This window comes from Syngnathus typhle, linkage group LG10, assembly GCF_033458585.1.
Source record: "Syngnathus typhle isolate RoL2023-S1 ecotype Sweden linkage group LG10, RoL_Styp_1.0, whole genome shotgun sequence".
Taxonomy (NCBI): Eukaryota; Metazoa; Chordata; class Actinopteri; order Syngnathiformes; family Syngnathidae; genus Syngnathus; species Syngnathus typhle.
In genome coordinates, this window is record NC_083747.1 from 10,141,435 (window position 1) to 10,206,500 (window position 65,066).

Here is a 65,066-nt window from a genome sequence, read left to right on the forward strand (position 1 = left end):
AACATCCTGGTAAATGTCTATATTTTTTGTGATTTTGCACTTATTGGTAATTTTCAACAACAAAATCTAGAAATTAAAATACAGGGTTTTTAAATCTAAAAGAAATCCTCAAATCAGTTTCAAGTGCTCAAGTGAGAAATTTGGCATTTCTCAGTTATAACGAATATTCACAACTACATTGTTTTCCAAGACTCTAAACAAAATCCGTGTATATCAGACACCACAAACACAGTGGTTACAAATTAATCAAAACTTTAAATCTCTCTACACCAATATTTATTCTTCAGAGACACACCCAAAAAAAGACACTGCAGTAAAAATATTCCAAGATGACAAGCAAGGGAATGATTTTTGTAAGTAAATAATAAAATGTAAAAGAGAAATGAGACAATCATTGGAAAAAAATCCAAGTGAATGCATTTTGTGAATGGCCCCACAGAAAGCAAGTAAATCCTACAGCATGTAGAGCAACCATCAAAGGATAAACTTCTCCTTTTCCCTTTTCATTGTTTTTTTGTAACACTTGTTTCAAAAGAAAGTGAATATAAAAGAAGATGTATCAGAAGTTATGAAAGCTGTTCCTTTCAAAGCAGTAAGGGTTTGGCCTCAAGGCACGCCATCAGCCACAACGATGATGTGGCCCATTGTGAGCAGGATGCCTTCTTTCTGAACAATGTTTCTAACATAGTTATCTGACATTAATCTGGATTGTGCCAATTGATTGAGCAAAATATTCCAAAGACCAAGGTAAAATAAAAATGTTAAAATATTTTAGCATTATAAAAAAAAAGATGAGATTGTCAAGATTTGATCATAATGTTGCCATTCTATTCACTTCAAAGTAAAATATTTGGTCATTGTGAGAAGGATAAAGGCTACTTAATTTTCATGATGGTCTCCATTGCGTCTCTTTTGGTGTTTCGATCCAAGCTGCCATGCCCTCGATGCAGATAGAAAGCGGACTGTGCTCGGAATCAAAACGAGCGTATCTCCATTTTCATGTCAGGGCAAGTCTAATTTAGCTTGTTTGTGAAATTAGTATAACGCGCTGCTGAAGAAAAAAAACTCCACCCATGCACAGGCTGCATTTTGCGCAAAGTCTGTTCTTGCCACAACAATTGAACACCATACCTGATTATTTGCTGCATTAGTTGGAATTATTCATGTGCAGTATTGTTTTATGTTTAGGAGAAGGGCTTATACTGCTTTGTGGTACAATTTCACATCATCTTCTGCTTCATGTGACTGCACAGGTTCTTTGCTCATCCTAAATCTCCCTTCCTATAATGTCAAGACACCAGTATACTTGAGGGGTTTAAAGTAATTGCACTCAGGGCCTCATCTTAGCACCGCTCTTCTCTCATGTGGAATCATTATCCAGCCTAACAATTACAGCCTGCTCTTGTAATTGATCAGAAACTGTCACGGGGAGGTTAAAAGGTATTAAATATCACCACTTTCTTAATTTACGGCGCCTGTCAAAGAAGAAAAGTCAGAGAAAGAGGAGTGAAAATGAGTCTTCAGCCCACTTCCTCTCCCGGCTTAAATAATGACCCCCAATTAGAGTTCTGCTCTGTTACTATGCACTGCTCTAATGCAGGTGAGTTGGCCCTCTGGCTAATTTTGTGTAAACAGAGTCATGGAAATTTTAATTTGTCGTGCGTGTGTGTGTGCGTGCGTGCGTGCGTGCGTGCGTGCGTGCTTGCACTCGCCTGCGTGCATGTCTGATTGCTTTTAAGAACTTCTTTTAGTGTCATGTGTTTGTGCAACACGTGAATCTGCCTGCATTTATTTGTGTGCCATCTTTACTTTTCCACTTTTGCCAAATTACCAATTCTAATGACTTGCCACTGGTAATTATTGCCCACTTTAACGCTGACCCCAAAAGATGGGGATGTATGCTTTGTATGCTTCAAAATGAGGAAGGCAAATTATCAGAAAAATTTAAAACAAACACAAGATTTTCATTGTTGTCTAAGTGGGCCATTACGTCCTCTTTGCGTGCTTTTTTTTTTTAAAACACCATTTCGACTCTTAACATTTATCTATAAAATGGAAGAAACTAGATGGGAGCGAAAAAACATGTACAGTACGTTTAAGTCCTCATCTCACCTCTCACCCTCCTACCCACTACCTTCAACGAACCCTTATTAACTCTAAGTATGTAGTAGGGGACAATACCATTGGAAGTCAAGTCATTTAGGACAGCCAATTGGAATTTCCCTTCATTCCTTGATGACAAGTAGGTAACAATGGAAGGTCCTTTGAATCACACTCAAGGGGTTCTATTTTCATAGACAGTCCATGCAAAATTGCTGCACCCCGACTTTCATGCAGGCACAAGCCTTGCAGTGCCCGGTTGGGGAATTGGCAAACGGGTTTGCATCACAGTGAGCGTTCTGGGGTTGCAAAGGTGTAACCCTTTGACATGGACCCAACGCAGCTGACAATTTGGTGGCAGAAAGATTTTGGTAGCATTTTTAACAGTGTATACAGTCTTTTCCCAAACCGGCCAAGCGTAGACAATGCTCCATGTTTCCATGCGGAATGGAAGTCATATTTAAAGAGAATGAAAGGAGCCTTTTTAATTGGTAGAATGCCGCCCCCAACACACACACTTCTTTTTTTTTTCATTTTAAATATGCCTACGCACAGATTTAGACCGTACATCGTGCTGGATTTGCACTCGTCACAATAATAGAACCCTTGGTGGTCAATTGAAAGTAGCACCAGCCGGTCATTTCCATGTTTTTCTGCCAATAATGCTCAACGGCAATGATAGGCAGACAAGGTGAGGTGGAGGGGGGTGATGCAAGGAAGACAAGGCAGAGATAGCAGGATAGAGGGTAACAGCAGGGGACAGCAGGGCTAGCAGGGTGAGCGACGCTCGATGCTTCTCAAATCAGGTCCATTTTTTCATTAGCTCATATCCTTGCCAGGCTTTACAGCTGGCTGATCAGCAATCAGCAGCCGTTTGTTTCAATCAGGCCGCACCTTCACTACGGCGACAGGGCCAGATTACAGAGAGGGGGAACAAGGGAGGGATGAAGAGTGGAGGAGAAGGTATAGACAACGTGATTTGGGGAGGTTGTCGTTATCTCACCATTACCGAGATGAAGAGGGTGAAACAAGGGACATTCAAATATAACATTTTCAACACAAATTGAAAACATCTTGTAAAAAGAGTGTAAAGTGTTATGGAAATAAGGAAATGTTTTCTGAGAGTGGAGAAACACTGGACTGTGAGTCGTTTTATGTTTTCTCCAGTATGCTGGAAGAAGGACAAAGTGAATAAATGGTAATCTGTGAAAGGTCTTTTAACAAGAAAAAGGACAGGCTGAATGATGAGTAAATTGCAAACTGTTTTTCTCTGCAAAATAAGTGAAGCCAAATTTCCATATCCCCATTTATTAAAGATAATTCAGATCCTCTTAAAAAAACGATGACAGCTAAAACTCTTTGACCAACAAAGATGCTGTACAAAAGTTTAGAGATGAGCTTCAAAGATTTCACGCGAAAGACCTCCTTCATATGTCGTGTGACCAAGTGAAATACAGGGGAAAAAAACCTGATTTTTATGTCTCACCCAGCCAGAGTCTCGGTGTTGAAAGAAGGGAGTGAAAAAAAGATGAGTGTGAGGGATGATTTAGAAAAGCAGGAGGGATGATTGGGGGGTGTGTAAGCACCATGCCCAGGGAGGCCTTGTGCCTATTGAGCGTGCCCAATGAGTGTCAGAGGCTGAGGCGTGTTGGATATATAAGCAAAGCATTTATCCTGCCACGGATCCTGAGAGATTAGCCTCTGCATTGGTGATTTATACAGACACATGGCCATCCTTTACCTTCTATCCTTTCCATCCAATCTACCTAGCCCACACTTTCGCTTTCCCTTCCATTTCTGTCCCTTTGCTTCGTTCCCTGTGGACCGTGTCTGTCGGGGGGGCCTGATGCCCAGTTAGCCTGCAGCTATGATATTTGATCATAGTAACTACTGTACTCTGTCAGCTCCATTTCTTTTCTGTTCAGATGCATTATAAATAAGGCTGCTATGACTTGGATGTGTGGTGAAAATAAGAAAAATATGGAGATGGATTAAAACAAGTCCAATGAACAGAAAATGATCAACCTTGGACACCGGATGAATTAACTATTATTGTCACAATAAAAACATGTCACTGTGATATAGTAGTGCTTGTCGTTCACTCGCCTGACAGAGCACGGGTTCAGTTCCCACTCTCAGTGTGAATCAGTAAATGTAAGTGGTTTGTCTCTATATTTGACCAGTGATTTGCAGAAGTCAAGAAAAAGGTGTAGTCTACATTTCTCCCAATGTCATTGGCATAAGCAGCGGCTCCGCACTACCCCGAAAAGGAGGTGTCAAACAATATGGAGGAACAGATGGATGGCAAGTTAGATGAATGGATGGATTGTATAGATAAATGGACAGACTGATGAACAACAGATGGATGGATCAAATTAACAAAAAGTATATGTTTGGGGGGGCGCCTCACAGTTCAGAGGTGGTGGGTTCGATTACGGCATTGGCTTTCCTGTATGGAGTTTGCATGTTCTCCCCGTGCCTACGTGGGGTTACCATCGAATACCTCAGTTTCCAAAAACAGGCATGGCAGGCCGATCGACCGCTCCAAATTTGCCCATACGTGTGATTGTCAGCGTCAACGGTTGTTTGTCTATGCCTCATGTGAGGAAACATGTTTTGGTAAGTGACACTTCCTGTGTCTGTTGACACTTTTTATATGCATTCATTGTCAGGTTAATGTATTTAACATTTCCATAAAATATATTTACTTGTTCTGATCATATAAAACCACAGACAAAACGCTTGAGGTGAGACAGAGAGCATACAACTTCTACTTGCCATTAAGAGCTCAAATTGTAACTTGCATCATTTTTGAAGTGACATTTTACAGACAAAAATGCATTTTTTCTATGTTAAACTGATTCACAATGTTTAGGGTGTTACATAAATAAATATCCCCAAGCTATTGGTGACTTTCATCACCATTCCAATGTGACACTTTGATGCACTTACAAATATGCATCTCATCGGTGTCACTTTCACTGTCTCTTGGTATATAGCTACCGCTATACATTTTTCACCACTTCTAAATGTTAGGCTGCTAATTTAATATAATATACACCACTCTATCCTGCTCATGAATTTGTAAATCTGTATGATGTAAGTGCCTCACCAGTCATTGACCTCACTACCCGTCAGTGCGACGAATGCATCTTCAAGCAGATTCCAAATACATGGTGACAATCACTTCCAATACAAAAGGTCATGGGCAGTGAGCCTTGGTTGTAAACTTTCGAATCTTGTAGTAACTTCTCACTATCACCTTACCTGCAGGTGACATTCCAGGCTCTGTTTTTGGCGTACTTAGGATGAGTCCTTTGTGCTGTGTACATCTGAAAATTCGGAGGAAGAAATGTTTCTATACTTTATGCCTGCTTCAACTCTAAGTAATGGCACAGCTAGGGTAATGTGGTTCTGGTCAATTTGATCAGGGCACATGCAGACAGATTCTGAGCTCCTCAGACATGTGTCATGGATGTCATCGTATTTCATTCAGATATATGACAACAGCGTGTATTGAGTGTTAGTATCATGTGGTGGGCACATCAATCTGTCAGTCAGCATTCTGTCATTATTTCAGGTCGACCCAGTTCATCTGAGTCATCGGTGACAGCCAATCGGCATCAAGAACATATGTGCTACATCACACGCTGGCACTGCTTAAGCAGATACACAGCCAAATAAAGGAAACATAAAATTAAAAAAATAAAGAAAAGACACACACACACACACAGTGTGGTGATTAGTTAAATTCAACTTAAATTTGGGACAATGTCATTTTTTGGTCAGTGGGACACAAAGGTATTCATCACTACTTAATCATATCTCATTTTAATTTATTTGGCTGTATGTTTGCTTGTGTGACACGTGCGTGTGCAGAAGAGGGAAAGAAAGCTAAAATTAGGCAGCCAAATGGTTACTAAGTTTGTTGAATGATTGATGAAATACCAAGGCATCAATCAGACCACTCAAGTTTCATTAAAGTTCACTGTGAGTGTGTGTGACGACTAATATTAGCATTTGCTGCTGTCTGTCACTTCGAGTCTGTTCTATGCAAGAATACTACCTGGTATGCTGTCACACAGAGAAAGTCTCCAATTGTGACAGTTACATGTTAAGTGTAAGTGCAATAAAGTAATCAAAAAGAATGCTTACATTTAAGAAATGATGTTAAATAATTCATAGTTACAAAATAGTGGTTATTTGAATTGTGGAGTGAGTATAAATTAAACAAAAGGAAGAGAGTAAAATATAATCATTAGAAACAAGACGTAGCCTACAATAGAAACACAAAGTGTAAAGACATTTTCTCATATCCTGAGACTGGCTAAAGTGATATTATTTAAAAATAAATAATATAATAAAAAATAAAAAATAATAAAACATTATTATATTATTAATATCTTCCAATAAAGGTTTGACAAAACCAGTTTTCATTTTTTAAGTTGAGCCAGCGTTTGTAGCTGCTGAATGTAACTGATAAGGCAACTTGTAATCTGAGTTACTTTCAAAACCAAGTCAGTAGTAAACGTTCTTTTTTTTATTTATTTTTTACTGTGGCAACGTTGTTAATGACTCATAGCATGCACCTATATCAACTAATGAGCAAGAAAAAAATGCAAAAAGAATTTAAATCTATCCAATTGGAAGTCTTCCATTTGATTTGAAGTACAAGGTTGGACATTGTTGGAGCCGTTTTGCAGAGTGGCCAAATCTGACTTGCTGATAAAATCTAAAAATGCATGTTTTCACAATGTCTTATAAACTTGCGTGTAAAAAGCTTCACATGATTTGCAAGTCATCTTTTTTTTCTAAGGTGAGGTTCTCAGAGGGTTACCACTTGTATTTGTTATGCCATTTTTGGGCACGTAACAAAATATCAAACACACACACACACCTACTACATTTTAGTATGTATGAGTATTTTAAGACTGAAAAATTAAAACAAAGAAACTCATTACACTCAAGCAGTGTGAACACACCCGTTCAATCACCAACAGCGAGGCTGAAAGAGCGTTTAATGAAAATGTGAAGTGACTTAATTAATGAGACGATTCGATACGTGTCTATGTCCCATTGATAACCACAAGCACAATCAACAATGCAAATTTAAACTTGATGCTTTGTCTAACATTAGGCTTCTTTTGGTGGTAGAAGATAGTGAGATGTGAACCTCCCCACAGCGCACCACCCCAACACACTCATTTACACACATCACTTCTGTAATTGGCCATACTCAAACAAATACAGTGTGACAGCCAAAATCAGCAGACAAGTTGGGACATTATGCTAATTATGATGTGTCATTAAATCTTTAAAAGAACTGCTGGCGGGCTCAGAGTGAGGACGGGTGTCGGCGAAAGCTATATCAGCTCTAGACCAATTCATTAGATACTACATACCCACAAACCCCTCCCTCTACATGGCGTCCCTCTTTAACATCTCACCCTTTGACACCAGCCCCCTTAAGCCCCGTAATTGTCTAGTCTGACCCAGTTAGGCGCGCACACCATTGCTTTGACATATCATCACAAGGTCTCACCTCAACAAGCAATGACAGAAAAAGACTGCAGAGTGCTACTAATGACGACAAACATCCCACCGACAGATAACTGGCTTGTTATTATATCATTAATGTCAGAGTGAACCAAAAAGTGTAGAACATGAACATTGTGCTATTATGGTAATAAAAAACAAGCAGTTCTTTTTTACATGGTTTCATACTTCTCATGGTGGTCTGTTGGGGTTCGGTTAGGTCATCTGTAAACATGCTGGTTTATATTATAGTTGTGCAAGTAGACAAATATGCATTGAATGCGATACTGGTTTTTTGTCCATTTTAAGTCACGGCAATGTACTGTAATAATCACAGCAATAATCACATTCCACATGGTGAATGATATATTCAAACACGTTTGCAATTATTTCTAATAGCATTAGGTTTTTTATCTATTGAGTTTTTATACATAAATTCAGACTGCATTCAAGTAAGAACAGATTGCATGTGGATGTTGATTTTTGTTTGTCATTATGTAATATTTGTCTGAATGCAAGTAATTTTCAATTCATCTAATTTCCTATCAGATAATCAGCGACCTCCCTCTGTAACAATCTTTTTTTTTTGTCAATCTGCATGTATATGTTGTGTAGACATATCTTGATTGTAGTTTTATTTTTATTCCTGTTGGGTGTTTTTTCTTTTCTTCACCACCAAAGTATTTTGGTATAGCTACAGTATTTTGGTGTAGCTATTAAAGTGAATTTAGTTTATTAATTTTTTTTTTTTTTTTTTTTTTTAAGAATGAACCAAACTTTGCTCTGGTCACACATAAGGTTCTGAGATTAATGTATCGTAGTTTTTCAAACAGATCCCCTTGGACTTTATATTACACTATACTATATTTTTTTGAAATACTTTGCTTCATTTAGATTCAGCCCATTACCCAGAGCATTTAGGTATTTTTCATAAAAACGTTGTCATTCTAAAATAGTTTAAATTGTATTTTTAGTCAAATTTATTAAACTAGTCAAACTTTAAAACCATGTTAAAAAATGAATGGGTTATAAAATAAACCAATATTTTGACCTGGCAGTTTGAAAAGGGTGATGCACACTCGAACATTTCTCATACAAATATAATGAATACACATCTTTCTTTGACATGAAACTCACAAAAGATAATTAAAACGTCACCCTTTTTCGGACTACATCTTATCAATTGAGTGAAAAGGAAACAAAATGCATGCATTCATCATTCATGTGTGTCAATAGATTGATCAATGTATAGAATATGAATTTGAATGAATATTGAATCGCTATGAAAGTCAACAACTTTCATGTGTAATACTGTGTGCCTATGAATGAGATTGGATTGAAGTCAAATAAAAAGATGAATCACCAAGCTGATAATAGGATTTCTGTTTGCTATTTGTTTGGCGTGGATGGCGGATTAAGTAGAAAAGCAGGGTTAAACACTAGGATGATGAGCACAGGCCGCATGGTTATTACTGTAGTTAGCAACAGCCACAGACTGCGCTCATTTGCATGAAGAAATAATGCTGGCATTGTTCTACGAGTGTTGCTGCTAATTAGAGGTTGTGAGAATACTGTTATGATGAATTAAAGCCTCCATCATTAACACTGAGAAAACCTACAAATGATTTGATGGGAATGGGGTTTGGGTAAGGTGGACCAAAAACAGGAGCTTGAAAGATTATTTACACAGTGTCATGTTGACTGACAGCCTCACCGCCAAAAAGGTGTCAGGGGTGGGGGTGGGGTAGGGGCGGGGGGGTTCATTTACAAACGCTATCTAGTACGTCAGAAAAACCCCATAATGACAAGACGTTAGGTACACCTTTGTGTGTATGCATCGAGTCAACACGGTTGCTAATCGTGCACACTTGTGAGGGATGTGTGCAGTAGATGGAGCGTTCTGCACATACGTGTGTTTGTGTTATCTAAAGTGTCTAATTAAATAGCAGCGTGGAATTGTCATTTAATTTTAATTATGTGCCATAAATGAAGAGAACAGCCGGCTCGCTCTTCCGCTCTCTGTGAACTGGTCCTTCAAAAATATCAGTGACTAAAACCTTAATATATTATATGGTTGAGTTTGGAATTACGCAATCTGATGAGGCATGGGGAGGGTGTTGAGCGGGGGTACAAAGGGAGCCGGTGCTAATTAAAGTCAGCTCTCTGTCAGTTCTAGTGGATAAACACTTGAAGAAGCTTTGCAGATAGACGAGAGATGCCTTTGTGTCATCGAAAGCTCTCTTACGTGAAAACACACTCTGCAAAGGGTGACAGTCCCTGGGGAAAAGCGTCTGATGAGGACCTTGTCTCTGTTTTTAAAAAAGACAGAACGGGCCTCATTAAGATCCAAAGTCATATAGATATGCCCTTTGTCTGGTTTTATACTGTAGCTGGCAACAATACTAAAAATGACAGTGGTAAGAAGAAAAATGCATCATATTCCCAACTAACTCTTCACACTATATAATTTGTGGTTTTGAAGTGAATAAAAAGTATTGCTCGCAATGGTATGACTGTGTTGGAGTCGAATTATTTCTAAAATGTGTATGTAAAAGTAGAACTCATTGTATCACATTAATTTGCTGAACATGAACTCTCAATAGCAAAACAATCGTATTCACTGCCAGGTTCAGTTCCCAGACGTCTCCTTTGCTTTGATGATGATACTGTGGAACTTCCTGGTCATGAGAGGCAACCGAGGCCTCAGTTCTTGTCCATGTTTTTGTGGGTTAAAATGAGCGGATGCTGTGGCTACAAGGGGGGTAGTGCCTGTAGGCAAAGCTGACCCTGTTGTCCTACTCCAACTGTCTGCTATGAATTGTCAATTCTTGCTTCAGGCTATGAACCTACAATAGGGGAGGATGGGTGTTTGCCCGGGGGGTGTGGAGGTGGTGATAGGGGCAGGCTGCATGGGCCAAATACTTATTTTTCTTGCGATGTTTATGAGTGGATTGTCTGAAGTGCAACAGTTTACACTGGGTTTAATCCCAGTCAAACAAGGGGTTAACAGGGGTAGGGGGAACAGGTTGAAAGATTTTGGGGGGCAAGGAGGAGTTGTTTTTAAGGTTTTCCTTGAAGTGCTGAGTGCCCTTACTAATTAGTTATTTTCTAAATGTTTTTTTTTTTTTAATCTGACATATTTTGTATGTTCTTTCCTTGGGAAAGCATAGGCTGACCATTTCCATTATTTCCATTGTCATTTTTTTTCCAATCGGGGGTGTTACGTGCCATGATGATTTATTTGGGTGTTTTCAAGACTAAAATGCAATGCATCATTATCGTCTTCAGAAATGCTGTACAAATACATGCACTAACAATGACAGAACAAAGAGCTGAGAATGGAAGAACTACTATATTAAGTCTACATATACATGTATGTTGTACAACATTTCAAAATCAATGAATAGTTCTCCAAACATATGCTTTGCGAGGTTGAAGTGTTCAGTGTGTACGTTTTGGTACCTTTTACTCTTGGCTATCAGTGCCAGCCAATATCCTTGTTGCTGAAAAAGTGGGTCCCCCTTTTTATATTTGGAGATGTGGCTGTTTAGAATAATGATGAGCACTAGAATCAATTTGAACTTGGGCTATGTATAGACCTATGTCCATGTTAGAGGATATTTCACCAGTCAGCATGGTACTTCCCTAAACATTCTCCTGATTCATAGTAAAAGGATAACTTCTGGGAGCAAAACAATCAGACCCGCGGGGTTAACGCAAATTGCAAACGGGAAGAAAATCATTATTTGGATTGTTTAATCTATAAAGTATAATTAAATCAAATACGGATTAATTCAAACAACACGTTACAACTGATATTTATTGCGCATCTATTGTCTCATGCAAACCGGGTACCTGTGTACCATCTTGAGGTTTGCGTCAGACAAACCTTTGGAGAATATGCACTGTTTGATCATAAGTGAAAGACTGATGAGCAGGAAGATTATATATTCAGTGAGAGTAGCATGTTTGTCTTCATGAGACTACTACTCACATGTTTTTTTTGCATCTTGTCAAGTCACCCAATGACGGACTATAACCAATGATTCATTGTAGACCAGTTAAATGTCCAGCCAATGATGTGATAGTCATAATGAAATGGCTGTGGATCAGAATAGTTAATCTTGCTAGACTTGGCTTTTCTTGTCATCTTAAAATCTCAATACCAATGCAAACATGGGGCTGCAATGAAAAAAGGCAGTGACGCTCTAGCTTCATCGCAAAAATGTTATTGAATGTCCATTAATGTGAGGGCAACAACTCTATGATAATGAATAACTTTATTCATATAACAACACACAACAACATCAAGAAATTTGCATTTGTCACGGTATATCTCATACTAAGAGTCCTTGAATGTTCTATTTGGATAAACTGTTCGGAATAAACTCAAGCTGCAGAGTTGAGGCTAAACTAGCTGTAAAAGTAACGGAACTAGGTCTACAAGAATGACATGAAGCATTTGCGTTTGAATACTTTAAAGATATTTACACACCTAATTAACATTAAGCAAATTTTATACATCTTACATATTGGACATTTATATCAAAACTCTTCCTACTTGCCGCAGTGTACATTTATGACATGTCTCATAATCATGCTGCGCCAATTTATTCAATAAAGTTTATAATATTTTGAGTAATCTGTGTCCAGTGCCCAGGGCTATATGATGTTTCCCGGAGGCTACTTGACTTCAGCTTACTATAGTTAGTTACTTAAATGTGCAATGACACCACAAACTCTACAGTTTACCTCCCCCTGTATGCACCTCTAATCTTGATTAGTCAACATTATTTTGCATTTGTCCAATTTCAAGAAAAGTGAATAAAGTCTTGTTTTTTTTCTCTTTCAAGAATCGTCAAAAAAGCTCTCAAATGTTTGTCTAAAAATCTTCATGTCTTCATCCCTTGAAAGACATTACTCTTGATTCTCTGGAGTCTCACTCATGTTTATTTTTTTAACATGAATAGCTTTCTTCGAAAATTGTTTCAAAAGGTGACACTATTTTTTGCTTTCTGCAATAGTATTTGTTTTATTTTGTCATAATTTGTTGACTTTTTATTTTGCTTTCTGCCAAATTGTACCAGAACACACAGCATATTTCCAAAATGGTTTCAAACATCTACCTCAGTTACATGTTTTTTCAAATACATTTTTTTCCACAATGATCTTTTGTTGTCATTGATTTTTGTTTCGTCATTATCTTATGTCTCACATTTTTGTGGTCTTTGCATTTTCAGCATTAAATTGCATTAGGGTGACTTTGGTTGTTTATGGATCCTTTATCACAGCATCTTGACACATGGGATTATATGGAGGCACGTGCTGAAGACCAATTTAAACTTGGTGTATATTTAGATAAAAATTCACACTGAGATTGTAGATTGAGACTGCAGATTATTTTGTGCAATGAGTCTTGACGTTGATTAATCGGCAGTTACGTGTTTTGGCAGCATCATTGAGGTCTTGCTGAAATCATTAGTTGGCAGATTCAAATAGCAAACAGCTTCTTGCACGTGGTGATATTTTACTGAAGATTAGATTGCAAACAACAGCCACTTGCAAAATATGCGTGTCTATTAATTTGACAAGCGGCTTTAAATCCTCATGTCAGATGTCCGCAAATTTACCAAACACCCTCCGGTAATAGTGAAAATAACAGACAATATATTGCAGGAATAACCTTTATCATAACTCTTTGTTGTAAAAATGTTGACAGAGAAAACACCCAACTAGGGTTTCATTCAAATGGGACCCTTAATCTGGAAGACAGTCAATGCAAACACCCAATCCACAGTAATGCCCCCAGATTCACTCATCCAATCACAAATCGAATATGCCTTCGGGGTTTTACAGACTAAGGTTTGCTAATATACATTATTGTCAAGCATTCCCTCCCTTAGGAATTTTATTTTAAATCATACACTATGACTTGTAGAAAGTGGCTTGCTAGCCAATGAATGGAAAACCAATTAATTATGCATATATCATTTATAAATTTACAGTAGTGAGTTCACACAATGACTATTATATTGGGCTGCGTATGGTTTCATCATGGGGGTGGACATATCTGGTATTCTAATTGATAACATTGATTTAAAAAATAATGTAAAGTCAATTCTGGGGATTTGGCATTGTGATTATCACAAAAAACAGACTGTACATTCATTTTTATTTTCTGCCATAACATTAGGGGCTGTTAACGCTTGAAAACGCAGACACAAAAGGTAGTTTGCAATGGATTTTTGGAACAACACCACGTTTCTCTTTGAGTGACAGCCAGCAGTGTTTTCAAGGCTTTGCTTGCTAGTGAAGCCTGGGCGACAAACCGCACATCAAAAGGTGGCCAACATGGCATCCATCGCGCAGCCCTGCCACTGATCTCACTACTGTCGTCCGCCAATCAGACTCATCACATAGATGCCTTCTGCTGGGTGACAGCAGCCAAGGCCAAGAAAGTGAACTATTCCTGCTCCAGCCGGAATTGAAATAGTACAATGGCTTTTTCTGAGTCATTCTTGTTTGTGGCCAGACTCTCTTCAGGATCCGACCAAGGCTTCTCACTGTCAGCAGGATATAGATGCAATGTTTTTTTTTTTTTTAAATAAGGTTGGTGTCCATCCACCGTACTGCGGTAAATAATTGTGTGCATGCGTTTAGATAACATCTCATACTTAATTGGGAATATTGAAGAGCAGATAATTAGATATTTGATGTGACACGTGGCGTCTAATGGGCTTGATGCAGTGGTCTCATATTGTTCCCATAGCGAGAGGGATTTTTGATATGTTGTCAGGTCCCAGTGTAAAAATAACTGAAGTGACAGCAGTGACTTGGTTGTCAGTGTTGTCGAGGCTGTTGCGGGTTTTTCACAGTCGTGCTTCCTGTGTATCCATGCGAATGTGTGTGTTCCTACATACGTGTGTGTTAGCTTTGCCAGTGTGATTGTGCATTTGTGTGCTTTGGGGAATGTGTGTTTGTGTACTGCAATGTTGTGGGTGACAGTGCTGATCGTTGTGTGATGACAGCCTATCATTGTCGCTGTGCAAGAGTGAGAGTGGCAGGGGGGCCTTTTTGGCTTGTGTTGTCTCCACGCCTTCTTCTGTGTCTATGGGACTCGAGCTTGGCTTAACAAAGGATAGGCAGGGTAGTGGGGTGGTGTGCACACGCGTGTGTGTGTGTGTGTGTGTGTGTACATGCACACGTACTGGTATGCGCAATAAAGCTACATTCTTCTATATGAATAGTGAATTGATGCAAATAATTGTTGCTCCCAAAAAGTGATTACTGATAATGATTACCTACCTGTAATAATAGTTTAAACTTTAAACTATAAATGTACTTTAAACTAACCCCAACACACCTTTCAAATTTTATCAAACCAACCACTATCATATGGAATTATTCATTTCACCTTGCAAAGGCCAATCTGCACATGATATTCGACTATTATTTTCATTTATTAAAAAAGAATCTTGTGATTATTTGTCAAAACAAAGCGTTACTGTTAAGAGTCTCAGCAACCTCCTTTAACGATGTTCATTAACATTTATAGATGAACAACAGCCCGCTTGTACATCATGTATTTTCAGTCGTATTAAGTAAAAAATACAGATGAATGAACTAATAGACAAAAATAAGCACAGTCACCAACTTTAATCAATATTGCTAGTATGGATGTAAAAATTTGTTTTACAGCCGAAAAAAGGTCGCTACATAGTTTGAGGAAAAGGCTGGCGGGGTTCTCCTTCACTCACCAACAAAAAATATGTTTTTAATCATTACTTTGTTGTCCTTTTTTTGACCAAAGTTTATTACAATTGTACCTACTCTATGCTCTGTCTCTCATCTTATTATTTTTTGGTTCAATAAAAAAGAGGGACAGGTGACGGGAGAAGGATGGAGGGCATCGTGAGCTTTGGGCATAAAGGGCAGCTATAGCCAAGTGGTTCAGATCATCAGGGGGTGTGGGGGAGTCATGTTCAAGACCCGAACAGAGACACGGCTGTAGTGTCCTTGAGCAAGACACTAATACCACCGTACATTACGTACATATTGAAAATAACATTTAGAGCTTTATGGGATTCTAAAGCTCCATTGAAAATCATGAAATGATTCATTGCAGGTTTTACTGACTATGTATTTTTCACTGGAATTTGTTTGAATTGAATTTATTATATATAAAATATCAGGGTTGCATCCAATTTTAAAGGCTCTAGTAGACCTTGTGGCTTTCTTTAACAAGCTTTGCATGTACCTTGGAAGATGAACGGTTGATCAGGGATGGGTGGTAGGGTTAGCGAGCAGGAGTAGCAGGCCAAGTTAGCAGGCAAGATTCCAAGGAAATCAATAATCCAATAAAGTGGCTCTGTATCCGTGAGTTTTCCTGAGTCGGAATTGGTCTGAAATTTAAACTTTCAAGTAGGTTTCAAAATAGCTTTCTCGTGATTTCTTAATGGTGTCCAAAGTCTTTCCAAAAAGCTTGTATAGAGCTGTGTGACCATCAGATCCTTCAAGCAATTCTACTGCTGAGATTCTACAGGTGTGACTTGTAAGGTTAAAGGTGACCAGCAGCCATTGTAGCTCTAATATACTTCAAAATAAGAGTCAAAATAAATCAAAATAATGACAATATCTAAATAAGAGTCCAAACAACTCTATGTAAGATGAATGAACTAAAGCTCAATCAAAGATTCAACGATGTCACATGTTTTATAAAATAAAACCAAAAATGGCTTTTTCAGTCAGGGTTACTTATCTATAGTATTTTATTATTATCATGTGAAGTAAGAGAAATTAACATTAACTTCATTTATTTATTTTGTTCATTTCCTGGGGGACATTTTCTGCATTAACATCCAACATATTTAGAGAAAAAAATATTTATTTATTTATTTATTTATTTATTTATTTATTTATTTATTTATTTATTTATTTATTTATTTATTTATTTATTTATTCATTTATTCATTCATTCATTCATTCATTCATTCATTCATTCATTCATTCATTCATTCATTCATTCATTCATTTATTTCATGCATAGGGTCAATCAACATCTATCAGCAATCTTTTAATAATTAATACATCTATATGCGTACCAGGCCCTTAATTACTCTTATCAATTTATCAAATAAACGTTTCTGTATCACTTCAAGATAATATTTAGGTGAACTATTGACATGCAAAAAAAACATTCATGTAAAAAAATGGCCTGTGAAATACAAAATCGGAAAAAAATACCCAAGTTACCATATCAATGGAAATAAATCAGGAGAAATATGTCTTATTCTTTAAAACACATTTGGATAAATATGTTCTAGATTCTATAGATTTTATTAGTGTTTTCTGGTTTATTTACACTCAGTCAACTGCTTTAATTGTTTCAAAAGATATTAAAATAATCACTTGATCCACATAAACATTGTCATTCCTGTGTTAACAGGTCAGGAACTTTCTTTCTTTTTCATCTTTTCTTCCTTTTCTTTCTTTCTTTCTTTCTTTCTTTCTTTCTTTCTTTCTTTCTTTCTTTCTTTCTTTCTTTCTTTCTTTCTTTCTTTCTTTCTTTCTTTCTTTCTTTCTTTCTTTCTTTCTTTCTTTCTTTCTTTCTTTCTTTCTTTCTTTCTTTCTTTCTTTCTTTCTTTCAAATAACATTTAACGGCCAAAGATTCAGTAGAAATGAACATCATATTACCATCAACCAATCAGTCCCATAATAATAGTGGACAATTAAGTGACCTACGGGCCTGTAAAACCTCTGTATCTTTATCCAAGGCTGCCCTGGATGTGGTCTGCCACGAAAAAAGGCCTCAGGGCCCTTACTCTACCTCAGAGTGATGTCTAATCTGGTTACCTCGGCAACAGTAGGGATTAGGAGAATGATGAGGGAGGGGTTTTTCTAACGAGACTGGTCATATGCATAATTCATGCAAACGAGCACAAGAAGGAGGGGCGCAGGAGTAGTTGACGGTTGATGAGCTTTTTTCCACTAGATGAAGGAGCCACACAAACATGTACGCACATGATTCACAACTATCACTAAAACCTAACCATAACCACTTCTCATTACAATGGTAATTACTTATCTAGACACACCCACATCCATTTACCATTTTCAATTAAACCTTGACTTTATGGTTATGCAAATTCAGTACTGCTTTTATTCTTCAAAGAAAACATTACAAACACATACTCGTATTTATTGTGATATGTTTTATTGAATCAGTGGAGCGAAAGTAATGTGGAGCTGATGAGAAGTGGTGGCAGCCGTGTGTTAGCGTAGCATTGGAGAACAATCATCCAATAAAATGACAGAGGGTCATTTCAATAGTATTAGTCAGTCACTCATGAGCAGATGAATCACAAGATTACGGCTGGAATTTAGTGACTCAACGTTCATATCACAAAAGCGTGTATAAACTGTCTGGTTGAAAAAAGGTGTCTGTCTGTATTAGTGTATTTGAATTTACTTGCTTATGTAGCTTCTCAGTGGACATGACAAACGTGTCGCCCCTTCAGTGTCTGCTACACGAGGACACTTGGAGCGCCCCGGCGAAACATACACATACACACATATCCTGCCACCTCTTCACCCTCACCCTCCTCCTCATGCCCTCCACCCACCCCACGCATAATCACCCCCACCCCGCCTTTCCTGCCAGAGCACCCATGTCCAAACCAAACACAACAGATCAACAACTCGGCATGCAGATCATGTCACAGATAAATTATGCGCAGTGTGTCAGCCTCATACGTGGGCTCTCGGCTGGCTGTCCGTGACATGTGTCAGGGTGCCCCTGCGTCTCTGTCGCACAACGCTAATGACGTGATGCTGGGTTAGCCTCCAATGCACCCCACCCCATCTTCCCGCCTGCCCCAACAACCCCATCGCCCACTCCGCACACCCTCTACCCATCACCCGGCGACAAGACAGCGTGTCACCTCCAGAGAGGTCGGAAGGGGAAAAAATGTTTTATAGAAATCAAGACGGACAACATTAATAGCAAATTCGGTAATGTCACAGATTTTTTTTTCACTACAAATATAGCAACCAGTTTCCAATATCTTTAATATCTGCAAAGTATAACCTCTGTGTAGCACATTGAACATCCCATTCGAGAGCCTTTTTAAAACAATTTACCTGGCTCCCCGTCCTTCCATCACCATCTCTTGCTCTTAAAAATCTCGCGTCTCGCCCCTCAAGATGGTGTGTTTTATTCACTTATTTATTTATTTATTTATTTATTTTCCATGTGGTCTTTGTATGCAAATCCTGTCTGACTTGTCTGAATTATGTGTGTCTGTCCGGGAGCCTCTGTGATTCGGAGTGACTGAGGATTGCACACACGGTGATTGCATCCACTGGGCCTACTCTGAGCCTTGCATAAGTAATTGAGATGTCAGTATGTGTTCTCATATTCCCGCAACAAAACTGTAGGAAAACATGCACTGTTGAAGGTCATTTGAATAATTCCTTAATGGAAGGCAGGCTTTGTTTTTCTGAATGCATGAAAAAGCAAATGTCAATGATCAAAATCAAGCTGTGTCATATCTCATAGAGACAGCACTGATTCCTGGAGCACTTCACCCTCCATCTCCTCTTTTGCTCTGAAAAGATAGATAAGGGAGAAGTGTCTTTGTGCATATCAAACACAACACGAGCCACTATTTCTCTAGGGCCTTTTTGAAACACAAATTGGTTTGGAGACATTTTCCATGTTGACCTCTTTGATTTGAAATAGGAAATGACAGGGAAATGCTAGTTCTCATATTCAAATAGAATCCTGAGCGGTCACTGATGGAGTAGCATATACACTATACACACTGCATAATACAAAGAATTTTCAAAATAAAAAATTCTAGCTATACACATCTATTTCAATACACGATTGAAAAAGAAACCCTTCATTCACTTAACACCATGTTTTTCCACACTTGGACGCACCTTAATTCTCACCCGCAAATGATCAGAAGTAATGCACCTTAAATGATCTCCAAAACCCATAAGCCTGACGCTGTTCAAACAAATTAGTCTCCTTGGACAAGTCTGTCAAAACAGCCCTCCCACTCAAATAACACACCATCGACAAAAAACTGCAACCTGTCCATCAAAGAAATAAAAACATTTTTCATCACACAGGCTGCTGTTATTGTTACATCAGCCTTAGCATCATATTATTGGCTGATGGTTGTTATTAAAATAAACTGTTCAGTATTAATCAAATTGCTTAGATCTTGCAATGGATGAGTGGCAGCAGAACAGTGACATGGAGAAAGACAAAGGAGCAAATTGGACCGAGGTACGTATGAGTACTGCCACTTTAGAATGATATGACTCCAGCAAAAATAGAAGCTAGTCCTCGGAATAATTAAGTACTCAGTGAAAACAACTGGTTAAGGACTTCTATCAGAGGGGAGTAATTTCTGATTGACTCTGAAATCAGCATGAATGAATAAAAATGAATATACAAAATATGATCGTGCACAATTTCAAACATTTTAAAAAAAAAAGAAAAGAAAGAAAGAAAGAAAGAAAAGTTTAAAGAAAAGGAACAATAAGTTAAATTTTTATGAAATAACTTCAGGCAAATTCGGCCTTGAGAAATGGTATTCAACGATTTCTTAAACAGCACTATTGGCCTACCAATCAGATATTACAAAAACAGGAACAAAGCAGTGGAAATAGTTACAGTTTAAATGTCACATTTTTGGGATGTAAAGAAGGAAACTAAGATGAATAATTTGAGAACTTTCTCTACCATTAATGTGACTCATCAATGTATAACACAATCGACATTAACAGAAAAAAAAAAGAACTCAGAAAGGGAAGGTAAAAATAACTGGGATATGACTGTTGAGAATTTACCAATCACACCCAAATTCATAAGAAATGAGAGTTCAAACACCTGGCACCCTTTAATATAGAAGCATTGCTTTCCTTAATCTCTTAAATGCCTGAATGAAAAAGCAGCTTGTCGACCAAGTTTATTGCTCAAGTATGGTATATTTTTTGGTCCTGATTTTCTTCACTTTTGGATCCCCTAGTGGGCCAGTTTGCTGCCCATTCTGGTGTATACGTCTTGGCCCGTGGGGGCGGTATAAAGTAGACATGGGTTTATTGATATTAATGTAAATATTTTAAATGTGAATGATCTCAATAATAATCTCAAGTCTTTGAAAATTCTGTATAGTTAATAATATCTTTTCACCTTCTTGCGGTATTGGATGTTAACTCTTGAATTATGACCTGTTTGACTTGAACTTTAGTGAAGGCTTGTATCCCGATTTCAACGTTTAAACTGAGTTGTTTTGGAAGCATTTATTACAATGACCAAAAAATATTCAAGCCAATTCAAACGCTAAAAACAAGTGTGGTAGATGGTAGATACAAGAACTTTTTTTTATTGCCTCGAAAACATACAAACGACCCTTTCTAGTGTGCACAAATCTTGCACATTTTACAGACTGAGGCTTGGCAAGATAATTGAATGAAGTCCACAAGCTGAGTTAAATCAACATAAAAATAGACTAAGGCAAGGTAGAACATGTGAACACTGATAACTTCTCTCTGAATGCAATTTCCGCAATGAAGCATATCACGAGCCAAACAGATTTCCCAGACTTTAGTTTCCGATCCAGAACAAAGTCTCTTACCCGTTGTTGCTTTCTTTGTTGATTCTCTGTCAGACATTGTTTGTTTGGTTTGAAGCATTTTGGAAGGGTATTAAACTGCAACAGGGTTCTGCGCAAAGTTGGGGGTTTTATAGACTGCACACACACAGTGAGATGCTCAGTGGAAGCTTTGTTTCACGGTAACAATGATCATCATGCTGCTATCGTATACAGGCCAGAAGCAAGAGCATATGAAACCAAAGGAAAAGACTTTGGGTGTACGTCTGTTTCTCAAAGCAAACGTACATTGGCGATAATGCACACCTTGAAGCTTCAGAGCCGCAGATAAAACTCCCAACACGGATTAACCTCAACGTCTGAGTGACACAGGAAGGCCGGAGCCGGAATCAGTAGCATTGTATCCAACTGAGTGTACCTGTTTTTTTGGGGGGGGGGTTTCTAGGAAGAGTCAGACCTGATTAAAGGGACTACAACTCCCGCCTCATGTTCCCAACCGACTAGGTTGTTTTGTTATTCTGTTTGCGCCCTCTGTCCCCACCCAGTGCTGTCTGCTGTTCATAATGCTTGTGTCCCTGTGAGGAGGCAGGCATTTACTACTTGAACAAAACCTTGAGGAAAGCCCTACCAATCCTCAGGGCTCACATTCAGCAGCGCCCCAAAACACAAAGGCTATGCAAATCTTCACTGGCTGCGTTATCTTCTCTCGGTTTCCGCTAGCACCACGGGAACCTGCATTGTGCCATGCACGGCGATTATCGCATGTAATTTACATCGAATGCGCGCAGGAAACACTGCACTGATTTCTAACAAAGCAAAGAAGAGTATCTACTCAGGAGCTATCTGACGCTACAGCAAAATTATAGGTTTAGCTGCGGTGCATTAAACCTCCAAAGGTGTTTTTTCTATCACCTACAAATGTTGCTTGTTTATCTGTCTTATGGTTTGTTTTAAAACCCAACTCAAGCGGCACTTTTTTAGGAAGCTGAATCCTTCAGCCAGGCTAATCTGCCCTCTGCCTGTTTCCTTTGTCACCGAATCCCTGTATCAACACAGTGAGGTGAAGCCAGATCAGGGAGGTGTGTAATTGAACAAAGACGCTCATGCTAAAACAGCTGGAGTATTTAGAGTGTTATGTGTGTGACTGAGCAAACGTAAGACAAGTTGTGAATGTGAGAAATGGAAGGCATAACATTGCAGGTTGCTTTCAGACTGCCACTATAAGCACTTGCAGAAACAGAGACGTGACAATGAGATATCAAATTTCTGATCCCGATGCTTTACTTACAGGCAGGCAGCAAGAAGAAAAGCTACAAACTTACATTATCTTTGGAGTCATTGGAAGGTCAGTGTTCCTAAAATTAAATGTTCACTCTCTCTAAAGCTGAACATGAAAGTCACTGCCACATTGAAATGTAAATGCAAAACACAGTAAATGCTGATTTAAGGGAATGATTCTCAGTCAGGGATTGGGGGCGGGGGGGTCAAGTGTTACTGGGCATCGCACATAGGATCACACACTTCCAAACCAGAAATATGAGAAAAATGCCATTTTCAAATCTGAACTAAATATGTATGTGTAAAAATTATTAGGTGTATTCACATTTTAAATATATAATATAAAATGGACTAGTTGCAGGGGTTGAAGGCAGACAAATAGCTAAAATCTGGATATAATTGACGCTCGTTGAAATGCATTGCAATTTTTTTGGAGCCCCCCAAAATTCTTATAAAACACTAATATGCATCTTCAACAAAAAAACGGTGGTTTCCTCTAATAATGGAAAAATATCCCGTAAATATCCGCAAATAGATATAATAGTATGCAGGGTTCACTGGTGTGGAGGAAACATCTTTAACCCCCCTCAAAAATGTATTGTTGTTTTCATTACTGCTTTTATTACTGTATTCATCAACAGAGCACTCAAGAGTGTCAGTGGGGACCGTACGCGGCCCACAAGTTGCCGATCTCTCTTGTAAATGACATATTGTAGAAGTTCTCTGTATGAAGGTGAAGGCTTGAGAAATCTTTTCTTCCAGACATGAGAAACTTGGACAGTGGTGCAAATTTTAGACTTTGTCTAACAACTAATTTATTTTAAAAAGCCATTGATCGCAGCAGACTTAATACTACTACTATGTATGTACTCTATATGTGCCATATATAGTATACAGTATATAATATATACTACATATGTATGTTTTTAGTCTTTATAAAGACACCTTTAGAGAGTTGTTAATTTTTGACAATATATCAATTTTCTGTGGCATATAAGTGAGTAGTTTTTAATGTTAGTTAACCTTGTTAAGCTAGACCTGCTAATAACTATGCATAAAATGAGATAAGCACCTGAACATATTAACGGTAAATGGAGATTTAATTTCGGTTAATTGCTGCCAAATGCACAATGTTACTTTATTTGATTAAAATATATCCCTAAGAATACCTACTTATACAGACTTGGAGTTGATATATCAAAAACAACAACATGAATTAGGTTGCACAATACAAATTAAAACACCAACAGTAAGTGTTTGGTGGTGACTCTATCAGGAATAGATTTTTCTCCAACGTTTCTTCAGGACACTTTTTAGTACATGTCTTAAGACTTCCATGCCTGCCACAAAACCACATTAAAGTGAGTAGAGCAAAAACAAACAAACAAAAACTGTGTATGTTATAAAATAGATTTTTTTGGGGGGGGGTTCGCGTCACCAGTCAAGATGTTGATAATGTCAAGCTAAAGAGATAAAAAGACACCCATCTGATCAGATCACAGGCTAAAATACACTGCTGTCATTAATAAATGTAACAGTGGGTCTTCAGAGCAGGGCCTCCCGAAGGCCAGTCACAAGCCAAGCATGAGTTTCTGCAGCACAATCGGCACTCTTACTAGCATATCATTCTTGTCATCTTCATCATTACTATAGTCGGTGGTGGTATGATGTGGCTTTGCCATCAGTTATTTTTCTCTTAAATGTTGAAAAGAGAATTTGTGAAGAATTGTTCAAAATGGGGTGAAAAAATGTATTACACTGGGCTGGGAATGGATTTTGCTGTGATCGCTTTAATGTGCAGCAAAAAGGATGCTACAGAGCATTTTAATATACATTTGATGCACCATTATTACGAATGAATACACAACCACAAATGTATGACTGTTAACAACTGCTTTGGGGTTTATTTTACAATTGAGAAAGAAAAGAAACAATCTAACCGGTGCTAAAAACATTTCTTTGTTGTTTTTACAATATTGTTGATAAAACATTGAAATGTATAGTCATTGTGCATCGCTTATTTATTTTCCACATTATTTCATGCATCAAATCGGATGCAAGTAGAATTCAAATCATTTCTGTAAACCAAGCCAAAGAAGCTGAATTTGTATTTTAAAAAAAAGACACTTTGTAACTCTACAGCATATATCTATATACACAATTCATTTTTTGCTTTTTTTTAATTTTTTTTATCATTTTAGTATAAAATGACAATATAAAAGTTAGAGAATGCACACACTGTAAGATACAAAGACTCCAGGGTCATTTCAAATGATGTCTTATGGGAGTACTGACATTTCACTGGTAACCATTTACAACTGTTTTCTTTACAGCTGAAAGCAACACCGGTAAAAAGAGGCAAATTGGAAAAAAAAATCAAAACAACAAAACAAAAACAAACATAGTAAGTAAATTTAACAATTGGTGATACTTCACAATAAGGACTTTTTTTTTGTTATTTTAGCAAACTTGCATAAAATGGCGACCCTTGACTCACTGGAAGAAGCATTTCAGTTGTTCCAAGTGTTCATATAATCTTTTTTAATACAATAAAGCAGGCCATCTTCAAAACATTTCAATAACAGGAAACCATAATTACTTTTCTTTTTTTTACAAACGCAAAATTCAAACGTCTAAGGTGCTACTTCAGTCTTTCGGGGTGTCCTTAATTATTTTTGGTGTATACAATTAATTTTCATCTTCATGTCAAGTATAGTACAGATTTCCATTCTTCCAATGGATTTTTACTTTTCACCATTGACACAGTAGTTGTATTTTTGCCATAAGAATATTAAAATCATTTTGTTTAACCTTGATTCACTAAAGTACATGCACAGATCAGACAAACAGCATATAAATATCTTATGAAATAAGTGTTAAAAAAAAGTAAAGTTTGGCAAAACAAAAACAAATCAACATGGTCCAGTCAGGCAATCATTACAACAGAAAATAAGACTTTTTTTTTCTTTTTTTTTTCTGTTGGCTCATTTCGGCCCAGTGCAGTTAACTGTGAACAATGTTGTTTTAGTGCAATGAAATTCTGGTCAGTTCTATAGCCGTCAATGTCTCTTGTCATTGACACCCTTTTCAAACTGACTCCATTTTGTCTAGTTTCTCTAGTTTATCCAAAGCTGTAACAAACACCAGGTGGTCCTCGGGAGACTTGCCGTGGGTTTTACTGAGGTGCAACTTGACTGCGTGTTTGCTGACGAATGTCCGATTACAAAGTCTGCACTGGTACACGGAGCCAGTGTCGTCCTCTGGCGTAGTCAGGGCTGACAGGGAACTGCCGAATGTCATTTTGTCCGTGATCACCTTCGAGGCAGCCTGCTGCTCCCGTAGGTGTTCAGTTGACAGTTTGGACAGGTCCTTCAAGCTGAATCCCAAGTGAGACTCCAGGTGGCTGATATAGGAGGAGGGAGTTCTGAACTGGGAAGCGCAGTCACCACAGAGGAACACCGGCTGGCAAGAGTCCATGTTTTTGAGAAACTTGGTGCCACCGGTCCGTCTCAGCTGGTACTTGACATTGGCTAGCCAGTGGGATATGGTCGTCATCGAGAGGCCTGTGAACTTACAGATGTGGACCCTTTCCTGAGGGCCCAAGTCAGTCATAGCGTAGCGGCCTTCTGGGGTCTCCCGCAAGCTGGAGGCAAACTGTGCCTGTAGGATAAGGAGGTGCTGGGGATTCCAGTTGGACTGCCTCCCTTTTCTCTTCTGCACTGGGGAGAGATCGTCCAGAGCATCCTCAAATGCACTGCCGTCGGCATCTGATTTCTCTGAGATGGAGGAGGGTGTTGACGATTTGGGAGTCAGTCTCCCGGTGAGGTTCTTTACCATATCAGAGATGTCCATTAGAGCGTTCTCTCTCAAAGGAGAGGAAACTGTTTCCGGCATGCTAATAATAGGTTTGTTACCATTTACAACATTGTTGAGCGCACCACTGCTGTTGTTATTGTTAGTATTACTGTTACTGTTAGTGCTAGACTTGCTTCTACTCAGGTCTATGGGTTGGTCGTTGTTTTCATACAAAGCAAAGTGGTTGATGGGCTCAGCGGTTTTGCCCTGAGGTGTTGGGTTGAAGGCTGGCTTTTTATCCATCATGCTGTTACTGATTTTGTAAAGCATGGACAGTGGGTCTGCTGCTGGGCTTACTCCTTTGGAGGCCTTACCCAGGTGTGTGTTCATGATTGACTGGAGTGCACTGAGAGGATTGACAAAAGGACTTTCTGGTGAGTGATCGGTAATGATGCCGAGACTGTTGCCGTTAGTGACCGGCGACCGGCATGCCTCGAGGCCGTTCTTTGAGTTGTTGTAGACATCCACAAGGCTTTCTTTAGGCTCCTTCTTGCAGATAAGCTCGGATTCTGCACTGCCCGGGCTGGTACTTCTCACACCAGATGCTTTACCTGCAACTAGGTCATTTGGAGAGGCCAGTTGCTCTCTCTGCTCCCTCAGTGCGGGAGAGGGGGACTTAACCAACGAAGGAGGTCGAGCTCGCTCCGCGCTGACCATCTTCTCTTCCTTTTCTTTCTTTACAGCAGCAGCTTTCCCTGTCACTTTCTCCACCAGCTCCTCCATGGCAGTGACGTTGCTCCTGAGTAGAGTAGGAGAAGTAGGGCTCCGTGGCGAGTGGATGACTGAATTGGCGTCACTGGCGAGCCCTCGAAGCCCACTGTTAAAAATTGGCTGCATCTGGACACTCTGGATGGTGGGGGGCAGAACAGTAGTCGAGCTCTTCATGGCACCTTGCAACTGATAAGCTGCATGAATGCTCGGATATCCACCCCAAGTGGGAGTGCCTGTCTGGGCTTTGCTAATAGCGCTTGACACCGTGTTTTCAAGGGATTTAAGAATATCTAGACCTTCTTTCGGAGTTTCCTCCAGATCTTCTTCTCTAAGATATTTATATGATGTGGTGTCAGTCTCAACTTTCTCACCCGAGTCATCTCTCTCCTCCTTGATTTTCTTCTCAACTGGCTCCCCACTTTCAAATTTCTCGTCCTCACTCACTTCCTTCTTTTCCTCTGAGCCCGAGGAGAGGGCAGGGGAAACCGGCTGAGACTTAATACTACCAGGTACAGGGAGTCTGGTGGTAGTAGGCGGCAGTGGGATGGACTGAATCTTCTCTTCAACCACAGGATCAAACACCAGCTGTTTGCCTTTCTTGGATGCAGAATTTGTGACCTTCAAAAAGTGACCTGTGACCATCATGTGAGCAGTAAGCTGTTGCAGTGTATCATGCGAGCTACCACACTCCATGCATTTCAGGATCTGAGCTTTTCGTGCTTCGAACTGCCACGTATAGCTGGCCCCATTCTGGTAGCCATATCGGTTGTTTGCTGTTACATAAGGATTGGCTACTGATTTTGCATCTTTGCTAATGTCACCAAGTGATAAACCTCCTCCCCCACTACCGGCATGGACAGACTCTGGAGAGCAAGGGGAAATTATCGTATCGTGCATTGCTCGTTTTTTAGTGGAGGCGGGAACCAGTTTAGTTGCCAAGGCTGGCACTGGTTCTTTGAGAGGCACTTTTTGGTAATGCTTGGTCTTGATCATATGAACGCTGAGGTCCTGCAGAGATTCAAAGGAGTGGCCACAGTACATGCATTTCAGTACCTTCTGAGCATCCTCTTTGCCTTCCATTTCCATCAGGGAGCGTTTGCGGGGTTTGGACCAGCGCTTTCCCTGATCCTCCTCTTTGTCCTTGTTGTCATCTCGATAGTGGCCAGTCTCATTCATGTGGACTGTCAAACCAACCAGGGTGTCATAGGCCGCGCTGCAATCTTTACAGCGGAATTTGCTTGCACCAGTGAAGACAGAGCCATACAGCTTATTGTTTTGACGGTATAGCTGCACTGTGCTGAAAAGGCTAGGTTCGGGTAAAAGATGGTAGGGGGTCTGCTGAAGAGTCTTGGCAAGTGCTGCTTGGTGCCAGTCATAGGCCACACCACTGCCATTATTAGTCCCGCCACTGCTGCTCCCGCTGCTGCTGGTTGCATTGTGGGTGCTAACCGAGCTAGCCGCTGTGCCATTCGTGTGAACGGTTGTGGTGCTTGTGTGGCTAACAGTGGTGCTGGACCCCCTGCCGTTGTGAGCACTGGTGACTATGTTGACCCCATTGCTCTTGTTTGTGGTCGTTGTTGTTGTTGCTGTAGAAACCGGGGCAGAAGAGGCAGCTTCTGAATTGTTGAGGGTGCTGTTTATACTGCCAGCTGCAGCAGACTTGGATTTCATTAAATCCATTGTAATGCTGGACCAAGAGGCATCTGAAATGAGGTTTGCATAGACGGCTTTCATCTGAGCCAAACTATCTTGGAAAGATAGGCCATTGCTGGGCGAGAAGGGCAAGGTTGTACCTTCTTTCTCGTGACCATCCCGAGAGGAGGTACTTTTGAAATCTGTTAGTCTGTCACTGGCGTCACTAAGCGGGGACCCATAGCCAGCATCAGGGTTGGTGCCATTGCTGAGGGGAGAGTCTCTATAACTAGGTGGTTGGCCTCCTTCCACATCTTCCTCTTCCTCGTTGCACAAAAATTCAGTGTCCTGGCCGTCTAATGAGAGGCCGTCATCTTGGAGGTGCTCTTCCTCCTCTTGAGTGGGCGCCTTAAGTTCATCTTCGGGCATGTACGCTGTAGCACCGACAGAAGACAAAAATGGGAGAAAATTAATTATATGAATCAATTATATAATTGATATATATAAACCATTGACAGTCCATTAACACTAACAGTGAAAATAAAATGACACAAATCTAACAATGAAAAATGGAGCCTTTCTATTCTGGAATTGTACATCTGTGTCTATATATATATATGCATGCGTGACTTTATATTTCACACACATGTGGTTGTGAAAGCGTGTGGTGGAATAAGCCTCCGAGGGAAATATAAATCACTGCGCTTCTGACAGTTGTCCTTTTCCTACCCAACTCCCTATTCCTTCACACATGCCTCATGTTTCCCGGGAAATGACTGGCTGTTTGGCCTTGTTAGTCAGCTGCATGCTTGAATGTCCAACTCCCTTTTTTACTCTTTGTTTTTCTATTCTCTAAGCTTTATTGCCTCTCAATCATCCCGTGCTTGAAGTTCAACTCCTCAAATGTTAAGATTATGCAACTGATCTGGTGAGGGGGAAAAAAAAACACTAATTGGAAGGGATTGCAGCTTTTCCTAACCAAGTCACCCAAGCTAAAGGTCACTCCCATTTGAGATAATAAGCACAGAAACTGACAAAACATTGTTATTTGGAATCAAACTGCTCGTGATTGTTAAGAAGACGAGTACGGGGTAGATAGAAAATGCATTGTAAAAATGAACAAATATCGAAGCTCGAGGGCATGGGCAAGTGTGTGTAAGTGTGTGTGTTTGTGTGTGTGTCCGTACGCACATCCGCATACACACTGGGTAGAGAACACACTCCAAGCAAGCATACGCAAGAAAGACATTAGGTGGTTAGAGAACAACGTGAATGAAAAGTAGACACGGGGAATGAAGAACAAGTAAGGATGAGATGTTGGGTTTTCTCGGCGAGAAGGGGGGGAGTAAGTAGAAAGGTGAGGAAAAAAATAGAGAGAGTGAGAGAGGCAGGGTGACAGGAAAGACAGCCCCCTAGCTTCTTCCTTTATCTCCTTCCTGCATGGTGAGATGTGTGTCCTAGATGCCAGTATCAATATTTCCTGATGAAACAGATGTGCTGTCAGCTTCAAACGGCACGCTAACCTGTCATATCATAATCTAAGTGGACATAATACCTGATATATATACACTGGCACCATTTACTGCTGCCTGAGAGGAGATGGGTGGATGAGGTGGGGGAAGTGAGCAGCTGCACCGTGCACTGTGACTATGTGATGATGTGCATTTGAGCGCATCGGTTTGGGAATGCACGTTAGCCCGCACGCTCACCTTCACAATGCAGCGCACACTTAGCTGCTCTTACAGTGCAAACGCGACTCCGTCTAACCATTATATTGTCTATAAATCGAGAGTGTGCTGTGTGCTGCTGATACACCCTTCTCCAAATGAGCAATTTACCCCCCCCCCCTCTCCCCACCCCAATGCCTGACAGGATTTCAGTGAAATGAGAGCACTACAGGAGAACCTGGCTGCGCTTCAATCCCACTGACAGACTGAGACCGAGACAGTTCCTAAAACTCCTGAAAATCCCTAACACAGCAGATTAGCATTATGTGATGTACTCTCTACAACACATCTGCAGAGTGTCTCCGGTTAGGGTGACTTCCCGCGCCAACCTGCTTCCAGAGCATAAGGATGTCAATGCTTATCAGCCATTTAATATACAATGCATCCTGCAGAATGGCTAGCCATTCATCACCAGCCCCATTGTACAGTAGGAATAACCTAGCTGAGTCACTCACGACAGCTGCAGTCCAAAAATAGCTAAAACCCCAATAGTTGGAGATATAGAAATCACATTGTAGGAAAGAGAAAAATATGTGGATGAGTGACAAAACACAGACTGCAGTAAGGAGGGGCTTCGAGCGATGAGCAGGTCGCCAGGGAACCCTTTGACGATCCCTGTCAATCAATTTCTGTCCTGCCATGTTGTCATGGAAACAACAAAGAGGGAGCTATCAAAAGCACAGAGACAAAAGGGTGGCAGAGAGAGACATCTGTAAAAATCATAGGCAGTATCCAGATTGTTTTGCAAACCATAAATGTACATTAGTGATGAAACACAGTTAAAGTTAGCCTGAAATAAATGATCTCTGCCACGCCTTTGAAATGCTCATCTGGCAGGATGCTGAAATCCGAATTGGCAATGAGGAGGTAAAAATATTAAGAGCTACACATCAAACATGTACACATCAATCACGGCTACTCGAAGATGTGTGAATGTAACATGAGATCATATTAACCTCCTTCCTTTGCCCGCAACACCATCACCGTGAGTTTGTGTCCTGGACGCACATGCGTGATGTCACAGCAGTAGGAAAGGGCGGGCTACGGGTGGGCTAGGGCTGGCATCCCTTGCGGTTTAGGTTGCAGAGAGGGTGATAGCTGTGAGCAGGGCCATCTGCACGGGCACCAAAGCGCTTGTCACTTTTGCTTGGGAACGCGCCGCATTCAAGGAGACAGGCGGCAGCGTGGCCAGGAGAGTGCCACGACTCACTGTCACAAACTGCCGCCGTCAAGCCCCGCCACCAGCCACTCTCGCAACAACGGCAATGTATTAGCATCTCAGTGTATCACTCATCTACAGTGGGTAGTACGCGGCTAATAAGTGTAAAAGTGCAATATCAAAGATGGTAGATTTTAAGAAAGGTTGAGTAGTACCTTTAGATATTATAAAGGGGCCCCCTTGAAAAAAAATCGATTGACAAGCTTTAAATAGGTTCTCCCATCTCACACTACAAAATATTGGACAAAAGGTTAAACATGAGTAAGAGGCTACAAGAACAAAGTGTGAGTTTCCTCAACTACCTCATAAATTGTTATTCGAACTAAAATGGAAGAAAATTCTTCCCTTCTATGTTACAATATGATATATCAAAATTAAATGTGCCCTTGAAGTATGTGCTCTGCTATGTAAAAAAAAAAAAGTTATTCTTATTTCTTAAAGAGCAGAGCAGACCAGAGGAGATGCGGTCCAGCCGCACAGAGAGGACAGAGACACACAGTTGATTCTTTTTGGCAGTGAACGCCCTTCATCTCGTGTCAATACAAAATTGGGCTTCATTGTGACAACATGGTTGACCAAAGAAGAGATCATCTTTAAAACATTTTTCCCCAAACACAGTGACTTTTTTTATAACTTGATTTCTGTAAACGATACCAGATTGAATGCAAGCAGAGTACACGTCTGCAATTTGGCAAGGAGTGGAGCGGCAACACATCACTCCTTTTCAAAACTTTTCTATCTCTTTCCCACCCATCTGTTTCTTTTCCCCTCTGCTTTTTCTCTTCTTTGCAGCGAGTCGGCTTGGTTGTTAAATCAATAACACTCTCTGTCAGGCTCGCAGAGCTTCACCATTTGGCCGCTGTCAAAGCCAAACAAACCAGATAAGAAAGGCAGAAAGAGTGAAACAAGAGTGAAAAGAAAGAGATGAAACCAGTCAGCTTCTCTTCACTGGCCCCTTTTCTCCAACACCCCTTCTTCTATTTATTTGCACACATTTCTTTATTTATTTGATGTGCGTTTGGGAAGAGGGGGCAATCACAGCAGTCATTTGCAGCACTAATGTCCAATCACAGGCCCCTTCACTCATGTGATTTAGGCAGTGCAAGAGTGGGTTTGCGGAGAACAAGGCTGGCGGAGGTGGTTTGTTGTGTGGCGGCATGGGGGGGGGCGGGGGTGCAGGCCAGGGCCGTTTAGGGTGGCCCCTAATAGGAAACTGGCAGTCTTATTCCTTCCCCAGATTCTGTTTGTCACCCTGCTCTCCATTACGTGCCTCTCAACACTGATGGCTTTGGACAGGAGCTGATCAAAATGCCATCGCTTGACCTACACGCTGTGGCAGAATGAGACGCACACAGCGCGGAGAGAGTAGGGGGAGATGGGGTGAGATATAAAAAAAGAGAAAAAGAGGAGGAGTTTTGTATGGTAGAAGGGAGAGTGCAGCGGCGGGGAGGGTTGGAGGGGAGGGGTGATTGCTCTCGGACCTGGACATGAGGGCTGTAAATAAAATGACATTATTATTTCCTCTGTCCCGTCATGTAGAAAAGCCAATTATGGTAATGCTGCTGCCGGCGTGTCAGAGGGAATGTTGGGATGTGCTTCCCGTGAAGCGGCTAACATGAGAGCCATGGCCTGCTTGAGGAACACGGGACTAATTTTGACAGGCGATTGCAAAGAACCGGCAGAGGACAGAAAGACAAGGGGACCGGGTTATGCAGAACATAACAAAGCCCGAACCTAAACTTTTGTGTGATTCCCAACCACTGTTTGGGTGTCATGATCAGGTGTATTCAATTTCATATAATCTGGTCGAAAACCTCCTCTTTTTGTACCCCAAATTCTGTAGCTTTGTTCACTTATCTATGCCAGTGACATGTAGTTGACAGGAAAAACTCTTTCTTTGGCAGAAGGTACATATCACGAGTGCACCCACTTGTCATTTGTATACCAGAAGGATTAGTAAATTGAGTCAAACATGATTATCAATCATTATTATTTTTGTTTGTGGTGTGCATAAGATTTTGGTTTTATTTAAAATAATGAAAAAAGCACAATATTATACAAAATGTTAGAATGCAGAATTGTAAATACTTGACAGAATTTCCAGAGTTTTCCAAAATGTTGTTTACTGCTATGCATACGATACAAAAATTGTATAGTGAAAAGAATCAATGACGTGCACTGGTGATATGGATATGATATACGTAGCTGCACCAACCTCAGAGCAGTTTTCAAGCTAAAAGTTCACCTGAACATCTGATGGGTTGAATTATGCAAAGATGACAGCGAAAGAGCCGGATATTGAGGATGAAGGCGATCATTTACTCATTCGTTCTCATCTGATTGTAGGCTTCTCCGTGTATCCCGTGCCTCCAGTGTGCCATAGGGGGGCTCACCTTCAAGTAACACCTCTGGTACATTTCCCCTTTGACTCTCAACACCCCCCTCCTTTCTTGTTTAATACCATCAAGCTCTTCCGCTCCCCCAGACGTGCTCACATGCTCACATGAGCCTCCCCCCAAGTGGAATAATAGGAGCATATGGTCTAGGCAGCACCTACAGGGCCTTAAATAACTGCTGCAGCATTCCAACTCGATGTACCAATTTATCTCTCACCCCTCTCTCCAGCCCATTTCAAAACACCTCTAGCCTGAGTTGAGCTCAGCAGATAGTAGCAGATGGGACATGTTATTCTGCAGATACATAGGGCTGCATAATGGACCTAAGCAGAAAGTGGTGGGTGAATGCGAATAAGCGCTGTACAAACAGGACGACTGCAGAAATTCTGCATTACTTGCAGATATTTAGTCAAGCAGCGGTAACAACAGTTTGCACCGGTAACAACAGTTTGCTAATAGAACTGCGTGAAAGTCTCTTTCAGAAAGCAACAAAAAAAGCTTAAATGAAAATATCTCCCTGGGTGGCTCAGCTTCAATGTCTTCCCCAGCTGCCATAATAGTGCTATGGGAAAGTCCTCCATCAGCTACTTGCTCACCTTGAATAAACGCATCATGCCTAAATGTATCCATTGGAGCTTAATGCCAGGAATACATGACTGTAGGTCAAGCAGAAGAGGTCAGAGGTTAGACAGGTAGTCAGTGCTAAGCTTGTAGAGGTCACGCTCTCATGTAAATACATCAATATGTCCCACAGACGCCCTTCCACCTGACCTCTAAAAAGTGCGCTATGGATTAACGGTAGCTCTGTCTTTGTACATATGATTGTGTGTGTGTATATACAAGTGTGGAATCCGTGTCAGCCTGGTTAGCATGTGTGTTTATGTGTGTGTGAGAGAGAAAAGAAGTGTGAAAGGTACTGCTGTTTTATTTATAGAGTAAGCACTATTTATACCCAACTAAAAGATGGGTTTAGAGAAGCGGCTCTCAATTACAGAGGGCGCGTGCACACCAACACACATTCATGCATTGCTAGGAGTTGAATGAGGTAAGATTTTTTTTTTAAGTTTGTGATAAAAGTTGATTGACTAATGTTATTGATATCCAGTCTGCAGCCATGTTAAAATAAAATTAAGCATTGAAATAGTTTGTATGTGGCTGTGCTACTAGTCTTATTTTTGCTCAAATACTTCCACACACATGTTTTTGTAAGTTGTGAATGTGATATGAATAAAGTTGTTGTGAACACACATTTGTTGTACAAATACTACGACATAACTAGCGGCGATTGAAATGACCAAAGTGTGCGAGGCTAAGTATTATTGTAATCTCATTAACAACCATCTTTTTTTGTACTCATGACGCTGACGTTTGTAGATCGAATTGTCTATTTAACCAGACATTTGGTTGCTGTATAGGACAAGACCGACAGAAGACGGAAAACTCAAAAATCCTGCTCAATTAGAAAGCAAGATGCCAAAACGCATGATCGTTGATTAGTTAAATTCAAGCTTTTAACGTGGAGTAGTAAAGGCTGACTAATTGGTTCAACCACTAAAACACACACAGACACACACACAAATACACACACAAACACACGCGCACACACAGGTATGGCTGCACGAAACATTGGGTCTTTTTTTTTTTTAACAAGCATACCCTAACAACACATTCAGATATTGGCAATGCATATACTAAACAGCTGTATGTCAGTTGTGCAAGAGTTGTTGTTTTTTTTCTTCAGCCCACACTGACTGAGTGTTCTTCACGGAGTACGGGAGGGTTTAACATGCTGGGGATCAATACTGTGAACCAGCAGCAATCCATAGTAATTCATCTGGCTTTTTTTTACATGTTCATTCTCACTCACACTCACCATGTACAGAACCACAGAAGCGCAATACATAAATAAACACACCGGCATACCCATAAACACAGAAACGCAGTAACACACACCTGAATGTCTGAAACGATTGCAGTCTCTATGCAAACGCAGGTTCAATAAACCCGGGAGGAATTTATTTATTTTTATTGAGCATATCAGCCCATCCTGGTCTCTGCATAACAAGGCTTGTATAATTAAACCATAAATTTAAGGGTGCTTCTTTAATTACCACAGACAATGTCAGGAGGCAGCAGAGTAAACAAATGGCGTTGAAGTGAACTAAGGAAAAAAAAAAAAACACTATGACAGACCAATGGAGATATTCGATTCGGTGGGCTTGTTGTTGCCCTTGAAAAGAATGAATTTACTCTACTGTATGTGTAAAAGGAGCATGATATGTGTGTCCTCCTTCTTATTCCAAGACAGCTTTTGAGTAATGCAGGCTTTCGGCAAAGTGAAAGGAAGAATAACCAGTGAAATCTTATCACTGAGCGCATGCCTAAGCGCAAATCTGTATATCTGCATGGAGAGGGTGGGAGAATGTTTAAATGTGTGTATTCATCTCTCTTACGGATAATACCGTTAGTAGTATAATGTATTTGTGTGAGGTGCATGAATGGATGGATTTGCGTGCGTGTGTGCGTGCACAAAGGCACATCTCAGGTCAATGTCAACATGCAGGCCTGCTTCCCAGCAGCTCAGCTAATTACACAAGAGCCCCGAAGGCCACTTAGAACAGGTTAACTAATTAACAAACAGACTGATTGCAGATTAATTGAGAGGTGTTCCTAATCTCTCCCCCCCTAAACACAATGACAAATGCTAACTGATGCTAATTAGGTCGGTATGGAAGAGTGGATGTTGTATTTACAGTTGCAGTGGCTCATACGACTTGTAGCTTTAATACAGATAGCTTTCAAATCCATTCATCCATCTTCCATCTGTGCCTAAGGTCAAGGGTCTTGCAGCCTACCCCAACTGATTAAGAGGCCTGAGGCAGTGAACACCCTAAACTGGTCAGCAGCCAATCGCAGGTCACAATTAGACAAACAGCCATTCACAACTACGTCAATGTGTAGTGTTCAATTAACCGACCAGAAATGTTACCTGGAGAAAACCCATGCAGACAAGGGGGAGAACATGCAAACCCCACACACAAACCCAGAGCACGGATTTAAACCCACGACTTTCACATATCGAATAAATTGTGACAAATATAGAATAATTTATGATATTTCACAGAGTAACTTATTATCTTCAATCAGGAAATAAGGGTAATACAGTAACACAACCCCAAAACTACCTTGCTCACGAAGGTGTGCCAGTGACCTTTTGGTGTCCAATATGCCTGAGTTCATGTCTACTTCCTTGTATAGGTCATGAAATCTGAAACAGCCTCAACACAATGGGCAGATTTCCGCAGCAAATGGAAGCCAATAGGTCCCTCAGGGGACCCGATCCAGCACCCATCTGCGTGATGACTGCCAGTGGGATATACACACTGCTTTAACCCCCCCCCCAACACACACACTCTGTCTCGCTCTCTTTCTGACTCACTGTCTTTCTCTCTCTCTGTGGTCGGCTGGTTAGCACATCTGCCTCACAGTGTGGAGGTTGTGGGTTCGATTGCAGCTCCATCCTTCCTGCGTGGAGATTCCCCAGGAACTACGGCTTCCACCCACATCCCAAAAACATGCACGGTAGGCCAATTGAGCGCTCCAGATTTCCCGAAGGTGAGTGTGAATGGTTTGTTTATGTGTGCCCTGTGATTGGCTGGCAACCCTGATCAGGGTGTCCCCGTGCCTAATGACCGAAGTCAGCTGGGATAGGCTCCAGCACGCCTGTGACCCTCATGAGAAGGAGTTCAAAAAATGAATGGCTAAAAGGATTGACTGATTAGTTGGTTGATTGATTGATATCACTCTCACATATGCAGTGCACATGCAAAGACAGACACACGTGTATTTTAAGCTGCCCCACAATATATACACACTTTCACCTTTCAACCTCTGACCTCCATCAGCGCCAAAGTCAATAATCTTTGTCTATGCATTCCTTTCTGACTACCACCTGCATCTTTTGAAATCCCGCATCACCTGATTACACACACGGACAAGAAGCCAAACAGTACATAGTACAAACACATTTGCTAAGTACGCACGCACGCACACACGCACGCACGCACACACACACACAATCCATGACAAGACAACAGCCAGCAGCAGCTGCTTCCATCTCCTAGCAACGGCCAGCCTGATACATGACCCAATGATGGATAATTACCGTAAATCACCACAGCTCACACACTAACAGGGAGCTAGAGGTAGGAGAGCTGGGGAAAGAATGGAACACAAGGACATAGGAGGGAGGGAGGAGAGCAAACGGGCAGGGGGGGAGATCAGAAAGAGTGGGTCCAGACTGGTCGTGTGTGCACTAATGCATCTTGAATAGCTCAAATTCATTTGCTTTTTGAAGCACACATTCATTCTGTCTTTGGTGTGCTAATGCACTCCGTCATATACAGTTTTAACAAACACTCTAGCAAAGGGCCACGCAAAATAAATCCATGCATGACCACTACTGAAAACACATCAATACTAAGCAAAATGGGGAGGAAAAAAAAGGTCCACCTGCCGCTGCTCTAAGGGCATTATCGCTGTAATCTGAAACTGTAGGCCACGCCTCCTACTGAAGCTCAGTCGGACGATTCAGCTCTTTCATAAGCAGGCGCCAATCAAAAATGCAGACGGTGCATTGATACAAAATAAATTATCACAAAAACAGAATATTTTTCTTTTATTTGTGTAATTGGTCTACTTTTAAAAAAAAGTATTTACTTGATACACTTGATAGTTTGCTTTAATGTAACTGTATTTATATTTTCTAAACTAGATCATGCCTTTTTTTTGTAAATAGTGTTACTCTAAAGTTACAAACTTTGATAAAAAAAAATGCACGTGTTGTTTACTTCATTATCGCTCTTTGCCTCATTGCTTTGTCACTGTTTGTCATGTCCTCTTCTTAACCCCCCCACCCCCCACCCCCCACCCTCCCTGTACGAGTCCTGGCTTCTGCAGACATTTGATCTGGCTGCCTTGTGATAGATTGACAGGTAATGAGGAGGTTGAAGGAGTGACAGAGACAGGAGCAGGTGTTCAGCACAGTCTTTTTGGCCAGCGCTAAGCTGCCATGTCCTTCACTGCTACACCTCACGCGCCACTCTTCTTCCTTGCTCACTTACTGAATTCTTCCTCTCTTTTCCTGCCTTCTCCTCCCTTTCGCCATCCCTCTTTCTCTTCGTGAGCAAAGAGGACTATGCAATCCATCACACAATGACACGCTCGGACATGGACTGTCTTTATATGAAGGGAAAAAAAGAACAGCGATGTGGAAATAAATAGATAAATGAGCACTGAGTCCCATGGCGGAGGGAAAGTAGGACTGGTTCATTCAGACCGCTTCAAGGAGAGACTGATTTGTAGCATCCAGTGCAGAGGAATCTTTTTGTTTTAAATTGGTTGGATAAAAAAAACCAAACATCCGTTGTGCCCAATATTGTAGAAGAAATGACCAATGCAATGCACGCTCAGTATCTTAATCTCTGAACACATAAATGTGCAACTGAGGTCAGCAAGTTGACATTCATTTTCATATTTTAATATTATTTAGTTGGTATTCATAATAATGGTGCTTTGATCAATTGGCCAGTGATCACGAACGGATAATTTCCGTGGAAACGTAAATAATCATTTTATACGTCTCTGAGAGAATGGCGGGCACGAACCAAAAATCAGCATTCTTCTCTTTGAAATGATCTCAAACGATTTTTTGCGTACAGCTCTTGTATTGGATCTCAAGCGATTGTGCGGCTGTACATAATCAAGTGTTGTCTCAGTCGGAGCCCCCTCTACATCTGACCTGTTTCGGTCCTGCTGACTCTGCATTGCTTAGTGTCATAGCTCACCAACTAAGCATGCAGGTGGAGTACAGAAGACAATTTAGTGAGAGCACATTTCCGACAAAAAAAGAAGGGAAGGATAGATGGCATTGAAAAGGTCAAGCAAGGGAAAAATGTCTTTCCAAAGAGTAATTTCCTTCAACTTTGCAGCTCTGTATTTAAGTTTGCTTTAATTGCAAGTAAAATATCTAACTAACCACTGTAGCATGAATATACGTATCTTGAAGGCAGTAAAGGCGGCGCTTGTTCTGCTGTCAAAAGTGCAGACATTAGAATTAAAAACAACAACTCTTGGGCCTATAAATCCATCTCTCTGCTTTCCCACTAGCACTAAAGGGCGAGTCACCCTCCTACTAAATCAGCAGGCCAGAGGAGACGCCATGGTTAAAATGGGAAGCATTTGCATGTTTCTTCAAGCATTCCTAAGAGGTGAACAAGTAAGCAGTTATATCAACATTATAGTTCAAACACTTCAGATTGATGAAGAATGTTGATTATACTCAACGGGATGGATGCCGTGGAGTCGCTGTCATAAAAGACTCTTCTAAAGTTAAGTGGGAGTTTGTATATAAATGAAGATTTTATCGACATTTTCCTTTGAATCTGCATACCCACAAATGGATTTACTGTTGAAATCCAGCACCTGAGCAGCTCTCTTTCTTATTCATAGTTACATAAAAGTTGCATCACATGGACAGTCTTACAGACACTTTAATTATTAAAAAGAAAGCCAGGAAAAAGTGTGTAGAATTAAAGAAGAAGCCACCAAGCTTAAAATGAGCCTTCCCCGATTGTCACTGTTCTCAAACTGAACTTTCCATCAGAAAGAAAAAAAAAAGGAAAAAATGTCACCGATGGTATTCAAACACGCTTTGCCGTCATTTAATAACTCCAATAGCCACACATATGTGCACAAACCTGCACGCGGGCACACACACACGGACCAAACACACAGACACCCACAAATACGCACTTTTTAAGCCCTCGCTTGGCATCAGCTGTCACGCAACCTGTCTCGGAAAACTAAGCAGAGACAGACGCTGTCAACTTAGAGTGCCTCAAATGCCCACACTGAGAAAGGCAGAGGAGAAATCAGGCCTGTCTCCCGGTATAATTTGCACTAATCCTTCATGGGAGATAGTAAAGTCTATGGCATATCTGCCTAATAGCATCAGTCAGCGACAGGTTCTAATCTCATATTTAGACCCATTTCCATCACGGACTGACGACAAAAGCACCAGCACAGTGTGATTACCTTCTTCTCCTGCTTCTTCTTCTTTTACATTTCTGCATGACTTGACTTCTGATAATGGTGGAGCTTTGACAAAATAGAAGACGCAAAACTTCATCTCTTAGTGGAGGTGGGAAGAAAGTCATTCCAGGCAACTATAAAAACAGGTAGATTGAGGCAAAGGGAATCAAGTAGCTGGCTATCCACTGAGTATACCCCTGCTGGAGTCTGCACACACAATCACGCGAGTGCACATTTACATTCGCAAAACACGAGCGTATTTGCGTGCAAGCGCCACCACACAGCGCACACACACCTTTTCAGAGCATTTACAACCTGTGGTGTTTGTCCTGTTCTGCTGGCTCCTTTTACCACGTGCATTTGAATGCGGACTGGAGTGCATCCCTCTCTTTCAGACAGCACCATAAAAGAAGACACACACAATGAGGGCTCCTTTGAGTCGAGTGGGGCTGCCTGGGGGTAGGCAAGCACCTCCAAAACTGCCACAGTGCTTTAACTTGCGTCGCAATGAGGTGCTAAGCCTTTCTGAATAATAAGAGATTACTCATAAAGATGACGAACAGAGCAGAAACAAACTGCACAAATGCCCTTTAGTAGCCGGTTTTTCTACAACTGCGTGCGAGTGTGCGTGTGGGTTTGTGTGCGTGCGTGTGAGTGCGTCCGTGCGTGCGTGCGTCAGTCAGCCGAGAGAAGGGAGACAAAAGTAGGGGCAGTAGTGCAAGGATCCTAATGAAGCCGTAAATCAGAGTCCGATGAGAACAGACTCTGAAGGGAGATCACATCACTGGAGATCAATGCAGACAGCCGCACGCACACGCACGCACAAACACACACACACACACCAGGATGAAGATGAGAAGCAGCCAGACGCAAACACATGCCAGAACTGCCTAGCGAGGCCGACTTATGGACGTACAAGCGAGTACGTGTGCATAAACGCACGGAGACCAAAGCGCACGCTGTCATCTCCAAGCTATTAAACTGTGTCCATGCTGTCCCACTAGAACCCACCCATGGGTTGAGGAGGCCCACCTTTTTCGTTCAATCCAGCTCGTCGAAATCACATCGGCTGTGATATATGGTGCCATAACTCTGATAGCCACAATCAATCTCTGCTTTAAAGACACATCCATCTTCAGGAATGCTGATGGTGTGGGGAGGAATAGGAAGAGGAGAAGCAGGGGGAAAAGGGGTGCTCATTGTTTTGGGTTTTGGGGTCTTTATAGGTCATGTGGGATCCACTGAGTGATATCTGTCAGCTCACATTTGCCTTCAAGAGTAAGGCTCGTGAAAATAAAGGACAACGGTGTCTTCCAAAACCCAAACCACTCCACCAACATACAAAAAAAACTCCCGAAGTAATCAAAAGTAAAAATCTTCGTAGAAAAGCGCAAGCTGATATAATTGCAAATACTGTTAGCTCCCATAATTGTTATGGCAAGGTCCCATAATAGCTACGTACATATAAGTTGAGCACAGTACAGTACATTGAGTTTTGCATATTGCTGGCCCTTGGTGGAATCCTTGCAGCTCCAAAACCATCACTTGTCAGGAGACCCTCAAAAATGTTTAGATTGGTCAATAATTGGTAAAAAGAACATCCGCACATGTGGATTGACCAACCATCAGTGATACAATGTCAAATACTTTAAGTCTCTCGTTTCACTAGTAAACGCAAGACTTTCCTCTGCTCTGGACCAAAAGCTTTTCTTGGCCATTGTACGACTGAAACACTCAGCATTGGGACTCCCACACGACACACTACCTTGGGCTGTGTGTACAGAGGAGGGGGCGGGAAGGATTTAGTAGACTGAGATGGGAGAGTTGAAAGGGATGAACTATTCATGACCTCTAGGAAGGGTCACCACTCTGTGATACCGCCACTGAATATTGGCCACAGTGACATATAACGGCTTTTAACCCTCTTAGACAAAGAAAGGAAACATTTAGACTGTCAGGAAGGCTCCCTTCTGTTTTCTTCTTTTGGGGTTTTGCTTCCCTTCACTGGCTCCTTTTCTTCTTTTCTTACCACCTCATGCAGCCGAAAGTTGGATTTTTAATTATTGAACAAAGACTCTCACAGAATTTCTGCAGAAGCTCTCTAGGCTTTCTGTACTGTCTGCCAAGTATCAATCGATAGAAGAGTTACTGTTGCATTCTAATCTTATGTAGTTTTGTTGTTTTATGATTTTGATCTAAATTTACTGTAAGAAATGTGTGAATTCTGACCCAAGTGGCACGAAGAACCCGGAAGAGTGGAGTAACATCAAGTACAGGGGATGTAAAAGGTCTACACACCACTGTTCAAATGGCAGGTTTTTGTGATTTAAAAATGAGTCCAAACTCAATTTAAATCTAAAAGAAATACGGCCTAAACCTGTACAACTTAAATTTAAACACATGTGGATGTTTTTGTTTTACCAATTAGTGACTTAGTTAATGCCTTTGAAATTATTTTTCTACACTTCTCTGATTGATACCTTAAAAACAATAAGATGCTGTGGAAGTTTAGATGTGATCCAAGCCACATCCCCAGTTATGACGGTGCGAACTTGAATAACAACATTTCCTGTTTATTTTTACTTCTTCTCTGGAAATATTTCTTCCCAATCGAGTTGCAAAGTTTATTGTTCATAATAATGGTGGTGACAGTGTTGAAATGATTCACCAAGATCTCATTTTTATATGATCAAAAAATACCATTTGACTTGGCTTTTTATATTCACGCTATACTTGAGTAATCTCATGAGATCCAAAACATGTCTTAACACACACATTTGGTTCAGTTTTGATATTGTGAGATTAAATTTAAAAAAATAATGCTAATTCTTGTTGCTGGAGTTTCCAGTGGTGTGGAACTGAATTGCATTCATCATTGGTGAAATGAATTCCAAGACATTTTGCAGCATCTTTTTGACAATTGTAGCTGATGCAACAAGACAACAATCCAAAGGACACAATTAAATCAACAGGAAAATGGCTTCAGCAGAAGAAAATAACAGCTTCTTTAGAGACCAGTGTCCTGATATCAACGTGATTAATATACTGTAGTATCGTATCATGAGAGTGATTCACAAGCGATATTCCAAGAACATTGTGAAACTAAAGCAGTTTTGAAAGGGGAATGCCCTATATTCCAAAACTCAAAATTCCAACATTAAAGTGAGATGCTTTAATGGTTCTGGAACTGGCTCCGATGACGTTTACCCTGGCAAGGAATGACAATGTGGATGGATGAAGGGTGCGGATGAAAGGTGAGCCGGTGATGGATGGGAGGAAGTTCGAAAAAGTGCAAATGCACGGTGCTGAGACATTAACTCAAAAAGTTGTAGAGAGCATGCCGTAACTTTACAGAACTAACTTGCTATTGTAACTCTCGCTTTCAGACCCCTTTAGACCTCCAACGGAGGTTCGACCAGGCAGGAAAGCAGAAATCTCCGACTCTTTTGTGGCAGCTATGCAGAATGTCAATGTAAGCGAAGAATGTTAGAGGGAGAGTGTAACCAGAAGGCAGCCAATAAAAATGTCTTCAAGCCGACTCCTTGATTTAACTCCAACAATAAAGTGATGTATGTTATTGGGAGTAAATTATCAAATTGTTGCTGAAAAATCCAAACTGGTTTTCCAAAGTTAAATTATCCTCAATGTTTTTGGGTTTGGACTCACAGGCAATTTCTTATATAATTGTGGACTCACACTGTAGTCAATCAGGTACGCCCAGTTGTAATGAATACAGAGCGGACGGAACCATAACAGGGCCTTTTTTTAGCACCAGTCAAAGTGAACAGGGAGGGTTGAGGTAGTCGGTGGGAAGGGGGGAGAAAATGAGGAGAGTGAACGGCGGGGGTGGGCTGAGGGTGTAGAGATGAGGGAGGAAGGGAACAAGGGAGAGAGGGAGGGTTGAGTGTTGGAATGAACTCTCTCAGGCTTTGTGGTGCGCGTTTCCCAAGGCCCCTGCCTGGCCCCTTTGATAAATGACACATGTCATTCTGTCAGCTTGTGACACTGCAGCTGGGAGGCCCTGTGATGTATGGCTCTGCTGAAAAAGGAAATCAACTTTTTTCCCCCCTCTCGCTCTCTCCTTATCCCAATGTCTGTCTGCCTCTCTCGTCCCTTCTCCCTCTGCTCTCTCCCTCCTCCCCTCAGCCTGGGCTGAGTGCATGGCCTTTTTATATGAGGATTTAGGTTTCCCCTGGTCTAGTGAGCTCCCACCTCCTCTTTCTTCCTACTGCAATAGAGAGGCATACGCAAAGCCAGGTTGAGGTTAGTTCATTCTCAAAGCCACGCATGCACACACTGTGTTATTATCATCTTGTGCAAGGCTGAAACTTCAGGAAAGGACACTGTATTGGAGTTGAACACAGGAGTACACAGTTTCTTTCTTTCTCTCCGTGTGTGCGCGTGCGTGTGTGTGTGTGAGGGGTGGGGGGCACAGAATTCCAGTTAAGCAGGATGACTGGTGTCTCCCACTGGGTCATCTGTCATCCATGTGTTTGACTGGAGGATGAGCACATGCAGCTTAACTGTACACACACACACAAACACACGCACGCATGCACACACACATGCAGTCCCACAGGAACTGGGAATGAACTTTGAAAAGTAAGCCACGCACACACACATGCAAGTATAAACATAAGCCCTTGAAAAGCAAGAAAAAGCAAGGAGCCTGCACCATCAATCTTCAAACGGTGAAAACACTTATGATGTAGAGATGTTATTTTGTAGTGCAAAAGGATCCAGCCAATGAACCGTTCCCAAGAGGCGAAACCCTCAGCCGCCCTCATGGCAGACAGCCTATCACAGCAACCAACTGACCCCTCCTCTCCAGGCACCGCCCACGCAATGGGTGGGCTTAAGTAGGGTAACTGAAATAACTAATTACTTTAATTACAGTATGAAGGCATAGTAAAAAAAAAATAGTATCATAGTATTTTTGTGTCATAGTACATTTACGGTAAACTGAGCTGAGGAGAAGGATGAAACTGAGAAGAAAGGAGGAAGAGAGCAAACAAAACATTGAAGGGAATTCACAGATTGTCCCTACTGCGGCTACCTGGAGGTCATGACCTGGTCACGACCCCATCAGATGTCTTCTCTGGTTGGGGGGTAGGTCAAGGAACGGGGGGAGGAAGGCATCATTAGGACTGAATGATAAGTGGTGCGAATGTCAGACGACTGTAGAGCAGTACTACCACTGTATTTATATGTGCCAGAAGGCCCTCACAACACTGTAAATAGCAGTGTGTGTTTGTCTGTGCACATGCTTGCTTACTTGGGGGGAGGGGGGGGTCATCACCACTGGTATGCACCCCATTAACAAGCAGCCTCTGTGATCCATGGGGCAGTGACATACCCAAGGAAACAACAAGCAATGAATTTGTGCATTGTCATAAGAAAAATATGACATTGTGAATCAACTTTTTTTTTTGCGGAATGTTTTGATTTGTCTGAAAATCACAATGAAAAAAGAAGAAAGTGATATAAGTAAATGAGGGAAGTGACTTGACAAGAGGGGCAGTATGCTGTCATTTGCAAAACCAAAGGGAGCCGTGTCGGACCTCAAGGTCAGCTGATTAACAACACATTCACAAGCCAAAGTGGCGAGAAGGCGAAGAACTTGCTACATCGAGTCTGCCCCATTCCTGTGCTCCCAGTTGCGTGCATGCACCTCAATTAATCACTGCAATCGTTACACCATGGTAATACCAAAAACAATCTCGATGATCACAGGCACAAACAAAATTTCAAATTGCTATCATCCATCTCACCTGCCCCTACAGAATGAGGAAGGGGGTTCGAGGTGGATGAGTGATCCGCTCATTGCTCTCCCTTTCTGTTTTCTAAAGGCCTCGCCAGCACCATGATAGTGAAAAATTAACAACAGGCAGCCAAATGGGTGAAGGCGCCAAGGAGATGGAATCAATGCACGGCATCTGCGGCAAGAGCAGCTATGTAAAACACTTGCCTTAAGTCAGCCGCATCCGGTTAATATTTAATCCCTCCATCTATCTCCACAAAGAGCATTTCCCTTTTAGCTTTAGCTGCCGTTTACTTTGATTACACACAAGCGTTTAGGGTGAGCGGGGGCAAAGCAAGAATGATAAGAGAGCATGCATGCTAAGTGATTTGCATGGGGATGGGAATATTTTCAGGTCTGATAATCACTCCGAAACAGGCCATTGCCAGTTTCAGGCGAAAGAGCAGATATAGGCCGGAAGAAATAAAAATAAATAAATAAACTTAAAAAATGATGCATAATAATGTAACTCTAAAAACGTCCTGGATTCACTCAGAGGGCTTCTTTTACTATAAAACACGAGATGCAATTAGAGTGGGAGTAGCAAAATAACAGCAATATCTGTGTGAAAAATGATTTCAAGACAGTAAATCCAAAACTCACAGCATGAACATGCAAATAAATCTTTTTGTATTTCTGGGCAACCTTCTGTACTAGCATTTATTTTTATTTTTGTGCTGCCGTTTTTGCTTCTACAAAGCAGCCTCGTGCTTATTCTGTATGGGAACTGAAAACAGTGTGAGCAGTGTGCCAAAAGGTCAATAAAATTTTGAAATACACCAAACACATGTGATATGCTCTATAAATAGAAAAGGTTACTTAAACTTATTTGTATCTGTTTCACACATACCGAAACCGCTATGGCCAACCGTCTGCCGGTCTTTTACTCACTGCACTTGGATGAAACATCACATCATAAAACCTTGTGCCACAGCAGAAATAACATTAGAAAATGTAGAATGGCATAATGAAGAATGTAGAATATCGGCAGCTATGTGTTAAACCAACATAGTGGATAACTGGTGAGAAACATGTTAGTTACTCTGAAGCTGCAATTCGGAAGTATTCAACACATGACAACAGTACTACCGCTGATAGAAATTAAGCTCTCAGTATGATGCAACGCAGTTCTAAAGCCACTGCAAATTACAACCATATAATTGTTACTTGAATTTCTCCCTGAGACAGTCAATAAAACAGAACATTATGAAGTCAGCAAAAGCATTTGTTTATACTGTTCTCGTGTTGTATCTCATCAAATAGTCTGAGCTGCCAACCGATAGAAATTCCCTTCCACAACATTTCATCTGAATGTCAGGAACATAAATTAATCATACATAGAGTAAAATATTTACTAAGATGATGATGAAGTTCAGTTGTGTCACTGCCCTTGTTTCTCATCGCTAGCACCAATCGGGGTTGGCCTCAAGTCATTAGGTTTTGGCTATCATTGAATGTGTCCTTCACTGCGAGCACTACTTTTAGTGGACCACATCGGTAAAACAATGACAATCTAAAATGGGTTTGTTGTCAAACATTCATCTTGCAACTATTTACCAAGTATTTTCAGGATTATTTTTTTCAAATATTTAAATAATCATAATCTGTGTAAACGAGCAAGCATTCAGTGATTTCCACAACAAAATACGAACAATCCGAAACAGTTGGCAGCTCTGGATATTGCAGGTCATAAAGTAGTTGTGTTCATCTTTTGTCACTGCCACGCCTGCATTTTTACATTGTGTTTGGATAAATAAGCAGGAGATGGCACGTGCAAAAAAAAAAAAAAAGGCCACTCTCACGCCTTCAGTGACAGACAACGATCATCATGATCAAGCACGATCAAGCACGCCGAGTTATTGATCAGCAAGCATCTGCTGCTGGCTGCTGCCTCGAAGAGGAAGAGGAGTGAGGCTGCAACATCTATGACGACTGACAAGGGTAAAATGTTACTTTTTTTGCACCTATATCGACAGCTGGACGTATGTGTGTGTGTGTGTCCGTGCATGTGTGTTTGTGTGTGCACCCGTATGTCAGGGGAGGAGCTGGGAAGAATACAACTAAATGTGTGTGAGGAAGAAAATGGTGGGGGTGGGGGCATTTGGCCTGCAATAATTCTTAATTGACACCTGTCAGGATAATGGCGGCGGGCACAGCTGTTGGGGGAGAATTTGTCCATCGTCTCATTCTTCTGTCAGCTCTAATACACATCCTAAAAGCGGCACGTCCACCCTTTTCCCTGCCTGCCGACCTTAAGCCCCTATCTTACTGAGCAGCGAACAATTGCGAGTTTTTTTGAAGGCAGCGTTTTCGTCAGGGTTCGTTCAAGGTCGCAAATGTTCACCAACGACGGCCTGCACTTTTTTGTTGCAAGAAATTTCCTTATGGCAAAAAACGGGGAAACACTGTAAGTGCAAGGAATAAAAAAGGAAATAGGAAGTGCAGGGGTAAAAGGAGAGATGAGAGGTGCTTAAAAGAGGTGGGGGAGCGCGAGAGCGAGCGAGAGAGAGAGAGAAGGGGGGGGGCATTAGATGATGCAGAGGAGCATGCGGGTTTGGGTGTCCCTGGATAGGACTCTTGTGAAGTGGGCCCATCTTGTTTGTCTTGTTTGTTTGTTGGCATCAAAGCTGTGCCTCTCTCACTCCCCCTGCTTACTGATGTAATGAGTGGGTAAGCTCCATGTTGTTGTTGTTTTTTTGCTTGCACTGAGGAATTCAAATACTTATTAGACAAAATATTCTGTAATTGCTCATCTTTTATTGATAGAAGCAACATGTTAAATTTGGCTCGAGCAGCCAACACGCATTGCCTCTTGAGCAGCCAAGGCACTGATCAAGAGAGCAAATGTACCCTGCCTCCAAAAATGTAACACTTTAGTTAAGAAAATTTTAGATGTCAATTTTTGCACCTTAAATCTTGCATGACTACTTCCTTCCAGCGATTCCCTGCTTGTCTTCCTCATGTCTTTGAATAATGCGCCACAATGCTTCGATAAATTTGCCCTTAAATCTCACATTTCCTCTACTAAATTTTTTTTTAAGAAGTCACCCTCAAAGCGCAGATAACAGCATACGTGCATTTATCAGAAGTTTTCATCCAATCTTAATGTCACTAAACAAAAAGACTTCACTGCTACTGTTTTCTGCTGCGACATTATAAAATTACCAATAAATAATAATGATTCAGACATTTTAAAAAATTCCACGGAAATCAGGAAAAAGTCTTCATGTCAGCTCAGTCCCGGAAGGCAGCTTTCTATCCGTTTTAAAGTTCTTTATCGGATCCCATGACTTGTTGCTGTTTTTATGCACTGCGAGGCAAGCAACCAAGCACATCTGGCTACACGGTGACCTCCCATGGAGCTGGCTTCACTTTAACCATTAGGTAGATGTGTATGTGTGCGTGTCTGTGCGCATGCATCTATTTCCGTGTGCATAAAGTGCAGCAAGGACAACACAACCACCCGTTCTGATGGGAGAGTGCCTTCGGGGCGTGTCTGGTTAAGGATGCCCTGAAACAAGGTAGTTTCTGCATATCTGGTCTTTTTTACTTCCTTATCTATGAAAGTACACAATGTTTAAACTTCCCGAATAGCGGCTATTAGTCACTCGTAATCAATACCATACTGTTGCAGCAGGTATTGCAAACACTCATGTCTAACAGTTGCGAGCACAGATGAGACACAAACCAACAGACCAAGAGTCTTAGTGACATGAAAGTAGCCTTTAAATGGACCAAATTAAACAATTTGTGAGATGGCGCAGGAGGAAAAATTGCTATTGATACATCCAATCAATGCCACATGCTAACAGAAATTCTGCCCTAACTAGAGTAACCTTGAGCGGAGTCCGAATAACACACACACATTGACTATGAGGGAATGCCTCAAACACACACACAGCAAAACTAAAACAGGGAAATAGAAGGGGTTGCTGTGGATCAATGTGTTTTCCAGCTCCCCTTTTGATTGTGGGGAGTGAACAGATTTGAGAGACTGAGGTGTTAAATGTGAGAGATACTTTTCTAAGGTTGTTTTTGTGCTCCAGTAAGGAAACAAAACAAAAAATAGAGATGAGGTGTGTGTGTGTAGTGTCTTTGAAAACGGGTCCTCCTGCAGAGGATGACTAACATGGTATGGTTACAATTACACCCGTTCAAGTTATTCATTCCAGGAAAACTAACACCGGTACGTGCTCAGATACACTCTCTCTAACGCTGTTACACTCTTGAAATGGATTCGTTTGCACTCTCAATTTCACATACAAGTAATTGTTATCGTTGATTTTGACACAATTGTTTTATAAAATGCGGAGTCATCATTAGAACGACATTTGACAATTTTGGAGGTGGGGTGAAAAAACAAAAGACAGTTCTTTTGCTTAAACACATTTTTTTTTTTTTAAACTGGGGAACGAGCACACCTCGAGATGACACACTCCGTGGGACAGCGGTTTAGACAGAAAGGCGGTGGGGCACATAAATCCGGGCATACTGTTGATTTCAGGGGGAGAATATCGCATAACAGTATCATCAAGTAAGAGCACAAAGGTCGCTGTGTAATCTTAGCTACCCCAAGCATGCAAAATCATTAATCCCTGGGCACAGCGAGCCTCCAGCTGGGAATAAACTGGAGGCCTTCAGCGAGGCAACGACAGAACTGAGGCGGGACGACGTTTTTTGGGGTTTTTTTCCCTCTCCAACTTTCACACAGCCAAAATATTATGATGTGGCTGTGATTTAATCCGAGGAGCGCAACATGCGCTAAAGTGTAAACACGTCTACGGAATGCCCTATTTTAAGAGGGTTCACAAGAGGCTTATACATGAAGATGCTGGAAGTGGTCATTAATACAAAAATGAAAACCTCTGCAACAGTTTGGAATGCTCCATCCACTCACTTTTTTTTTTTTTTAAGAAAAACGTTTCATTCCACTTTTAATTACAGAAATGCATTTGAAGTGAAATAATGTTAAGGAAAAGAAGTCGAAAGAAAATGTGGTTCGCCGTCGTTGCTTCAACATGCTTATTACTAGGTTATAAGAGGGGTTGGCGGTGAGGGTGGCGAGGGCTTACTAAAGGTCATTAACTGGCATTGTCTCCTGACGTGATTAGTCAGGTAGCAAAGTCCATTTGTCACCTGCACAGGCAAATTGAGTTGGTGCTGCACTAGGGGCTATGGGGACTGTATAATATCAGCTTGATTACATCAAGGCAGCTGCGGACTTGACACCTTACTGAATTTGTCAGCATTAATCGTTAGGTCCTGTCACAAATCCATCAGCAGCACAGATAATTAGGGCTCTCTCTAATGAAGCCGACGGGTATAGCAACCTTTCCCCCCTCTGAATGTGCACACACACACACACACACAGGTTTATAATTACCATCAGAAGCCACATAAATAAAAAAATAAAAAAATCTATTTCTCTTACTCATCGGCACCCTTTTAAGCTGAATGTTACCCTTTGTAAAAGACAGCATCAATCTTTTCTGTTATCCTACTTTCTTTCCTTTCAGTAAAGTCGCTCAGATACAGGTCTATAAATTTGATAAGAGCGCACACAGACGTAAGGAAATTATTATTGTCGCCAGACTTTTTAATGGGAAAAATATTCTTTGTATATGAGTTATTTTCAAATAAAACAGAAATAATACTGAGAGCGTAGTATTGCCTATTTATGGCCAGTTTAGTGGATTTACAAAAATGATCAAGCTTAAAAAAGTATGTATCCGGTATTTTAAATTTTAACCAATGTGTTTCATAAGAAGTTTTAGAAAGCGACAAAAAATATTAACTGTAAAATAGGATGAATATTAATAGAGTCTATAAAACACCAAGTTTTACTAGAGTGTCACAATAATATTTTGCAATAATAATTTGATCACCTTGGAAACTATCATAAAAAACAAAATGCTGATAAAAAACATATTAAAAACTTCAAGAAAACACATTTAAGAGTTCTAACATTGTAATATATACACTGATATTTGTTTTTAACTTTCCTGGCTCTGATTTATGTCTAAATTTAAGCGCTCTCCTTGTTGTACTAAGTGGTAGCCACTATTTGGCCTCACATTAGTGTGGTGTGTGTGATGTGTGTGTGTGTATCGTATATTAGTTATATGATGCGATTTGGATCATGGCAGAGTGAGCGGGTGCTACTTTGTACGACTGTCCAGTTTATGGGAGAAAACATCCTATATGCCAAGTTGTGATGGACCATTACAACAGATGATGGCACTCAGTGGACAATGTGATGGATCAATGGGGTGTGTGATATGAGCAGGAGGGAGCGTGGGGAATGGAGGGGTCAAAGAGATGTCATGTTTTCATGCAGAGGGCTAATGAGAGTCACTCTGATTCCAACAAGGGTGACCTTTTCCAGAGGGGGTATTTTATTGAAATAACCAAACCTCCGACACACGCACGTGCACGAGAGAGAAAAAGTCTGCCTGAAAACCTTGATCTGAGTATTTTCCACACAGTCTGGGCTTGAATTCACGCGAACACGGCTTTGCTCAAAAGGCAGAGAGAAATAAGTCGACTGTGAGCACCGGTTGCACGTTCTCGACTCCTCCACATCCTCCTCCTCAACATCACCAGCAGCAGCAGCAGCAGCTCTACGCTTAAAAAGATAAAACCTGCCGAGTTCAAAGTCTTCGGCGGCTGGCCCTCCTCTTCGACCCGCTTTGCACCTCATATTTCAAAATCTCTTTAAAATTCTGTAACTGTCTTTTGTTCACTCCAGTTGTTAATGCCTAACTTCAAAGAGTCAGCCTCATTAGCACAGAGGTAGAAACCCCTGTCACTCATTTACATTTGTTTAAAGGCTGCAGGGAGACGAGAGGGCAAAAGGGGGGAGTCCAGATCCAAACCACTAGAAGTCAATGGTGTCAGCCTTCTGCCAACACCTGGGTTTATCAGCTGGCCACACAGTAAATATTAGACTCCCCTTCAGCGCTGGATATCGATTCCGATACCACACTGAGTCTTGGCGAGGATGTAAGGTGAATTTGGATGGGAATAAAAAAAAAAAAGAAAAACCACAACATTTCTTCGTGACAAAAAGATTGCTTGATGTGACACAAACGTGTTTGTTTACGTGCATTTTTATAATTAACCATGCAGCACGCACACCAGACTTTCTTTTCATTTGACTTCGCTCCCTCAGTTTTGCCGTGGTGAATCAAAACTTTTTCTGATCCTTGCTGAGACAACAGAGGGGTTGAACGTTAAACCTGACAGTGTGACTGTCTTTACAGAGGGATTTGTTGAAGTTTATCAGGTATGAACAGATCAGAGAGAGCCATGTGACAGGCGATCAATCACCAGTCAAATGGAGGATGGCAATCCTCTAATAAATTTAAAAAAAACACACACACACACACACAAAGAAAAGAAACGTCACTTTCCAGTTTCCCCCTTTCATTCCCACTCATCATTACTCACTCTCGGACCTCAAAAGCTTCCTTTTATTCCCCCAAAACAGGGACATTCTGTTCAATTTTCCATCTCTAAAACGTCCCTGTCAGTGAATAATCGAAATGGATTAACGTACAGAAACGCGTGTCATCTCTGTAATTATACACAAATAACAAAAGTAGGAGTCTGGAGAGGGGTAGGTACATTATGAAAATAAATGTAAATAAAGAGTTAAATCGTGCTATTTTAGCATGCAGCACAAATAAAATAATGCAATGTTAAATAAATAGACTACATGAGTGAATATAAAAGAAGTACAGTATTTCTCTAGGGGGGAGAAAGGGGCGGGTGATACCTGCTGATCGGCGCGGCTCTTGCTGCTTTCTCCTCGGCATAGTGACCGTCAGCCTCCACGATGTTTCTCATGCAGAAATTACAAAGAACTGGAGACTGTCAGTGGTGAAGAATCATCCCTTTTTGGTGGGAGAGCGTTTTGATCTCGGAGCTGAAAATGTCAGTCTTCTTTTTCACACTGGCAGATATTTTTAGACGTAATAGCTGGATCGGCTCCAGCGACGTGGAGCTCAAAAATTACGAACGGATTGGAGCAGCTCGGGAGACCTTCATGTCCATCAAATATCATCTTCCTTCATCTCCTTCGTGGCTGGGTCGGAAAGAGGTCGAAAACCAAAGTTTGCAGTTCGCTTCGGCTTGATTAAAAAAGAAAAAAATCCACAATCTTCAATGTCTTTGAATGGAGCGAGTTTGCAGCACTTTTTACACACGACAAAACTAAAATAATAAATAAACAAAACAAATAAATCCGACGTGAAAGTCACGCACACTTCTTGATAACAAAACGAACCCCTGCAGTTTCGTCCGAAGCCAGAACCCTAAAAAAGAGGGAGATAAAAGACACACAGGCATTAGATGGGTTAATGTCAGTTCCGTCACCACTACGCCAGTTCAGCCCGCGCGGATCCAGCCTCACGCGTCCGGCGAAGACTTTTCCTCCCTTTCGTTCAAACCACTTTCTTTCGGCGTGAGGAGGAGAAAAAAAAATAAACACCGATTGTCTTGCGCTCTTACCTACACTCTAGGAGTGGCGCAAACGATCGCTCGTTGCATCTCGAGGACAGAGTCGCATTTCGGGGGGCGGCTGTTTGATGCGGCGAGAAGGAAAGAATCACTTGAGAGGAGAACAAGACGCATCCAAAGCTTTCGCCAACAACACATCAGATCGACATGGACTACTAACACGTTTGTCTCTTAAAAGAACGAGGGGACAAACGAGGGAGGGGGCGACTCCGGCGACAGATCCGAGCTCTTTTCCCCTCTTAAAAAAAGTCAAAATTGAAACACGACGGATCCAGAAGCTGTTTCAGACATTCTCAACTGATAGACAGACGCATCGAGTGGCTTTTCCTGCTACATTTTTACTCCTCCCCTTCTCCACAAGCGTCACCCCTGACAGAGGAGGCTACCTGTCAATCTTTTTAATTGTCTTGTCCCCTTACCCAACCAACTCTCTCGCTCTCTCTCTCTCCCTTTCTTTTTCTCTCGCTCGCCCTCCCTGTCCGCTTTGCTGTAAAAAGGAAACCCGACAATAGCAACGCATCACATTCTCATGAAGCCATAAAAAGCACACAAACAAGAACCTTGAAGCACACTGAAATATTTAAACTACATCCGCGTCATACTTAAAGAAAATTAAAGTACAAAAGCGAGTTGGCAATTCAGTGCCTGAAATCTGTCATCAAAACAGATGTACCCCCCCCCCCTCCAAAACAAAACCCCCAACAACATCTGCCTATTCAATTAGCTGTCCAAGCTAAGGTTACAGGTGTACTTCTCTGCATGCAACCACGTCGCTTGACCTATAAACGCGCTACGTTCTATTTGTAATATTATTCGAGTGATCAATGTGAGCACGGGAGTCACGCTGTTATTATTTTTACTGAGGAAACGGAGGTTAGGATGTGTTGGGAACCGGGGACTGATTTGTTTCCCCTTACTAGGAAGTGAGTGTCGCGTCCGGGAAGAAGAGGAAAGGGGAGGGACTCCAGCGACGCCGACTAGCGTGTGTGGGTCGCTGCTGTGCTTCTCTTCTCCGAGGCTTCGCCTTAGCCAAACGTTTTGCGTGAAATACTCCACATATGGACGGAGACGCTTTGCGTAAGCAAACGAGAGTCGCGCTACGCGGTACCGTTATGTTTGTGCACGGTTCAAAGCAACAGAATGGGCTCGTTTGAGCGGGGCTGGGCCTCTGTGTTGTACGCGGGTAGGACGAGCTTTTAGCAGGCTAACGCCACCTCAAGTTGCCCGTGAACTTTGTCACATTTAGGGGGCAATGTCCATCCCGATGTGGACGAAAAGTGCTCGGAAGGCGTTTTTGTTTTCACTCGTCGGTTCGAGAACAAGAGGCAACGACTTACTTTGTGGACTTCTTCCGGTTCCGAGGCGCCCCATCATCGATATGTCCTACTCGGCTCACTTCATTGATTTTAAAGGATCCTCTATAGCGAGCAGTATGAAAAAGGTGATCGTAAACAAGCTGAGCCCAAATTTTAGAGAGGCCGCCTCGGTGCAAACCGTTCCGGTTCCGACACCCGCAGACGCAGACTTGCTCGTCAGAAATCGGTAAGTTGTCATTTTCTGAACGTTTTCAAACCAGACCACAATCGTGTTCTCTCACTATGTGTGTGTGTTATTTTGATGTGTTTGCAAGTTGTAAATAAAAGAATCGGCTTTAGCCCTACTTGCCTCGTTTCATGCAGCCATGTCCACCAGAAGCAGCAATCATCCACATCATAAGATGGCAAAATACGTGAGGAATAAGAGCTGTACTGTAATTCCAAGTTCCGCCCTCTCTGCATTTGTCTATCAATCCATCTCGGCATCTCCCCCTCTCTTTCTCCCTCCCTCTCTGTCTTCATGTTTGTCTACGTCACCAACCTGCGAATACAAAGTCATGGGGGTCCACTGGTACCAGCACATGTGATGATGGAGGAGACGTGCAGCACTGTCTTTTCAACTATTCAAAGGAGCAGAATACGGGCCACTGTACTTCTCAGCGATTTAATCGCAATTCCTAACTATCTGGTTATTAAGAGGTTAGGATTAAACGTAAGAGTTTTAAGTCGCTATAAATCCTACTGAAAGCAATATTTTAAAATACAATATGCTTTTTATTCGATATGCATGCTTGACCAGAGATTTTATGTTAAACACACCTTTCATAGTCCGCCTAGGTTTTATATTGTGGCATTTACGGCCCAGTAAATTGTAGTTTTGCACCAGTCTGAGTGGAGATCATATTATAGCCTACAGGATCGTGATTATTTGCTTGTAAACTAAGACCTTTGACCATCAGATACTTTGCGGTTGTTGATCACGTCGGCGTTACAGTTCTGTGTTTTAATTTCAGCAAACGGACTCGAAAAAAAAGCACATCAAGGCTTTTTCTGCAAATATTAATACACTGGTCACAAATATGAATCTGGCAGAAATACGACTTGTCCAATAATTATGTAATACACATTGAAAATATTTGCAAAAAACTTGCATAGCAGCAATCTGAGGCAATAATGGAAGTGTATCATTTCTCAGGTTTCATTTTGACATTTCCACCTTTATCAGGATAATTGCCTACAATTCCGTATGAAATCAAAACAAGATGTTTAATTTCACTTTTAAAGTGAAGTATTTTAAGAAGGACTATCCAAGTATAGGTGAAAATCTAGCCGTGGGAGACATGATTAAGGCTGTACAATTGATCTCACTTTTAAATAGATTGGAAAGTCAGTACCACACGTATTTATTTGACCCCATGTCTCCTCTGTATTTTCCGTTTTGTCTGTGGTACTAGTTTTATTTTGAATTTGCAAACAAGTTATTCTATCACTTTGACTCATCCCTAGCCTGAGGAAGTATTATCAGTATACTTTCTATGCACTGTAATGACACCTAAATGCTGATCTAAAAGATAGTAAGACCGTTTATTTATTCAACTCCTCCATCTCACATGTTTCTTTCCGTCATGTTGCAGATGATGAAGAGTCATCTTTGTGTTGACCCAACTATGTATGGTTTTGAAAATGCAGTCTGTTATGGGTGTCTGAAGCCAATGATTCATGATATTAAGCATTGTGTTGTGTCATACAAGAATTTCCTGTCAGCGGAGATTGCAGCTCTTTTCAAAAGATAAAGCCGATTGTTTCTAGAACAAATCCAAGTACAGAAGTATGTAGACGGATCAACGTATTGACGGTTTTGTCTCATCTTTCATCCTAAATGAGTTTTTTTTTCTCCCATTGTCTTTCAGCTTTGTGGGGATCAACGCCTCTGATATTAATTATTCAGCAGGCCGTTATGACCCGACCGTGCAACCTCCCTTTGATGCCGGATTTGAGGGTATCGGTGAGGTTGTCGGCCTGGGTCTCAGCGCCAGCTCCCGCTGCACTGTCGGGGACACAGTGGCCTACTTCAGCAGCGGCGCCTTCGCTGAGTACACCGTGGTTCCCGCCAAGGAAAGTGTGCCTGTCCCTTCGGCAAAGCCCGAGTTCCTCACCCTGCTCGTCAGCGGCGCTACCGCCTACATTGCCTTGAAGCGTCTAGGGGACCTGGCCAAGGGCGAGACAGTTCTCGTCACTGCGGCTGCGGGAGGAACGGGACAGTTTGCGGTGCAGTTTGCCAAACAGGCCGGCTGTCATGTGATCGGGACCTGCTCGTCCAATGAGAAAGCAGGTTTCCTTAGGTCTATTGGGTGCGACAGGCCAATTAACTACAAAGCGGAGGATTTGGCCAAGACCTTGAAGACAGAGTACCCACAAGGCATTGACGTGGTTTATGAATCAGTTGGGGGCAGCACTTTTGAACTAGCAATTAACTGTTTGGCTAAAAAAGGCCGACTAATAGTCATTGGCTTCATCTCAGGTTACCAGTCTGCGTCAGGAATTCCCCAATTCAGAGGGTCAACTCTACCCGTCAAGCTTCTCCAGAAGTCAGCAAGCATTCGAGGTTTCTTCCTTCCTCATTTCATCAGCGACTACAGGGAGGCTCTGACTCGTATGATGCAGATGTTTGCTATGGGCAAACTCACGTGCGAGGTGGATTATGGGGATCTGGCCCAAGAAGGGAGGTTTGTCGGCCTGGAGTCAGTCTTCCGAGCAGTGGACTACATGTATGCAGGAAAGAACCTCGGGAAGGTGGTGGTCGAAGTGGCACCTCCCTGTAATTCAAATAGTAAACTGTAAATGTTTTTTTTTCAGAAAAAATCTACTTTGAAATCATCCACAATGCAAGTATGGCTTGTAATGAGCAAAACTGGCAATGGCTTATTTTACAGCTATGCAAAAAACCTGTGATACATATGTATGCATAATTTTGTAATGCCAAATAAAAAAACTTATTGCAATTTGAAGTGTTTGTTCAGTTGCAAGATATTACTTTGCACAATCAGAATCCAACATCAGAAAAAAAAGAAATTAATTTGCATTTAAAAAGCTTGCCTAAACTTCTATTTCAGGTGCCGCTGCAGAATGATCCCAGTGTTTAATGTTCAGACCCGCTTTCACTCATTTCAGACCAGATGCCTTCACTCCGCTACCTTTTAGCACTCTCCAGCACTTCATCCACCATAAATGTTTTATAGACTTCATTGTTTGTCTTTTAGGGGCTTACGTGGATATGTCAAAAGTGAATACTGCTCCAGGTGTGCCTGATATTTTATTGCCCGTGTAGCTGACAGAAACACAATCCAAACAATCAATCTTTGCCTTCACATGCCCCAAAGCTGCACGTAATAACAAAAAAGTGTCAATTTAACTAGTAGTCAAACTTGAAATTGCTGTTTGTACTGCAAAGATACCCCCCTGCAAAAAAAAAAAAAACCTTACTGTGCCCTACTTACACTTAGATATTTGTCATTTGTATCCTTTATGGCAATAAAGCAAACATTCCGGGTGCTAATTCTGCATGAGGGGCCTATTTACTATTTTCAAATGTAATTAGGTCAAACTTGGAGACTTTTAAAAAGTTTTAGAGCCTTTTTCTAAAGAATTTAAAAATAAAAGGAAATGAAACGACATGAGATAGCTGTAGCCTTAATATACCACCGACATGTTATTTCCTCATCCAGGTGGCTGCTCACAGTCCAGCCCAGTGTGACATACTATACAGGTGTGACCCAGCACGCACGGTGGCTAACTTCACCAGATGGGACAGGAAATCACAAACACACCCAGCCAAACTCTGGAGTAAATCAGGGGGAAACATTCAAATTAGGCATTGCAATAGCTGCTTCCTGGAACTCTAAGAACATTTACAGGTACCGTATTTTCCGGACTATAAGGTGCACCGGACTATAAGGCGCACCTTCAATGAATGGCCCATTTTAAAACTTTGTCCTTATATAAGGCGCACTGGACTATCAGGCGCACCCTTAATGCATCATGTCAGATTTTTTATCTAAATCAAATCATTCTCCATTTTATCTTTATTTCAACTTCAGACGCAACAAATTACTTTATAATCACAAAATAACGATCCATAGTCTTTTTGATTCATGATTGATAGTCTTCAGCGGGCCACTTATGATTGATTTCATGGCACAATGCTTCGGGCCAGTTTAAATTTAGGAATTTGGTCCATATATAAGGCGCACTGGACTATAAGGCGCACTGTCGGCTTTTCAGAAGATTTTAGGTTTTTAGGTGTGCCTTGTAGCCCGGAAAATACGGTACATGCATAATTATCAATTCAAAGTTGATCTCTTCTTACTGGGGTAAAATGTATAATTAAGGTGCAAGTGAAACCGAACAAGTTGATCAAAAACACAAGCGGGTGATCGTTTAATTATCACACTCACCTCAGCAACACACCTGTTGTTTCAGCATTATGGAATAAAAGAAAAAGAAACAGCGACAAAAGGTGAGAGGGGAGATGATGGCGATGCACATGGATGTTTAGATAGATTTAGCATGCTTGGCTGCTGTTTGCATCTATGTTGCATGGCAATGAGGAGGCCAGGTTTAGCAACTCTTCAATTAACAGGAGAAGCCTTGTCTTTGCGTCCTCCAGGGCCAACCTGTACCTCGGCTGATTAGTGAGCAGTCACAGCCCCAATTAGAGAACACAGGAACCTGGAGAGACAACACTCTTTATTTAATTGGATTGTGTTGCAGAAAGAGGTTTCTTACTGGCTACATCGGGAAGTAACCTGGAACTGCTGGGAGTAAACAAGACATTAAAGACTGCAATAATCTTTTTAAGAGAGTTTTGGTACAACGGTGAAGCTGTGTTTATTGATTCCATGAGTTGTCTCACTTATAAATTTTGTGCTACTACCCATAGAAGAATTAGGTTTATTATAGCTAATGAAAATTCACAAAAACACTAATTGAAAGAGTCTTTAAAATAAAATAAGTGTTTAAAAAATAACTAATATTACATTTTTTTAAAACAAAGTGTAATTATAGTGAAAATGTCCTTATAGTTTATTACGCAACATTTAGTGACATTTTTAAAATTTATTTTGCACTTGACAAATTGTGCGTGTGTGTGTGTGTGTGCGCGTGTGCGTGCGCGTTTTTTTTTATTTTTACAGATGACTGATCAGTCTAAATTGTTGAAAATAGCTTGCTCTCTTTGGCTATAATATATTTTTTGGATAAATATGTCTTTTGCATCCTGGATCAATCCATCCAATCTTTTTAAACAGCTTTCAAGTTACTGTACAGTAGACGGGATCTATTAGCAGGGTCAAGGCATGCCAAATTTTACATAAAGGTGTTGACTATTGAAACACATTGGGATAAAAATAATAACACTTAAACTGCAAGAATTCTAGCCAAAATGCTAATAAATATTAAATATAGAGAATGTTATGTAGTACTTCACTGCATCATGCTGCAATACTGTAAGTTTTAGAATTTGTATTAAAAAACAGCTGTATTTAAAAACAAGGCAACACTATTAGAAACACTGCACAAGTGCAATCACACTAACATAAATGTTGTTCTAATTCTTGGGGTCAGTTAAAACAGGAAACTTTGGATATATACGTATGTCTTGTAATAAGAATATACATAACGATTTATTCATTGTGTAACGTTTATATAGTAATAGAAACAACTTGCTAGTTGTATCAAAACTAGTCTGGTACCCATAAACAAGACAGATAAATCAATTATTTTAAAATTTACCATTCCAGGTGATAGTGTCCAATTCAAAAACAAGATGTTCTGTCTCTCTTCATTATTAATTTGCTTTTATTTTTGTAATTCAGGTTTTAGCCCGCTGTAACATGTGGCACGAAACAAAGACATCATCGCTGTTGTGCGGGCCGCCAGATGCCTAAGGGACGTTGTTGGGCTGGCTGTTGGCGCTGCCAGACAGTCCAGTTTCTTTCCTTGCAAGTCAGTCAGACACCCTCAACTCCCCAACTCCCACAGCCCCCGTCACTCCTGCCTCTGTCTAATTACCAAACCTAAAACCCCACTCAACTAATTAGCCACAGCAGACCCAGGAACTGTGAGTAAAGGTAAAGAGATGGCTTCATTCAAGAGTGTGCCTGCATGTGCGTGCACGTGTGTGACAGAGACAAGAAGGGAGACAAAATGGAATATTTGAGCCTCCTTTCGCTAGCCTGTCTCTACAGCCAATTAAAGTCATTTATTAAACTCTGCAGAAGCTGTTGAGTTGTGCATGACAGAGTGATTGGGAATGTGTTTATTGAGGCCATTTTTGTACTCCACACTCTCATGCCCACTCATTTATCCTTCTTGTGCATGCACTTGGATATGGGCAAATGGCAATATGTCTGTTCCTCTGTCCATCATCAGCGCCAGAATGCAGTGGGATATAAATTACGATATGTGGCAGCAGCACTTGTGTAAGTCTTAATGAAGGGGCGAAATAATGTTATTCATCAAGTCCCTCTGATTAATTGTAATGAAGGTGTCATCTATAAACTTGATTGAGTAGTTAACGGCGGCAGAGTTTGTCCGTAATTGGGGGGTTGGATAGGAAAAAGCGGGGGCTAACAGGTGTTGCTTGGGATTGGGGGTGCAGTGTAACAGAGTGCTCAGAGATTTTGGAAGCTATTCTCACAATCAGAAAGGAGGAAAGCATCAATGACTAAACTGATGGACACGTTATTTGAAGGCAGACAAAAACAGGAAATGATGCTTAAGATGAGGCAAATCTCTCAGTTTTCGTCAAGTATTCAGTCCAATATATACGTATCAAAATGGAAATGACATTTTATTTTGTAGTTTTGAATGAATGTCGTTTGATTTGTAATTTTACAATATGATCGCATGTGGCCTAACAGATCTGTGACTCATTCAAATTGCCAGTGGCCTTTTAAAGATATGTATTTGAGTTCACCTGTTCTAAAATAAACATGTGACAATGAATTTGACTGTGAATGCTTGTTTGTCTCTGTGTCCTGCAAGTAGCTGGCAACAAGTTCCAGCTTCTCACCCAAAATTTGCTGGGATAGGCTCCAGATCAACCACAACTCGAATGAGGAAAAATGATACAGAAATTAAATACATAAGTGGATTATTATCTTTTTGTATTTGTGGAATATGGTTTTCTTATTGGCAAATATTTAACCGGAACGTTATAGGCATGAGAGATCATCCAAACACTGTATGGTAAAATAAATGTGATCATAGACTTACAAAGTGCACCGTGTGTGTTAAAATCTCTTAATCTCTAAAAATAAGACCAAGGATGTAAGGATGGTTGTGGCCAAGTCCGAAAGCATTTTCACAACACTGTTTTAACAATAGCATATATAAGCGCACGGTAAATGAATCATTTAACACAATACAGTGTGATAAAAACTTGCCTGTAGTGGCTGCGCAGCCTGCAAAAAGATACATACAAACAAACAATTCAATTCAACAGATGAAATCACACAGCACATTCATCATTTTCTCACCTATATTAACCCTTGTGGCAGCCTCTAGAGGGGGTCTGGCTCCCCAACTGCATCTGTGGAGATGTAGATATGTATTCAGGTGAGCGGTAAGGACACTATTCAACACTTTTACGATTAATGACGGCATCATCGCTGTTGCCTTGCTGACCAGCCCTGGAGTTTCATTGGCCGGATAAGAGGAAATGAGAGACGGCGCTGGGAAGAAAAGGGAAATATGAGCATCTTGTCGACAGGATAACGGACAGGTCCTCAGTCGTTCCCCTAGGTCCCCCTGTCCTCATTCTTTACTGGCCGAGAAGGCTAGCCAGACAGAGTTCTCTGCGGCCAAGGACACAAGGGTGTCAGCCACGCGTCTGGGTAACATCGTTCATCAGGGCCGCATCGGTAATGGGTATCTCTCTGTGACAGTGGTCATCAAGACACAAAAGCAAAAAGGCTCATAAACAGTACATGACAGATGGCAGGGTGGACAGCTTTGGACACAGGAGGTGGGGGGTGGATGGAGAGTGAGAGATAAAGTGTGATAGTGAGAGAGAGGCAGAAGGACAGAGGTGGAAGAGAGATCTCAGTTCTATGAAAAGTCTCAAGTGCTGGATGCTTTATGAATGCTCTTGTCCGGTGTCAGCTGTGAAAGGATGAACTGAAAATCACAAAGGAAATGCTTTGTGTCCATTGTCCTGCAGAGGAGCTAAGTGCAGTTAGCACCTATAAATCAGGA

At 41.1% G+C, this 65,066-nt stretch overlaps 2 protein-coding genes across 4 annotated transcripts; one reads left to right on the forward strand and one right to left on the reverse strand.

The window, feature by feature from the left end:
• Positions 1-24,420: 24,420 nt before the first annotated feature.
• Positions 24,421-56,161, reverse strand: tshz1 (teashirt zinc finger homeobox 1). Of its 3 annotated transcripts, none has more exons than XM_061289884.1 (3): positions 55,490-56,161; positions 54,752-55,289; positions 24,421-29,174 (listed from the first exon to the last, which is right to left on the reverse strand). In XM_061289884.1, the coding sequence occupies exons 2-3, from the start codon at positions 54,789-54,791 to the stop codon at positions 25,630-25,632; spliced, it is 3,585 nt and encodes a 1,194-aa protein (XP_061145868.1). In that variant the 5' UTR covers positions 54,792-55,289; positions 55,490-56,161; the 3' UTR covers positions 24,421-25,629. The 3 variants fall into 3 exon arrangements, with proteins under 3 accessions (XP_061145868.1, XP_061145867.1, XP_061145866.1); XM_061289883.1 differs by having other exon boundaries at positions 55,486-56,161; XM_061289882.1 differs by lacking the exons at positions 54,752-55,289; positions 55,490-56,161 and adding an exon at positions 41,178-41,449.
• Positions 56,162-56,428: 267 nt separating this feature from the next.
• LOC133161474 (prostaglandin reductase 3-like) lies at positions 56,429-59,818 on the forward strand. Its single transcript, XM_061290017.1, has 2 exons — positions 56,429-57,036; positions 58,721-59,818. The coding sequence occupies exons 1-2, from the start codon at positions 56,747-56,749 to the stop codon at positions 59,649-59,651; spliced, it is 1,221 nt and encodes a 406-aa protein (XP_061146001.1). The 5' UTR covers positions 56,429-56,746; the 3' UTR covers positions 59,652-59,818.
• The last annotated feature ends 5,248 nt before the right edge of the window (positions 59,819-65,066 follow it).

Bases quoted from the DNA above. Each gene is read 5' to 3' on its own strand.
- tshz1 (XM_061289882.1), bottom strand. From the start codon at position 41,271: ATGAAGTTTTGCGTCTTCTATTTTGTCAAAGCTCCACCATTATCAGAA. The intron at 29,175-41,177 runs GTAATCACACTG...TCGGTGCTACAG, and splicing joins AGAAGAAGCAGGAGAAGAAG to CGTACATGCCCGAAGATGAA.
- LOC133161474 (XM_061290017.1), top strand. From the start codon at position 56,747: ATGTCCATCCCGATGTGGACGAAAAGTGCTCGGAAGGCGTTTTTGTTT. The intron at 57,037-58,720 runs GTAAGTTGTCAT...ATTGTCTTTCAG, and splicing joins GACTTGCTCGTCAGAAATCG to CTTTGTGGGGATCAACGCCT.